Here is a 72,089-nt window from a genome sequence, read left to right as displayed (position 1 = left end):
GTTAGCACTCATTTCAAGAGGATTAGTATATAAAAACAATTATGTAATATTGCAGCTTTATAAAGTACTTGTGATGCCTCCATTGAACTTATTCTGAGCACTTCTGGGACCCTTTGTTGGGACCGATTCTTTTTATCGTATATGTCAATGATTTGAATGATGGAATTGATGGCTTTGTCGCAAGCTTTGCAGACAATATGAAGATAGGTGGAGGGGCAGGTAGTTTTGAGGAAGTAGAGAGGCTACAGAAGGATTTGGGCAGATCAGGAGAATGGGCAAGGAAATGGCAGATGGAAGACAGTGTTGGGAAGTGTATGGTCCTACACTTTGGTAGAAGAAATGAAAAGGTTGACTATTCTTTAAATGGAGAGAAAATTCAAACAACTGAGGCACAAAGGGACTTGGCATTCCTTGTACAAGATTCCCCAAAAGGTTAATTTGCAGTTTGAGTTGATGGTGAGGAATGCAAATGCAATGTTAACATTCATTTCAAGAGGACTAGAATATAAAAGCAAGGATATAATGTTGAGACTTTATAAAGCACTGGTGAGGCCTCACTTGGAGTATTGTGAGCAGCTTTGGGTCCTTTATCTTAGAAAGAATGTGCTGAAACTGGAGAGGATTTAAAGGAGGTTCACGAAAATGATCCCAGGATTGAATGGCTTGTCGTGAAAAGTGTTTGATGGTAATGGGCCTGGGTTCACTAGAATTGGGAACAATGAGGGTGACCTCATTGAAACCCGTTAAATGGTGAAAATCCTTGATAGAGTGAATGTGGAGAGAATGTTTCCTATGCTAGTAGAGACTAAGACCAGAGGACACAGCCTCAGGATAGAGCGACGTCCCTTTAGAATGGAGATGTGGAGGAATTTCTTTAGCCAGAGAGTGGTGAGTCTGTGGAATTCATTGCCCCAGGCAACTGTGGAGGTGATTTTTACATATATTTAAGGCAGAGGTTGATAGGTTTTTGATTGGTCAGGTCACAAAGGGATACAGGGAGCAGGCAGCAGATTGGGGCTGAGAGGAAACATATGTCAGGCATAAGGAAATGGCAGAGCAGACTTGATGGGCCAAATGGCCTAATTCTGCTCCTATATCTTATGGTCTGATGTTTTCCTAGTATCTCTTATTTTTTTACCTTGTGTCACTGCAATCCCAGGCTTACAACCTCATTACAAATGTAATCTGTAATTAATTTAATCTAAAATTGCCAGCATTTTTTGTTTTTACTTTACAGTAAAAAAACAATGGCTGCTTTCTTTGTAGCCACACCTGGAGTGCTTGGAAACCATAGAATAAAAGAAGAAATGCACAGTTTTTTTTTGAAAAGACTTGTACTGACTTTGAATAACAACAAACTAAAGTTCAAAGTAAATTTAATATCAAATTACATTCATGTCACCATATACAACCCTGAGAATTGTTTTCTTGCAGGCATACACAGTATATCCAAGAAACACAATAGAATTAATGAAAGAGCGCACCTGACAGGACGGTCAAACAACCAATGTGCAAAAGACAACAAACTGTGCAAATCCAAAAAAACCCAACAGATATTGAGAACATGAGATGAAGCGTTCTTGAAAGTGATGGGCCGAGTGAAGTTACCTCCTCTGGTTCTAGATCATGATGGTTGAGGGGTAATAACTGTGTGGGTCCTGTGGGTCAAATCAGGATTGCACCTCCTTCCTGATGGCAGCAGTGAGAAGAGCACATGGCCTGGGTAGTGGGAGACCTCGATAATGTATACTGCTTTCCTGAGATAGCACTCCGTGCTGATGTGCTCAGTGGAGGGGAAGGCTTTACCCACGATGGACTAGGCTGTAACCACTACCTTCTGATCTAGGATTTTCCATTCAAGAGAATTGTTTTTTTTAGATTATGAGGACACTCAGTCCTCGTATATTGTCATTTCGAAATGCATGCATTAAAAATGATACAATGTTCCTCCAGAATGATATCACAAAAAAAAGGACAAACCAAGACGAAAACTGACAAAACCACATAATTATAACATATAGTTACAACAATGCAAAGCAATACCATAATTTGATAAAGAGCAGACCATGGGCACAGTAAAAAAAGAAGTCTAAAGTCCCGATCGACTCATCATCTCATGCAGACGGCAGAAGGGAGAAACTCTCCCTGCCATGAACCTCCAAGCGCCGACAACTTGCTGATGCAGCACCATTAGAAGCACCCGACCGCAGCAGACCCTGAGTCCGTCTGAAAACTTTGAGTCTCCAACCAGCCCCTGCGATACAGCCTCTCTGAGCACCATCCTCTGCCGAGCGCTTTGACCCCGCCCTGGCCGTCGAGTAACAAACAAAGCCGAGGACTCGGGGCCTTCTCCTCCGGAGATTCTGGACCACACAGTAGCAGCAGTAGCAAAGCAGGCATTTCAGAAGTTTCTCCAGATGTTCCTCCGTGCTCTCACGTCAGTCTCCATCAAATCAGGATTGTGCACGGCACCCTACTTGACAAATAACAGACATCACCAACGGAGTGGCCGCTGCGAGCTGCGTCATGCCGCCATCTTCTCCTCCCGACTTTTCATACCAGGCCTTGATGCAACCAGTCTATATGCTCTCCATCCCATATCTTTAGAAGTTCATCAAAATTTTAGATATCATGCTGAATGTTTGCAATTTTTTACGGATGTAGAGGCACTGTTGTGCTTCCTTTCTAATTGAACTTGCATACTGGGCCAAGGACAGATCCCTGAAATGATAGCACCAAGGAACTGAAAGTTGCTGATTTGCTTCACCTCTGATCCCCAATGAGGACTGACCTGTGGTCTTCCGGCTTCCTCCCGCAAAGTCAATAAGCAGGTTCTTGGTTTTGCTGGCATTGAGTCAGAGGATGTTGTTGTAACACCACTCAGCTAGATTTTCAATCTCCCTCCTATAGGCTGATTCGTTACCACCTTTGATTCAACCAAGGGCAGTAGCAAACCTAAATATGGCACTGGAGCTGTGCTTAGCCTCACAGTCACAAGTTTCAAGTGAGTAGAACTAGCAGGCACCTTGACCTGCTTCCTTGCAGCAGTTCAGCAAACACATGGAAAGCCCAGACATTTTAAGATCCACTTTTCCAAGACCAATATGTTATGTTTTGAGTAAAAAGTTTAAAATATACCCGAACTATTTCCTTCATTGTGGGACAATCTTAAGGATAAATTAACATGAGCAATGATATACACTGTACTTCCTGTACATAGTAAAATGGCCACTGAATGTATGTTCATGATCTTCTGCTGTTGTAGCCCACTCACTTGAAGCTTTTACATGTTGTGCATTCAGATATGTTCTTCTGCACATTACTGTTGTAGCTCATTATTATTTGAGTTACTATCACCTTCTTGTCTGGCCATTCTCCTCTGACCTCTCTCATTAACAGAACATTTTTGCCCACAAAACTGCCACTCACTGGATCTTTTTTTGTATTTGTTTTTAGCACTATGCACTGTTGTATGTGAGAGTTCCACGAGATCATCGGTTTCTGAGATACTCAAACAACCCTGCCTGGCTCTGATAATCATTCCATGGTCAAAGTACGTTTGTACTTAGATCATATTCCTTCCTGTTTCTGCTCTTTCTTCCGAACAAGTGAACCCCTTGACCATGTCCACGTGCTTTTATGCATTGAATTGCCTCCATATGATTAGTTGATTAGATATTTGCATTAACAAGCAGGTGTACAGATGTACCAAATAAAGTGGTCACTGCATATATTTACAAATGGGTTAACACAAAAGGTGAATTCATCTTGGAAGTTTGATTGGCTTTCTATATTTGGAGTGAATTTTGGGTTGCTGATGATGCAGTTATTTAGCCCTTTTGAGAAAGTCTTTGTAAATATTGCACAAGCTTACATAAGAAAAGCTGTCACAGTGTAGAGAGGATAATTGGATATACAATACGGGCAGCTGAAAGAGCAGCAGTTTGGTGGAACATGTCGGGTAAACCAGGGACAGAGTGAGGGGGCAACTAACCCAGGAACGTGCCACATTAATCAGCCACAGAGTGAAGCAGAAATAGCAGCTAATTGGAAGTGGAGCAAGCAATGTGAAGGGGTGCAGGGGAGTGAGCCAGCACACCAGGTAGGTTAAAACATGAACAAAGTGAGAAGGGAGAACGAAGTGTGAGACAGGTGGAGATCAGGCAGACCTGAAAGGGAGAAGGCCTGACCCACCCTGTAAGGTAACCAGAAGTAAGAATGGCCAGGGCAAAGACGCAACTAACTAAGGGATGTGCAAAAGTGATCGGCTGCAGTATGAAGCGGGAAGAGAAGTGTAAATGAATGCTGATCTGACAGTGTGATGAGTGTATGATACAGCAGATAGAATGACTATAGATGTGTAGAAGGATGGCAGAAACATAGTGGGCTGAAGGGCATGTTCCTAGCCTAAATGATTCCATGACTATCAAAGAAGTTGCAAAATATTTGATTTCTGTAAGTTCAACAACAACACAGAAAGAAATTATTGGGCTTCTTTTAAAACTGACTAGGCCTTCAAATTCAATTTTCACATGCTTATCTACGTACATTTTTCTTTTCTCTCTAATGTGAGAGAAATGCCTTTTACTATCCAGAGTTTTTATTGACCTACAATAATTCCTGTCTTGTAGCTGGTAACATTATGTATGATGATGACTATGGTAAGGTTATGTGTGATGATGTAGCTGGTAACATTATGTGTGATGATATGGTAAAGTTATATGTGATAATAACAATGGTAACGTTATATGTGATGATGTAGCTGGTGACGTTATGTGTGATGATATGGTAAAGTTATATGTGATAATAACAATGGTAACGTTATATGTGATGATGTAGCTGGTGACGTTATGTGTGATGATATGGTAAAGTTATATGTGATAATAACAATGGTAACGTTATATGTGATGATGTAGCTGGTAACGTTATGTGTGATGATGACTATGGTACGTCTTGTGACCACTGGACATCGTCGTACATAGTTAAGCTTCAGTATAATTTTTAAATCATGCTGACGTCATTGTTTTCCAAGCCTAATTTATTTTCATCGCAATTTTCTGATTATTCTAGCAATGTGTATAAATATACCTGAATGACAGTGTTTTCATATTTCAAATACTTGTTGACAAAGGTAAGTTTGTTTTTTTTCCCCCAAATTTCTTTTTCTACTGTATATCTACGACCCCCTACCTGGAATTAGAGACTCCTCACTGCAACTTGAAACCTGTTCGTCTTTATCCTGTGTTCAGTTATCCATTACTGGTTTGACTGAGCGTGGGAACAAAATATAAATCATTATTTATTTTTGGTGCGGTCTATATAAGAGGACATACATCACAACTGAGAATAAATCTGTCTGAATCCAACAATTGTGCTCACAGATTCCTACAGCAACATAATTAACAACTCTGCCAAATGCCCCCTCAGCACTGAAAAATTGAGCAACAGTACTGCAAATCCCAAAGGCCTGGATAAGATCGATTAATTTGACATAGTGTAGGCATTGTCTGGGTTGGTTGTTGGTCCGTATGGTTTAGCTTTCACTACCGATACTTTGCTTTTCAATGAATGCAGAAGTGTTGTTGCAGTTCTTCTTCCAGAGTTCAAAATGACTTTCAGTACAGGTTGAAGTGTGCAATACAATAGGGGTAGACATTTACATGCCCTTGCTACAAGCTTAATGTTGGTAGGATGCTGCCCTATGGGATGGACGTTGGGGGTTGGGTTCCGTTCATTTAAGCATTGACAGGAACCCTGCTTCAGCTTGCAATCGGGTGCAGTATTTTCCTTGGTTTTGGAACAGCGCTAACTGGTGCTTTTCTTCCAAAGTGTTCAGTTGAGCACATCTTAATGTAAACTTGTTCAAACTGGCCAAAGCATGGGTATTGTAATGCATGGATCTATTTCTTTTAGAGCAATGATCTTCCACCCCCCCACTACTACACATTGATTTGTTGTCTGCGCGTGACCCGGTCTACGCATGTGCATTGTTCTCACTCTCTCTAGCTGTATTGTGAATTCACCAGTTAAAGCCATCTCCCACATGTGTGCTGTTATTTATATTTATGTAGCTACGCACAGACACAACAAATTGACAATGAGTATGAATCTTAATGTCAGAGAATATCACAAACTGCACCGACAGTTATGGGACAAAACAATGCGAGTTAAACAGCCTGAGAAAGTCGACAGACTTGTGAGTAACTGTGAAAGATATGTTGTATTTAAAGTGAAAATAACATGACGATGGCTTCAGTCAGGAAAGCTGATGAATAGATAGCATTAATGAAGGCTGGGAGTCGTATATCAAGAGTGTTGAACTATATTGTAACACAAACAACGTGGTGGAGCAAAAGAAAGCCCCTACACTTCTTAGTTTAATGAAGTACAAACTAGTAACCCCTGAAAAGCCAGAAAGCAAGACATTCAATGAAAGTGTTAAAATATTACAAAATCACTTGAGCCCTAAACCACTGGTAATAGCTGAGAGATTTAGATGTTACAAAAGGAACTAGTCAAAAGATGAAAGCCTTTCTGAACACATTGCAGAACTGCACAAACTTTCCTAGTACTATAACTTTAGAGATGGACTTTCCAATGCATTAAGGAACAGGCTTTTATGTGGCTTGCATTGTCAAAGCACTCAAAGGTGGCCACTGTCTGAAAGAGACCTAACCCTAGAATGGGCATTGACCATTGCAATGTCGATAGAGGCTGCAGCAATGGATGCAGCAGAACTACAGAAAAGGAGGTTAGGATGTGAAATGCACAAAATGTCCCTGAATGGTGCAAAATGCCAAAGATGTCATCGATGTGGCAAATCCTCCCATGATTCAAATGACTGTTGGTTCAAAGAAAAAGTTTGCAGGAAGTGTCACAGACAAGGTCATCATTATCATCATCATCAGGTGCCATGCCCAGTTTGAGCTTTGACTGCCATGACCCACACACTCCTGTTTCGGGTCAAGTGGATCAATTCATTGGTATTCGTTTTCAGTTCTCTGGCTGCTGTCTCCATCATCATTTGTCTTTGTCTTCCTCTTGCTTTCTTCCCTTCAACCTTTCCCATAATTACTGTGCATTCTAACTCCTCTTTCCCAGTCACATGTCCAATGAAGTTACATTGCCTTTTCATGACCTCATACATTATTTCTCTTTTTGTGTTTGCTCTGTTCATGACATCCTCGTTAGATACTCATTTCATCCATGATATTCTTTGCATCCTTCTCAAAAACTACATCTCTGTTGCTACAATTCAATTCCTCATGTTACTAGATATTGTCCAACATTCTGATCCATATAACATAACTGGATAAATGTAACATTTCAGTACTCTGAGGCGGGTTGTCATGCCTAGTTTAGTATTGGTCAGTATACTCTTCATTCTTGTAAAGGTGTCTTTTGCCATCCCTATTCTTCTTTTGATGTCCATGTCGCACCTGCCATTTGATGTCACCCAGCTTCCTAAGTAGCAAAAGTTGGGTACTTGTTTTATGACAAGGTCACATAGAGAAAATGTGCAAGGCAGCCAAAAAGCACAACAGATTGAAAAGTCTCAAACACAAAACTAAGCAAATACATAAAGTTATAGAACGTAAAACAGAATCAACTACATAGAGTCTGATAAAAGTGAACTGTCATGCCTAGAACTGCATAGCGTAATTGAAATAGATCACAAAATCATCTGGATCACAATAGATATGTCCAGTGTAAAACTGAAATTGGAGCTGGATGCAAGGTCAGTTTTGACTATGATTCCTGAGGCTGACTACAACAGACTGTTTTCTAAGATACCATTAGAGAAGACCTCAGTGATGCTAAAGACTTCCAAAGGCAAATTGAAAGTAAATGTGACGTATGGAGGCCAACCACAACAGTTAGAGCTTTATGTATTGAAAAATGGAGGGCCAGCACTTTTCTGATGTGAATGGTTGAGAAAAATCCAACTAGATTGGCACTCAATCAAAACTATCAGCGTGACATCAACAGGCAAAGGCGGCCCAACTGCTAACACTAACTAGAAACTGACCCAGCAGCTTAATGCTAATCAGAAGGTTTTTGAGAAGGAAATAGATAAGCAGATTAAAGACTTGGCCAAAAGCTATTCAGGATGCCAAAGAGATCAAAATGCACCCCCACAGGCACTGTTACACCTGTGGGACTGGTAATCTTTATCATAGCAAAGAGTACATATTGACTTTGCTGGGCCATTCATGAACTTCATGTTTCTGATTGCTGTGGATGTTCATTCAAAGTGGCTACAGGTCATACCACTGAAGTCAGCCACCTCTGTCTCCGCTCTTAGGGCTATCTTCACCAGTAATGGCTTAGCAGAACAAATTGTGAGCGACAACAGACCACAATTCAAGTCAGAAGAATTCTAAGTCTTCATGAAGAAAAATAGCATCAGACATTTCAAGTCAGCTCCTCACCACCCAACAATCAATGGGTCAGCTGAAAGGGTTATCCAAAGCTTCAAGAAGTCCATTAATTAGATGGACAAAGAGGACATTTCCCTACAGCACAAGGTGGACAACTTCCTTTTTGTGTATCAGAACTCTGTTCATGCATCGAGATATCAAACACCTGAAATGCTGTTCATAAGCAGAAATCTGAGATCTTGCATAGACCTCCTGAAACCAGACCTCCAGGGGGAAGTACAGAACAAACAGTTCAGTCAGTTGCCAAGTGAAGCAGCAAGGTGCTTTGAGATTTCAGAGGAAGTCCCAGTGCATGACTACCAAGAAGTCAAGTGGACACCCGGTAAGATAGCTACAAGAACTGAACCACTGATGTACACAGTGGATGTAGAAGATCAGACATGGAGACGTCATGTTGTCTAGATACTGGATGCTCAACCGAAGAACACACTTGAAACGACCGCATCCAACAGGATGGACACATTACAGTTACCGGACTTACCTCTCAGTGATGATCATGTCACTGACAGTAACATGATATGAGTAACTGAGAACATTGTCATAGACAAGACACCTACCAAACCCAATGTCACCCCATAGGTCCAGAGGCGCAACGAGAGCGGTTATCATTGACAAGACATCTGCCAAACCTGATGCCACTCCACAGGTCCAGAGGCACTATCCTGAAAGAAACAGAGCACCGCCCGAAAGACTGAACCTTTAGAACAGTTATGGACTGTTATTGTGAAAGCATGTTTATTTGAATTATGGGTTTATGAAAAGGAAATTGAATGTTTTGTACATATACAGTTTTATGTTGCATTAATCTAAAGGGGGAGGAAATGTAAGGTTTGGATCTATTTCTTTTAGAGCAATTGTTCCTCCCCCCTTAGCACTACGCATTGATCTGATGCCTGTGCATGCACATTGTTCTCTCTCTCGTTGCAATGGGAATACACCAGTTAAAGCCATCTCCCACATGCATGCTTTTATTTAATATATACGTAGTCATGCACAGACACATCAGGTATCATGTTTCATCTACACTTAATTACAATTTGAGATCTCTTTCACTGGTACAATTTACTGAAGATTCAGCACTACCTAATAACTGAACCTGGGGATTTGCGTATTACTGCATATTTCCTGTATTAATGTTTCTACGTCTTTATCATAAAATGGCTGCCATCACATAGACATGGAGCATTGTGAGATTAGGGGGGAGTATGTTGATTTTCTAAGCCATCCTGATATTAAGAGGGAGAGGCAGTTGAACCTGTTGAAGAACATTAAGGTTGGTATGTCCACAGGACCTGATGGAACCTAATCTGAGTTATTGAGGGAGGCAAGAGAAGAGGCTGAGGCTTTAACAGAGATCTTTGAATCCTCTTTAACCAGAAATGATGGCCCAGAAGTTTGGACTGCTGCCAATATTGCCACTTTGTTAATGGATAAGCCAGTAATTATTAACTGGTGAGCCCTGTCTCAGTGCATCAAATGTCATCTACAAATTTGCAGATGACACAACGCAGCTGTTGTTGGTAAAGTCTCAGATAGTGTTGAGGATTTGTACAGGAGTGGGCTAGATCAACTGGTTGATTGGTGTCACAACAACCTTGCACTCAACATCAGCAAGACCGATGAGTTAATTGTCAACTTCAGGAAGGGGAAATTGGAAGAACATGCCTCATTGAGGGGTCAGTGGTGGAAAGAGTGAGCAGCTTGAAGTTCCTAGATATCAACATCTCAGAACATCTGGCCTGGGTTCAACACATTTGCAATCATGAAAGATGCATACCAGTGGCTGTACTTCATTAGGAGTTTGAGGAGATTTGGCCTGTCAAACTCTTGATGAAATATAGACACTGTGCTGCCTTCATTGTAATTGCCTCAATATGTTGGGCCCAGGATAGATTATCAGAGACGTTGACACCCAGGAACTTGAAATTGCTCACCTTTTCACTGCTGATCCCCTGATGAGTACTGGCGTGTGTTCCCTTGATGTCTCCTTCCTGACGTTCGTGAACCCATGAACAGGGCTTCATTTCTTTTTATATTAATTATTGATTTTGTAATTTATAGTAATTACTACAGTGTAGTAATTGCAGTGTACCGCTGCAACGAACAGTACATTTCACATATTCTAAGACAGTGATAATGAACCTGATTCTGCTTCTTGGGGATAATATTTATGTGCATTTGTGAAATTGTGGACATGTTAACAAATGCGAGCATGGCTTTGTGTGCGAGGTCATGTCTTAAAACTTGACTGTGTCTCTCGAGGAGGTGACAAAACTGATAGAGGATAGGGCAGCCAACGTATACACGGACTTGAGGAAAGCATTCAACAAGTTCCTTCACGGTATGATCCATAAAATTAGGGCTTATGGAATGCACAATGGCTTGGTAGATTGGATTCAAAATTGGCTCTGCCAGCAGAAGATGGAGGGATGTTATTATAGGTACAGCTGAATGGTACATCAGGCAACTAGCAACACTGCTGTTATCAGCAGTAGCCAGTCACATGGCCTTCAAGTCATTTTCTGCCTCCATAAATCTGCATTCTAGGTTTCAAAAACAGTAAAGTATTCATACAAAATATCAATTAAAATTTAAAGCTAGAAGTGAATTTATTACACAGATGATAAACAATTTAACTGTGACATAACAGTTATATATTTAAAAGGGTAGATATAGGAACCAAAACAGGAACCAGAGTTCACATATTTTAAATTAATTTTACAAACATTTTACCAGGAGCATAAAAAAGATTGGTATATTTTCATGAGTGCATGGTTGAAGTTGACACAGCAAGCAAAACTTAATAAAATAAATTTAATGAGCTTTTTAAAGACCAAACTTTAAAATAATTGGACTGAGGAATTTTAGGGATGGAGAGTTGTTCAGCAGTAATTCAGACTCATGCCACGAAGTTGATACTTGCCATTCAACAAGGCTTAAGCCTTTGCAGAAAGAAAATTGCATTAAACCTTAAAGTCAACTCAGTAATTTTAAAAGGATTTCAATCCTCGAAAATGTCAATTTCTGAGAAACAGGATATGATTGCAGCAGATTTCTGTGTTTAACTTGGCAAAGGGAGACCACAGATTGTCAGTTTCATGGTAATGATGAGGAATGCTGACAATTTTGCCTCTATGTATCCTCAGGAGCCTGGCATTCATAACTCCCAGCATCTCCTTTGTGAGTCCCAGCCTCCCCTGATGAAAATGAGCTGCTGCCAGTCTACATGTGTTAACTAACAGCAAGCATATATGATAATGGCCTTCAGTCATTTTATGCTTCCATAAATCTACATGCTGGGTTTCAAAAACAGTACGGTATTCATATAAAATATCAATTAAAATTCATAACAAGAATTGAACTTACTACACAGATGATAAGCAATTTAACTGTGATACAACAGTAATATATTTAAAAGGTAGATATTCTTTTTGGCTTTGTGATCAAGTAAAGCAGTCGTAACTTTAAAAAATTGAATGAAACAATGTAATTTCATTAATTGCGCACAACATTCTGGATTTCCCATAAACTTATTGGTTTTTGTTTTGAAGTTGACGGCGGATGGCAGCTCAGGGATATATTTTTGTGATCTCCACCAATCTTGCTTTACCATTTCAGCTTCTTCCCAATCCCTGACCCACTTTCTCTCCGAGGTCAGCATTCCTTATTATTCAGGTAGAATATTGTGTATATGCATATATATGAAAAATACATTATAAATTTTTTTTTATTTCCTTTTGCTTTAATATAGAGCACAAGGGACAACTGTTAGGTTCAGGCATCCAGTGTTCCCAGGTTATTGAGAGGGAGCAGAAATGTTTCCAGGTGGTTGGAGTTGTTTAACTGCTCTCAGAGTGATAGACTGAACAGTCCCATAAGCAATTTGAAAGTTTTTACCCATTTTATAGGCACCATGGCAGCTGATTACATTCTCATATCGAGGTGCACCCTGGGGATCCAGCCCTCATCTCAGCAGGAGTCTCCAGATGGAAGGTAACACTATTCAGAGGCTCAAGGATTGACCAGGGTCCGCGAGATTCCCCCAGGCAGAAAGTAATGTTGAATCACCAAAACGGAGCCTCAATTTTGTAAGAAATGAAAGTATTTTTCATACTTTCAAGAATTTTATTCTATCCATTCTTTCCAAAATGTCTCCAAATTTCATGTTAGTTACTTCATAAGTCACTTTTCTGTGTAATTCTCCTGCTATCAATTCTCAGACCAAAGAGACAGGCACTTTTTTTTTAATCTTGGAAGGAATTACTGGAATCTTATGGACTTTGAAAACTGGCACCTCAAATTCAAAAGGGAACTGTTAGTCAAACATAAGCCGAACCAGAGATGAAGTCTGCATATATAAAAATTATGTGCTATGCCCTTCTTAAGCCTGTTACCAGAGAGACCATCATAACAACCTCACAACATTATGTCTTGGTTGAAGACAGCGTCTGAAGTTTTCCAGCACACTTGCAGAAGTTCACCAGGAATCTAGTGGGAGTGAAAAAACTGAGATCCAGTCTCTGTAAAAGAGTTCAGTTTCTGTGGAACCGTTTTCATTTCTACCTGGCTGAGACTGATATCCGGGAGTCCAGGAGTGCAATTGTTGGGCAGCAGTGGTTGGGATTCTCAGCATTCCCAGTTGACAGGCAGCTAAGATGTGTCTTTCATAATGTAGGTATCCACTGGACAAGCATGAATTAACAAGACTCCTTCTGTCTCCTACATACATTAATGCGGTCAGAACTGTAGGCCAGGATGATGGGCATACCGTAGGTTTAGTTGCTTTAACAACTTCTGAAGTACAGTGATCGAATTTTGAAGAGGCAACCACTAAAATCTTAAGACAAAATACACAATATATATAACAAGGAGGAGTAAGGTTCAGTCTTGTATGTTTTGACTAAAAAATTAATCTATCTTGTTTTACAGGGCTTTAAGATTTCAAAAAAGCTGACTCCTTTGAGGCTCATTGAGATTGAATAAAATTGCTCTGCCCAGAAGCCAAACTCTCCACATTATAACCTGGTCAGTAAATTGAGGCAGTAACAGACAATAGTCTGACACCTCCCTCCCCTTTCTCAATCTCTCTGTCTCCATCTCTGGAGACAAACTGTCAACCAACATCTTTTATAAACCTACTGATTCCCACAGTTTTCTCCACTATACCTCTTCCCACCCCATCTCCTGTGAAAATGCTATTTCCTTTTCTCAGTTTCTTCACCTCTGCCACATCTGTTCCCAGGATATGGCTTTACATTCAGACCATCACTTCCCCTTCTCCTTCTCTTTCACCTGTGGTCCACTCCCCTCACCTATCAGATTCCTTCTTCTCCAACCCACCTGGCTTCACCTATCACCTTCCAGCTGTCCTCCTCCTCCTCCTCCTCCTCCCAACTTTTTATTCTGGCATCTTCCCCCTTCCTTCTCAGTTCTGAAGGAGGTTCTCAGCCGGAAACGTTGACTATTTAATCATTTCTATAGATACTGCCTGGCCTGCTGAGTTCATCCAGCATTTTGTGTGTGTTGCAACAGACAACAGTGTCGTTTAAAAAGGCTGATCAATAGCACATTGGTTAGTTGTTAATTTACCTTTTCCGATTCCAGATCCATTTTAGGCTGACAACCACCCTAGGGCATTCACCATGTCCATGGTAGTCTCGAACATCTGTCCTATTAGACCATTTTCACATCAGGTTTTTTTTTCTTCCAGCGAACAGATTTCTGACTTCAATTAAGGGAATATTATTTCCTGAATTAGATACCTGAATGACAAGAGGGAGGAATGAGGCAGACTGGGATAGGAGAAGCAGCTTAAAAGCTGACAGAGGAAGGCGACACAGTGGATCTTCAAGGCACTTTTCTGTTCTAAGTTTACTGAGGAGTACTATTTAAGTGTCCTTCACTTCACAAAGAGATGTGACACAAAATATGGTAACTGTTGCTGCTACACCGAGAACCATACAAGGGCGTGCATTGTGATTCCATCCTTCAAGGTCACTGTGTGTATTCACCCAGTAGTTTGCAAGTTCACCATGAACATGAATTCCTGTGGTTCTTAACTTATTTTGAATATGCTTCCAAGCTGTTGCTGGTTTGGCACTCATTATTTTCTTCCTGAAGTGACCAGGTTTCTTTGCATTAGGAATAGCTACATTTCTTTTCCAATGGAAATGGCAGATTTTACCGGCGTTGAAGGCGAATTCAAATGCCTTGAATTTGTCATCTGGCAACTTTCCAAGTAGCAAGTTCACCACAATCTTAATTCTTGCAGGAAGATGCAGTGGTGTAGCTCAGTGGATGAACGAGAATATAGACATTACGAGATCTGCCAATGTTTTAACAAAGGTTGAGGTGTGATTTCTTCATTCATTAAAGACTATGTTTTACTACTAATAAAAATAGAAAACACATGAAAGAAGAAACATAAAGTAATAGTTATAGTGTATCATGTTCTTGAAATCTATGATAAATATTGTCCATGCTCATAAAGTTTGCAGATTTGTATAGGGTATGTATCTCATGTGAATTGTTAGCATCTAAATGGAAAAAAAAATCTTGAATTATTTCATCCATCTATAGAGATAGACCAAGAGACCAAGAGTAGGAGTCCCAAGTTCAAATTGTGCATTCCAGGATTACAAAGCAAGCTGCAAAATAGACATTGAGCGAATCTGCCTCACCCATTGTTCAGAAAATGGATCTAGAAGCCCTTTAGAATATAACCAGGTAACTCGATCATGATATATAGTGTGCTTTATATGGATCTGACTACTTCTTTATGAAGAAAGGGCATTCCCCCTCAGCCCTTTTGGATACTGCTTCAGGAGGGTTAACCCATCAGGGCACAGCAACAGCAGCCAGGCCTGTGGCAAGGTGGCCAGCTCGGAAGCTCAGTAAAGTCAGGCAGAGTGTTACTGTAAGGGGACTCAATAGTTAGGGGGATGGACAGCAGATTCTGTGGCCATGAAAGAGAAGCCAGGATGGTGTGTTGTCCCCTAAGATGTTAGGCTTCAGCACATCTCAGAGTGGCTGTACAAGATTCTCAACAGCAGTCACGGTGCACATTGGCACCAATGACATAGATAGAAAGGGGAAGAGGTCCTGCATAATGAGAATAGGGAGCTAGGGAAGAGTCTGAAGAGCAAGACCTCCAAGGTAAAAATCTCCGGACTACTCCTAGTACCACATCCCAGGTGAATTAGTGGCTGAGGAACTGGTGCAGGGAGCATGGTTTCAGATTTCTGGATCATTGGAATCTCTTCTGGCGAAGGTTTGACCTATACAAAATGCACAGGTTACACCTAAAACTGAGGGGGACTAATATCCTTGCGGGCAGATTTGCTGGTGCTGTTGGCGTAGGTTTAAACCAAGTTGGCAGGGGGATGGGAATCAGAGTGATAGAGCTGAGGGTGGGCCAGGTGGTATACAAGTTGATAGTGTGTCATAGGACTGTGAGGAAGGACAGGTAGATGATAGGGCAAAATTGCAATTAGTGGGATGTGTTGAAATGTAATATGGAGGCAAAGTTGAAAAGGGTGATGACTACAGGACTGATGGTGATAAATATTAGAATGCACGCGGTATATGTATATGGAATAAGGTAGATGATCTTGTAGCACAATTAGAGATTGGCAGGTATGACATTGAGGACAACACTGAATTGTGGCTGAAATCAGATCATAGTTGGGAGCTTAACATCCAAGGATACACATTGTATTGAAAGGACAGGCAGGTAGGCAGAGGGGGTGGAGTGGCTCGAATGGTAAAATATGAAATCAAATCCTTAGAAAGAAGTGACCTAGGACTGGAAAATGGAGAGACCTTGTAGGTGGAGTTGAGAAACTGCACAGATAAAAAGACACTGGTAGAAGTTACATAGAGGCCTCCAAACTGTGCCAGAATGTAAGATATAAATTGCAACAGGAAATAGAAAAAGTATGTATTAACGGCAATGTTATGATAGCTATGGGCAATTTCAATATGCAGGTAGATAGGGAAAATCAGGTTGGTGCTGGATCCCAAGAGAATCCCAAGTCAGATCCCAAGAAATTTGTAGAATGCCTACTGTCATGTATGGATCTATTTCTTTTAGAGCAATGATTCTCCCCTTAGAACTACGAATTGATCTGCTGTCTGTGTATGTACATTGTTCTCACTCTCTCTCGCTGCAATGTGAATAAACCAGTTAAACCGGTCTGCTGTGTGCGTGCTTTTATTTAGTATATATATGTAGTTGTCCTCAGACACAACGACTTGGCCACGAGTGCGAACCTGAGTGTCAGAGAATATCACCAACAGCACCGACAGTTACAGGACGACTGTCGGTGCTGTTGGTGATATTAAACAGCACGGGAAGGCCGTCACAGATGACAACAAACACACAAGTATAGTGCATAGTAACAGTGAAAGATGCACTGAATTTAAAGTGAAAATAACATGCTGGTGGCTTCAATATGAAAAGTTGACGAATTTGATAGCACTAAAGAAGACTGGGAGTCATATATCGAGAGGGTGGAACTGTATTGTAATGCAAATGACGTGGAGGAATAAAAGAAAGCCCCTACACTTCTTAGCTTAATGAGCCCAAGAAAGCCAACAAGTAAGATGTTCGACAAAATTGTTACAATTTTTCAAAATTACTTGAGCCCAATTCCACTGGTAATGGCCGAGAGATTTAGATTTTACAAGTGGAACCAGTCAAAAGATGAAAGCCTTTCTGAGTACATTGCAGAACTGCACAAACTTTCCCAGTGTTGTGACTTTAGAGATGGACTTTCTGATGCATTAAGGGGCAGACTTTTAAGCGGCATACATAGTCAAAGCGACTAAAAGAAACCTAATCTTAGAATGGACATTGACCATTGCAATGTCCATAGGGACTACAACAAAGGCTGCTGCAGAACTACAGAAAAGGAGGTTAGAATGTGAAATGCACAAAATGTCCCTGAATGGTGCAAAATGCCAAAGATGTTATCGATGTGGCAAATCTTCCCATGATTCAAATGACTATTGGTTCAAAGAAAAAGTTTGCAGAAAGTGTCACAGACAAGGTTACATAGAGAGAATGTGCAAGGCAGACAAAAAACACAACCGAGTGAAAAGACTCAAACACAAAACTAAGCAAATCCATAAAGTTACCGAAAGTAAAACAGAATCAGACTACATAGAGTCTGACAAAAGTGAACTGTCATGCCTAGAACTGCATAGTATAATTGAAGTAGATCACAAAATCATCTGGATCATAATAGATGTGTCCAGTGCGAAACTGAAATTGGAGCTGGATACAGGGTCAGGTTTGTCCATAATCCCAGAGGCTGACTACAACAGAGTGTTTTCTAAGATACTGTTAGGGAAGACCTCAATGATGCTAAAGACTTACACAGGCGAAAAAGTGTTTTCCAAAGGCAAACTGAAATTAAGTGTGACATATGGAGACCAAACAACAGTTAGAGCTTTATGTATTGAAAAGAGGAGAGTCAACACTTTTTGGATGTGAATGATTAAGAAAAATCCAACTAGACCTGCACTTAATCAAAGCTATCAGTGTGGCATCAACAGGCAACTGCAGCCCAAGTGGTAGCACTAACCAGAGGCTGTCACAGCTACTTGATGCTAATGAGAAAGTGTTTGAGAAGGTAATAAATAAACAGATTGAAAGCTTAGCCAAAAGCTATTGGGGATGCTAAAAAGTTCAAAATGTGTCCCCATAGGCTGTGTTTCACCCATGGGAGTGAGCGTTGTCACCACAGCAAAGAGTACATATTGACTGTGTTGGGCTACTTACGGACTGTATGCTTCTGATTGCTGTGGATGCTCATTCAACGTGGCCAGAGGTTATACCAATGAAGTCAACCACCTCAGCAAAGAATGTCTCTGCTCTGAGGACTACCAGAACAAATTGTGAGTGACAACAGACCACAATACACATCAGAACAATCCTGACTCTTCATGAAGAAAAATGGCATCAAGTCAGCTCCTCGCCACTCAGTAATGAATGGGTTAGCTGAAAGGTTTATCCCAACCTTCAAGCCACAGCTCTACACGCCGTCCTTGCACACCTGGAGAAGAGGGAAGCTAATGTGAGAATGTTGTTCTTGAAATACAGTTCAACATTCAACACCACAATTCCCTCGAGGCTTGACAAGAAGCTCAGAGACCTCAACCTTCACCCTGCCTTGTATAGCTGGATCCTGGACTTCCTGCCAGATCGACGGCAGGTGGTAAGAGTGAGTTCCCTCGCCTCTGCCCCTCTGACCCTCAACACAGGAGTCCCTCAGGGCTGTGCCCTAAGCCCCCTCATTTACTCTCTGTATACTCATGACTGTGTCACCACCCACAGCTCCAATTTGCTAATTAAATTTGCAGATGATACTACATTGATTGGCCTTATCTCAAATAATAATGATGATGCAGCCTACAGAGAAGAGGTCATCACCATCACAATGGTGTCAAGAAAACAACCTCTCCTTCAATGTCGCAAAAACAAAGGAACTGGTTGTGGATGACAGGAGGAATGGAGACAGCTCACCCTATTGACATCAATGGATCTGGGGTTGAGAGGGTGAACAGCTTTAAGTTCCTCAGTGTATACATCACTGAGGACCTCACTTGATATGTACATACCAGCTGTGTGGTGAAAAAAGCACAATAGTGCCTCTTTCACCTCAGATAGTTGAAGAAGTTTGGCGTGATTCCTCAAATCCTACGGACTTTCCACAGGGGCACAATTGAGAGCATCCTGACTGGCTGCATCACTGCCTGGTATGGGAAATGTTCTTACCCCAATTGCAGGACTCTGCAGAGAGTGGTGCGGACAGCCCAGCGCATCCATGGATGTGAACTTCCCACTATTCAGGACATTTACAGAGACAGGTGTGTAAAAAGGAAACGAAGGATCATTGGGGTCCTGAGTCACCCCAACCACAAACTGTTCTAGTTGCTACCATTGGTGAAACAGTACCGCAGCTTTAAAGCCAGGACCAACAGACTCCGGGACAGCTTCTTCCACCAGGCCATCAGACTGATTAATTCACGCTGACACAATTGTATTTCTAAGCTATATTGACTGTTCTCTTGTATATCTTACTGTACATACTATTTATTACAAGTTAGTATAAATTGCACAGTGTGCATTCAGATGGAGAGGTAATGTAAAGATTTTTACTCCTCATGTATGTGAAGGACATAAGAAATAAAGTCAATTTAATTCAAAGTCCATGAACGTGATGGACAAGGAAGACATTTCTCCACAGCACAAGGTGGACAACTTCCTTTTTGTGTATCGGAACTCTGTTCATGCGACGACAAATCAAACACCTGCAATGCTGTTCATGAACAGGGGTCTGAGATCTCACACAGACCTCCTGAAACCAGATCTGTCGAGGGAAGTACAGAACAAACAGTTCAGCCAGTTGCCAAGTGAAGCAACAAGGAGCTTTGAGATCGGACAGGAAGTCCTAATGCATGATTTCCAAGAAGACAAGTGGACGCCCAGTAGGAAAGCTGCAAGAATTGGACCACTGATGTATACAGTGGATGTTGGAGATCAGACGTAGAGACGGCATCTAGACCAGATACTGGAGGCTCAAAGGAAGAACACACCTGAGTCAACTGCATCCAACAAAATGGACACATCACAGTCACCGGACTTGCCTCTCAGTGATGATGTCACTGACAGCAACGTGACATCGGAAACTGAGAACGTTGTCTTATACAAGACACCTGCCAAACCTGATACCACACCACAGGTCCACAGGCGCTATCCTGAAAGAAGCAGAGCACCACTCAAAAGACTGAAGCTTTAGAACAGTGAAGTTTTTATGGATTGTTATTATATTTGGAATTTGGGTTTATGGAAGGGAAAGGTAATGTTTTGCACATATACAGTTTTATGTTGCATTAATCTAAAGAGGTAGAAAGCGCAATGGATCTATTTCTTTTAGAAAAGATGAAACACGAAGGTAAGCAAGCTAATAATATGAAAGAGAATACTACAAGATTTTTCATTTATATAAAGAAGAAAAGAGAAGTGAGAGTGGATATGGGACTATTGGAAAAATACAGTGGAGAGGTAGTAATGGGGGACACAGAGATGGTAGACGAACTTAATAAGTATTTTGAGTCAGTCTTCACTATGGAAGACACCAGCAGTATGCCAGAAATTTGAGAGTGTCAGAGGGCAGAAGTATGTGTAGTTGCTATTACTAAGGAGGAAGTGATTGGGAAGCTGAAAGGTCTGAAGGTAGATAAGTCAGATGGACAGCACCCCAGTGTTCTAAAAGAGGTGGCTGAAGAGATTGTGGAGGCATTAGTAATGATCTTTCAAGAATCAATAGATTCTGGAATGATTCCAGAGGATGGGAAAATTACAAAGGCAGAAGATAGGAAGTTATAGACCAGTTGGTTGGGAGATGTTGGAGTCCATTATTAAGGATGAGGTTTCAGGGTACTTGGAGGTGCAAGATAAAGTAGGGCAAAGTCAGCATGGTTTCCTTAAGGGGAGATCTTGCCTGACAAATCTGTTGGAATTCTTTGAGGAAATAACAGACAGGCTAGACAAAGGAGAGTCAGCAGATGCTTTTTGCTTGGAGTTTCAGAAGGCTTTTACAATGTGCTGCACATGAGGCTGCTTAATAAGACGAGACCCCATGGTATTAAAGGAGAGATACTAGCATGGATAGAAGATAGGCTGATTAGCATGAGGCAAGGAGTTGGAATAATGGGAGTCTATCTTTGTTGGTTGGCGATGACAGGAGTGCTTCTTTTCACTTTATATGTCAACAATTTATATGATACAATTGACAGGGTTGTGGAGAAGTTTGCAAATGATACAAACATAATTTGAGGGGAAGGTAGTGTTGAGGAAACAGGGAACCTGCAGAAGGACTTAGACAGATCGGGAGAATGGGCAAAGAAGTGGCAGATTGAATGTAGTGATGGGAACTTTGGCAAAAAAAATAAAGGGATAGTCTATTTTCTAAACAGGGAGAAAATTCAAAAATCAGAGGTGCAAAGGAGTTTGGGTGACCTTGGGAGGGATTCCCTAAAGGTTAACTTGCAGGTTGAGTCATTGGTGAGGAAGGCAAGTGCAACGTTAGCATTCATTTTGAGAGGACTAGAATATACTGTAAGAGCAATTGTAGGCCCCTGGCCAGCCTCAGGGTCGCTCGGCCCGCTGTCGTCTAGGGAAACAGCCCTCGGCCCTGCCAAACTGGGTAATTAGTTTGTGTGGATGCTGTGTGATGTACCCCACCCCGCCCAAATAACAGACAATACACCAGATACGATTAAATGATTTACAGTTTATAGATATGACTGGAACTATATAATTAATAGAGAATAAAATATAAAAGGAAAATCAAAGGCGCCACACTTATCAAAGTTCAATCTCTTCGTGCATGAACAGTTGGAGCTCAGGACCCTTCTTCTTCACCCTGCGACCCCTCGAACCACCTCGACCGGCCACTTGGGACCAACAACGGTGGTCAATCAGACACTCTACACGAGTCCGTCCCCGTCTCCTCTCCTTGCCGAACGCCCCGCTTGGGGTCCGACCCTGTTAGTGGGCTCACAGCACCTAGTCCATCCTCTGTCTCTCTCTCTCCCATCTTCTGCCCCCAAAACCCCGCACGTACAATATCTTCAGATACACCAAAAACATTACAACTATCCCAATTGGTTCGTAACATCTTCTTATCACAGTCTAACCAAAAACAAGCTGCTAGCGCAAGAACTTGATCAGCGTTTAAAATAACAAAGAAGCCATTTTAATTAGCCTACACAGTAACATAAAAGACGAAACCCCCTTACACAATGATGTGATCTGAGGCTCTATAAGGCATTGGCCAGACCACACCTGGAGTATTATGAGCAGATTTAGGCCCCTTATCTAAGAAAAGGTGTGCTGGCATTGGAGAGGGTCCATAGGGGGTTGACAAGGGTGATCCTGGAATGAACAGTTAATGTATAAGGAGCATTTGATAGCTCTAGGCCTGTACTCACCGGACTTTAGAAGAATGAGGGAGGATCTCATTGAAGCCTATCGAATATTGAAAGGCTGACAGAGTGGATGTGGAGAGGAGGTTTCCTATAGTAGGTGAGTCAAGGACCAGAGGGCACAATTTCAGAATAGAGGGATGTCCACTTAGAACAGAGATGAGAAGGAATTTCTTCAGCCAGAGGGTAGTGAATCTATGAAATTCATTGGCACGGGTAGCTATGGAGGCCAAGTTATTGAGTATTTTTAAAGCAGATGTTGATAGGTTCTTGGTTAGTCAGGGTGTCAAAGGCTATGGAGAGAAGGCAGGAGAGTGGGGTTGAGAGGGATAATAAATCAGCCATGAAGGAATGGCGGAGCAGACTCAATGGGTCCCCGGCCTAGTTCTGCTCCTATGTCCTATGGTCCTAATGCTTATCTTTTATGTAGTTATATCCTCTGATCCTCCAGACCTCCTTCCATGTAAGCAATTACTGGATACCTAGATTTTCATTTTTATTCATCCAATGCTGTGTTCATGGTAAAGACACAAATTTTACCATTGCTGGTGGGAAGCCCATCTTCTCACCTTTCATTTCTTCTATCTGTGTTCTCTTTCAATCCATATTTTTTATTCACAGTTTGCTGCTGCCTACATTTCAGAAACAGAATCAGGTTTACTATCACTGGTATGTGTCGTGAAATTTGTTAACTTAACTGCAGCAGTTTAATGCAATACATAATACAGAGGAAGAAAAAAATAAATGTCAATTACAGAATATGTGTATTGAATAAATTAAAAATCATGCAAAAAAAGAAATAACATATATTTAAAAAGTGAGGTAGTGTCCAAGGATTCAACGTCCATTTAGAAGTCGAATGGCAGAGGGGAAGAAGCTGTTCCTGAATCGCTGAGTGTGTGCCTTCAGGCTTCTGTATCTCCTACCTGATGGTAACAGTGAGAAAAGGGCATGCCCTGGGTGCTGGAGGTCCTTAATAATGGACACTGCCTTTCTGAGACACTGCTCCTTGAAGATGTCCAGGGTACTTTGTAGGCTAGTACCCAAGATGGAGCTGACTAGATTTATGACCACCTTCAGCTTCTTTCAGTCCTGTGCAGTAGCTCCCCCTCCCCCTCCCCAATACCAGACAGTGATGCAGCCAGTCAGAAGTCTCTCCACGGTACATCTATAGAAGTTTTTGAGTGTCTTTTGTTGACATACCAAATCTCTCCAAACTCCTAATGAAGTATAGTCGCTGTCTTGCCTTCTTTCTCGCTGCATCAATATGTTGGGACCAGATTAGATCCTCAGAGACCTTGTCATCCAGGAACTTGAAACTGCTCACTCTCTCCAGGATTTTGTTCGCACTCTCCAGGATGCATTCTTTTGGACAAGAGAGTAACTCTCTAAAAATCTGATCTCCAGGTGAAAGCCCATTCCTAGAAGTCTGATCTTTCATGAAAAATAAAAATAGCAATTAATAGATACTTGCAGCTTCTCTACTTTCTATCTCATACTCCATTCTTTCCAACTGATAATATCATAAAACCTCATTAATTATAGGATTCTTTGTTTAAATTGTTATTTAAATTTATGTTTTGTTTTAGTAATGTGTAACACCCTGGGAAATGTTTCACTGCTAATATAATAGTTTTTCTGTAGCAGCAGTGTTTGGGTTATGACTAGAAATAACGGGATGCTTTGGAATGTGTGCCGTACAATGAAGGGAGTGTTCTTTTTTCTTGTTGTGTGCCTGAGAATGAGGTGATCTGGGTCTTTTGTTTGGTGAGAGATGAAGAAAGAAGATGCCAGAAAGAAGAGGTCGTAGATAGCAGAATGGAGTGGACTTGGAGTGGGGCTGGGATTGGACAAAGCCCAGGGAAATCTGTGGAGGACCAATGGAAGGGAAACCGTGAGCTCCAACATGTGCACATTAGACTGTTTCATTAAAATGGGCCCTCTTCTTTTTGTTTTCTTTACTAACCCTTCAGTCAAATTAAGAATTAAAGAGCTAAATCATTTAATTGTATATGGTGTACTTTCTGTTATTTCATGGTACCGATTTGTAACGGGGGAACAGATCACACAGTATCCACACAAACAAGAGGTTTTGCACCTCAGATTTCACAAGTTTGGTGGGGCCAGAGACCATCTTCCCTAGGCTAACACCGCTGGCCGAACCTGAGGGTTACGTTTTAAACAGAATTAACACATTATATTCCTTACTTTCAGCCATTCATATGTCAGAAAATCAGGACAAGAATGCAATGATTGTGTGAGAGAGACAATGGGAAAGTAAAGATAATCATTTGAATGTTAGGCAGAAGATTATAAATTTAAGAAGAAACACAAAATAATACAGATTTCTAACATTCCATAGTCCTCTCTCACAAGTGTTTGCAGCAATTGCTTGTATCCTTGCTGATATATTTAGCACACAGTCTAATGATGCTTCACAATTATAATTCTCATCCTGGTGTTTAGGTTCCTCTTCAGCCTACTCGTCTCTGTGCCTTTGTCCATCGTTCAGTCACCACCATTTGGCATTCCATTTCCAAACTGTTCCCTTAACCCCAGGGACTGAACATCCACAACTTCAGTCACCACCCTCTGGCATTCCACTCTGAAACTCTGCTCCTTTAAGATCAGGGACCGAACATCCACAGCTCTCCTCGACTTGAAAATTCCATCTGATTGCAATGACTCTTTCTGCTCATTTTTTGTGCCTTCAAAAATTAAAGAACAGGGTTCTATGTACAATTGAAAATCGATCCTATTTCCATTTAATTAAACATACACTTCAAGAAAGGAAAGCTTTTAATTAAATGTTTTGTCATCATTTAAGGTACTATTCTGTAACACCAGAAGTAGTTTCCATTTTTTGTAATTTTGTTTCAGATTTTCTGGATTATTTTAAAACTTTTTTTCTCTACCATTTTATAAAAAATTGAAGATTGGCAAATTGAAAGGACATCTATAAATGTCCATACTACTAATGAAGTATAAAAGGAAATAAAAGCTATTATAAAATGATAGGAAGTAAGTTGGTACTTCAATAAATAATTAAAGCATCTTCATTTATTTATCCTCAAAGCTCTTTTCAGTTAATTTCTTTCCTATTATAGCTATTATCCCAAGAAATTGAAATGTTAAACGAAAATAAATTTAATTTAGGCAGTATTCCAATATCTACCAGGGCGAGGAGTTGAAGTTAATATTTTACTTGCTTGATAAAAAACCAGAAAAAAATCGGACTGTTAATTTTGTAATTGATGGCTTTGAATTAGCAATCCTTTAGTTATCTGAGGACAATGCTATTTTTACATGATAGATTTTATCTTAAAAGTTATACTTTAAGACTACAGATTATGTGCTAGGAATAAGGAAAAGATCACCCGATAGATTGTTCATAAAACGCAATCTTGTCTTCAGGTTTGAATTCTTTGTGCTACATAATAGCTTATACAAACTTTATCCAACAAGTGTGGTTGATTGTTATCTAATACATGCATTAGCTTAACAAATCAGAAATCACAGAAAGTATTCTGAATGACATTGCAAAGTTTGGTTGGTTGGTTCAATGAAATTAAATGGGAGTAATGCTCATCCCACAAACAGTGTTCAAAGAACAAACAGAACTTCCTCATAACCCTGTTGCAAATGTCCTGCTTTACAGCCTCTGCTGTTCTCACAAGTCAGCAATTCAAAGTTTAGCATCTGTTTTTGATTAAAAAAAGCAGCTTTTAATAAACATGTCCCTTCCTTTATCTTCATTACAAAGAGGACTAAGGAACTGACTCATACTACAGCTTAGTGCAGCTGGCACCATGTAGAGCAATGGCATTTTGCTGACAGCAGGATAGAGCAAGGCACTGTGGTGACTCCAGTTACATCTTGGTCAAACTTCCATGGATCTCTGGAGAGCCTCCTGTCAGGAAAATGGGAGCTGAGGAGTAGTGGACAATTCATGATCAGCTTAGATAATTAAGATAGAGAAACTTTCCTTTCTGTCCACAGGCTCTGGTGGTGCCTTTAAAAACCAATAAGTGCCCAAGGAAACTGAACCCTGGTCATGGTAGTGCCAGCTTTTCACAAATGGTTATCCTGGTTTTCCTTAAGCATAAGTCATAATTATCAAACATGCACTGAGGATGCCACAATACAGAGCAGAGAGGCACAGACAGTAGACCCAGTCCATCACCACTCCAATGACCTGAGTTCAGTTCTGACCTCTGGAGTTTGCACATTCTCCCTGTGTCTGCATGGGTTCCCTCTGGCTTCCTCCCTCATCCCAAAAAAGCATGCAGATTAATACGTTAATTGGCCACTGTAAATTGCTTTGGTGACTACACTACTATTATGTCGGCTCAGGCCTAGGGGGCTGGCATCGGGCAAGTAAGGTGACTACATGAGTGGATGAATCCAGGAGAATTTTTTAGGAATATGGGAGAATAAAATGGATTTGGGCAGGATAGCATAAAACTGGGTGATTAATGCTCTGTGCACATTCAGTCGGCCATTTTTCTGTGCTCTATTTATCTTTGACTCTATGACTGACTGGCTTGTTTCTAGAGTAGACTGTGATTATCTGTACCCCATTAGATTGACAATGGTATAGAAAAGGACAGTAGTGAGGTGCAAATTATGGGTGAGATAACTGATTGATAAATGCAGGAAAGACCAAACTCCTGATCCTTTACTTACAAGAGCTGGTCTACCTTCAGATTCAAGATTGCTTAATGTTATTTCCAGCAAGCAAGCAAGTTTACTTGTTTAACACTTTTCAAACACGAAACAGTTCCAAGTGCTTCACATGGAATAAGATACAAAAATCAAACATCAAATTTCGGACAATATATAAGAGAATAAAATCACACGAAAAATAGCTAGGATAGACAGAAGTTACAATGCAGGAGATTCTAAGTACACAAGAGTGATGGAGACAGACATAAGTAGCACGGAGGAACATCTGGACAAACTTCTGAAATGCCTGCTTCGCTGCCGTTTCTACTGTGCAATGGAGAATCTCCGGAGGGGAAGGCCCCAAATCCTCAGCTTTGCCTATTGCCTGTTGCCGGGGCCGGGGTCGAAGCGCTCGGCAGAGATGGTGCTTGGTACTCGGTGTCAGGGGACTAGTCGGAGGCTCGAGGTTTTCGGACGGACTCAAGAGTCAGCTGTGGTCGGGTGCTTCCAGGGTGCTGCATCGGCAAGTTTGCGGCGCTGGAGGTTCATGGCAGGAAGAGAGTTTCTCTTCCTTCTACCGTCTGTGTGAGATGATGGGACTTTCGAGAGACTTTGAGACTTTTTTTTACTGTGCCCATGGTCTGTTCTTTATCAAATTACAGTATTGTTTTGCTCTGTTGTAACTATATGTTATAATTATGTGATTTTTGTCAGTTTTTTTAGTCTTGGTTTGTCTTGTGTTTCTGTGATATCATTCTGGAGGAACATTGTATCATTTCTTAATGCAGGCATTATTAAATGACAATAAAAGAGGACTGCATGTCCTCATAATCTAATCTAATCTAAAGGAGAATGAAATAATCGTTACTCTGGATCTGATGCAGCACAAAACAATACCCAATAAGATAAAGAACACAATAATAAAAAACACAATAAATATAAATACATAAGAAGCTTATATAACATACGTAGATTGATTGTATGTTCATAGAGTGACGCTAGGCACAGGAGTGTCTGCACATAAGGTGACTGACAGGAACTGATGAAGTAGTGGTGTTTGTTGTTGCAGAGGGTTGGATTAATGGCTGGAGGTGTAGATCAGCCTTATTTCTTGGGGAAAGTAGCTGTTTTTGAGTCTGGTTGTCCTGGGATAGATGCTACATAGCCTCTTTCCTGATGGGAGGGGAACCAACAGTCCATGAGATGTGCTAGATGTGCGCTCCCCAGAGTCTGAAACTGCCCATAGTTTTCACTGCAGTGCTGTCGATGTAAAGAGTAGTGCGAGTTTTCCTGAAGTTGATGGCTATCTGCCTTGCCTTGTCGACATTGAGTAAAAGGTTATTTGCCTGGCACCAGGCCTTGAGCTCTTCAATATCCTCTTTGTAGGCCGACTCATTGTTGTTGGTGATGAGCTGCACCACTGTTGGCAAACTTGGCAACGAGATTACTCGGGTGTTTGACCTTGCAGTCACGAGTGAGTAGAGTGTACAGCAGTGAGATCAGCACACATTGTGGGACACCTATGTTGAGGACAATGGGGAGGGAGGAGCATTTTTGCATCCTGACTATCTGAGGTTTATTGATTCGAAAGTCCAACACCCAGTTGCATGGTGGTGTATTTAGACTGAGAAATAGGAATTTGTTCATCAAGGTCTGTGGGACAATAGTGTTCAATGCCAAACTGAAATCCAGAAACAGCATTCTGACGTACAGCAAGTGTCCCGGTTTTCTCCGAGTGTCAGGGCCAGGTGCATGAAAGATTCTATGGCATCTGTCACAGAGCAGTTCTGTCAGTGAGCATATTGACAAGAGTTCATCCAATGTGGCAGGAACGGAGATTTTGATATGTGACATTACTGGTCATTCAAAGCACTTCATGATAATTGGCATCAGTGCTGCCGGGCCGTAGTTGTTTAGATCTGAAGGTGTAGAGTTCTTTGGTACAGGGATTATGGTGGCTGATTTGAAGGATGTCGGGATAGCAGACTGGATGAGTGAAGTGCTGAAGATGTCCATGAAGCCATCAGTGAGCTGGTGTGCATGCTCCTTGAGTACCTGGCCTGGGATGTAGTCTGGCCGGACCGCCTGAAGGGGATTGACTCTCTGAAGAGTTCTTCTCACATCTGATGCTGGTACAAACAATAATCACTCAATTAGGGGGCGGAGGGGCCGTGATAGCTTTCATGGCTGGTGTTATGTTGCACTCCTCAAAGTGTGCATGTGTTGTTTCGAGTGTCAGGGAGGACGGTGTCATTGGCACAGTCGACGCTGTTTCTCCTTGTATAGTCAGTTATCCCCCTTGATGCCCAGCCACATACATACTGAGATTTGTTATCAGACAGGTGTTCCTGAATTTTTTTGTGCGTAAGCGACCTTTACCCTGGTGATGTTTAAGATGATATTTCTCTTGACTGCTCTGAGAGCTGTTCTGTCACCAGACGGGAAGGCAGCATCCCGGACTTTTAGTAAGGAGCACACCTCTGTGATCTGCCAGGGCTTCTGCTTGGGCCATGAAATGACAGTTCTTGAGGTACCAAAGTCTAATATTGTCAGATATGTCATTCAGTAGGATACAGTGTTCATCAGTTGAACAGCAGCAAGGAGCTACAATTGTCTTTCATCCTCTGCAATAGGAGAGGAAAATGTGTCATGGTTCTGCTCCTCATTTTTGTCCAGTATCCCTGGGTTCAGGTTATGATCAATGTAAGGAAACAATCTTTAAACTGGAGGAATTTAGAAATGATACCCTAGAACTTCCTTCTGTTGAATATCCTGCGTCAATTAATTGGGGGTCAGATAAAGAAGGGGTTAGTCTTTACCAAATTCCCAGGAATGTACATTACTTTAAAACTAAGAAAACTACCCTGCTGTACCACCATTCTAATCAGCTTAAAATAGACCTCATGATTCTTTGACTGATTGTGTTCAATTTTTAGTCAGTCTGTGCTGGAAATTTCTTGAATTGGGGCCAGCTAATGGTGCAATGACATCGGTGCCAGACCCGGGAGCGGAAGTTCCCAGGTTCGCAACCAGTCGGGTCCGCTCTCGAGTATGCTTTCCATCCGTGCCGGGTTGTGTGTCGAGATCGCAACTCGACCTCGTAAAATAAAGGGAAAAGTGCTGCGAAGATGTCTGTGTGGGGAGTGGCGCACCACGCAGTCTCTCTCTCTCACTCCGCGCCTGAAAAAAAGCCATGAAAAAGACATCATCTCGGATGCACACACGCACAGGCAGATGCACACGCACAGTCTCGCATGCACACGCCAAAAAAAAAAGAAATTCCTCAATTGTTTTAATCCAACTGGCCTACAATAATATTTGGATTTTGTTTCAGTAATTAAACATCAATTTACTACCATTCCACTTATGGGTTTACGCTTGGTCAACTGGTTATTGGTAAATTCTGACTCTTTTCATGCACACTGGTAATCAAAATCAAATCAAGATAAAATATAGAACACAGAACACAGAAAACCTACAGCACAATACAGGCCCTTTGGCCCACAATGCTGTGCCAAACATGTATTATTTTAGAAATTACCTAGGGTTACCCATAGCCCTCTATTTTTCTAAGCTCCATGTACCTATCCAGGAGTCTCTTAAAAGACCCTATCGTATCCGCCTCCACCACTGTCGCTGGCAATCCATTCCACACACTCACCACTCTCTGCATAAAAAACTTACCCCTGACATCTCCTCTTTACCTACTTTCATATACCTTAGAACTGTGCCGTCTCGTGTTAGCCATTTCAGCCCTGGGAAAAAGCCTCTGACTATCCACACGATCAAAGCCTCTCATCATCTTATACACAATACATCAAGTCAAAACAACTTGAATTTATACATTGGTTTTCACTTGGAAAAATATTTCAAGTTGCTTCATCGCAGGAAATTTCCCACAACATTCATAAGTCAGAAAATAATAGATAGAATTGGTGGTGGTTCTCAAAATCTGTTATTAAACACACAGAGTAGAATTATGAGACCAATATGTCATAACTCACTAACTAGTGGGCAGATGAATTTATAATTTCTCTTTGTCATATGTCCCCATTCGCTTGATTGTTATTGTGTAAAGTATCTGGGGATTTTGTTTTCTTGTGGTTTGCTTGACATTTATTCAACTGCCAGATCTATAATTGATTGGTATTTGATTAACCATATTGTGGTTGACCCAAAGGAAGTACCAATCCTTCAACAATAATTCATCGCTTAACCATGAACTACTCAACACTCTTGCACTCTTTTGACTCAGAGATGTCAAGATAATTCATGCAGAAATAGCGAAAGTTACTTATTTAAGGATTTTCTTTTTTGATTAACACTGCAGAATTTGTTCTAGAATCCTGCATTGCTTTATTGACCTAAGAAGGAAACAAAACCCATAAACAACTACATGGTAATAAAACCTCTTAAACATGAAAGAATTCCAGTGTTTTATGAGAGGAAATGACACTTGAGAGGTGGACATGTTCTTTTAAATTCCTTGCTGCTGATTCTGAACAGAATGATGAAACACACGATTTACAACACAATTTTTAAATCGATAAAGTCATAGAAAGGAAACATGCAGACAGTACTAGAGTCACTAAATAGTGAACCATAAATAAGCATTTGGGATGGTTTTCTTTTCTAAATAGATGGGTTCAAAACTCTTGGATGAGATAAATTTCTTCACCAGTTTCTCTTGTCCATCTGGAAAAAAATGTCCTACAAAAGAATAACTCAAATAAGGTTAACTTAAATTCAATTTTATCAAACTGCCCATGTTTCAGCAAGTTTGAAATACCAATCATACCTAAGGTATAATTTCTGACATTTTCAAAACGAGTCTTTGTGTATAGGTATTCTTGATAATTTAACTTTGATTTTTTTTTACAAAGAAGCTTGGTGCCTCTTCCAGTCGACTTTTAAATCTTAGAATCGTTCAGTGTAGAAACTTTCTTCCTGAAATCTTCAGTTAGTTTATGTATTGTTTAAATGTTTCTTTCTATCATTTACTAGGCAGTTGCAGCTCCATGTAGTTGTTTAAACTAATCCAATGTTATTTCTTTAAACAGTTATAATTTTAGTGCACAGCTGGTATGTGACAGATGTTGGACAAAGAAATGCAGCTGTTTTTTCACACAGGAAATAGTAGAAGGTTGTGCAATGGCTACGTTGTCCGTGGCTGAACATTAATTGATTCCTTCACTTCAGTAATGGAAGTGTTTATATTTGGATATTGCTGAGAATTTAATCATTGGCAGTGCAGCAAGCTGGATTTCCTCTTTTTCTGGGGTAGGGGTGGAAACAGTGAACCAAGATATATGTACTCAACAAGATGAAGGATGACAGTTGACAGGATGAACATTTGTAAACTTTTCAGAAATCCCCAGTCACCAACATGCAAACAGCACACTGAACCTCGAGCTCTAAGGAGAATTCCTACTGCACATTTGTTTCTTCTCACACTCTGCTTCCTCTTGGGCCCAGAATGAGCTTGCCAAATTAATTAGTTCAAATTAATCATGAGCTTGAAAGGGGTTTTGAGCTGCGTACTCCTAGCCATGTCACTGGGACTGTCCAAATACATTTTACTTTTGATCTTTATCTGGCTATGAATGGAGAAATCCTTTATCCCATTTGTCTGAGTTGTGTTTAAGCTGGTGGTCCAAAAGTGAAAGTTTATTCTGACAAATCCATAGTTCTTTTTTTACTTCTCATTTATTGTTGCAATTAGTTAACTCTTCACTATATTCTGAGCAGAACTTAACTCACTTCATTGCTGATGTAAATAGGTGTGCCTCATGGCTTAATGAGATCAATGTAATCTCTGCGATCTATAATAAAAATCTCTCCTGAGGTGCTTGCAGGTTTTTTCCTTTTAGAATCTCCTGCAAGGCCAAGGAGGAGTTCTGAGACGCAGCAACTAATTAGTGCTGACACCACCTTCGTAAGGGATTTCATGTTGTTGCCTGGAACAAATGGTCCAAGAATGGGTCAAGTTCTTATCCTTGGTGAAATTGGCACTAATGCTCATTAAAGCATTAAAACATTAAATTGAATGTTTTTTTTGGCTATCTATCATCCATCTTCACTAGTGTACTGGGATAAATTAAATGCACATTTTAAGAGGACATTTAATATATTTTGGGAAACTGCCTAATTGACTATCAGTACTAATTCCTGCCATTCTGTAAGGGTCACCTAAAGAGTGCGAGTGTACTTTACAAACTGGGAATATTATTGAGGGCAGCAGGCAAAAGGATATGGTTAGTTAGGGGATCTTGCTCAGGTTCTGGAGGTGAAGAGATAAAGCCAGGCAGAGCAGTACCACTGAAAACATTGAAACGACACAAACAAAATGTTAAATGATTCGCTAAGATGCTTATTCTTGGGAGGTGGCCAATGTTATTATACTATTTTTATGAAGTACATTCTCTGTGGAAGCAAGGATCTGAAGAAGGTAGCTGCAATATTGTCCGGCTTTTTCTCAAGAGGCTGCCAGCTGTAGTTACCCTGCTTTATACTGCACTACCTCAGAATGGATTTAAGTGGGTGACTGAGCAGAGTAATGCCTCTGGTCTTCCCTGCCATTATTTTGGATTTTTTTTTTCAGTCAGGGATTTTCAGAGGATTCAAGAAAGCTGTTTGACCTTGGTGATGTTGCAGCATTCATTAGATACTGTAAGTGAGGACAGCACAGGCTGCTGAATGGAACCAATCAGCTCCACACTATGGAAAAGTGGGCTAATTCCAGCCTTTCTACCAAGCCACGGCAAAACTCCCTCCAATCACGTCCCCATCTGTACCTCAACATTTTCCACAAACACCCCTCCTCTGAACCATAATTTGTGAGGTAGTGAGAATAGAATTCCTCTATTCGCACTACAGGATCCCACCAACAAGCATGTTTCCTTCCCTCCCTGCCCCTCACTTTCTGCTTTCCGCAGGGATCCCTCCCTACGTGACTCCCTTGGCCATTAGCCCCTCCCCATTGATCTCCCTTCTGGCACCTGATCCTTGCAAGCTGAACAAGTGTTACACCTTCTCCAACACCTCCTCCCTCACCTCCACTCAGGGACCCAAACAGTCCTTCCAGGTGAGGCAACACTTCATCTGCAAGTCTGTTAGGGCCATCTACTATATCCGGTGCTCTTGGTGTGGCCTCCTGTATATCGGAGAGACCTGACATAGATTGGGACACCACTTCACCGAGCACCTATGCTCCATCTGCCAGAGAAAGGGGGATTTCTGAAATGCCTGTTGCGCTGCTGCCGCTACTGTGCGATCCGAAATCTCTGCAGGGGAAGGCCCTGAATCCTCAGCTTTGCCTGTTGCTTGGTGGCTGGGGCCGGGTCGAAGCGCTCGGCAGAGGTGGTGCTCGGTACTCGGTGTTGGAGGGCTGGTTGGAGGCTAAAAGTTTTCGGACGGACTCAGAGTTGGACTGTGGTTGGGTGCTTCCAGGGTGCTGCATCGGCAAGTTTGCGGCGCTGGAAGCTCATGGCAGGGAGAGTTTCTCCCTTCTACCGTCTGCGTGAGATGTTGGGGCTACCAGGACTTTGAGACTTTTTTTTACCGTGCCCATGGTCTGCTCTTATTGAATTACGGTATTGCTTTGCACTGTTGTAACTATATGTTATAATTATGTGGTTTTTGTCAGTTTTAGTCTTGGCCTGTCTTGTGTTTCTGTGATATCATACTGGAGAAACATTGTTTCATTTTTTAATGCATGCATTTCTAAATGACAATAAACGAGGACTGAATATCCTCATAATCTAATCTAATTTAATCTAATTTCCCAGTGGTGACCCATTTTAATTCTACTTCCCATTCCCAGTCTGACATGTCAGTCCATGGCCTTCAGTACTGTTTTAATGAGGTCACACTCAGGTTAGAGGAGCAACACCTTATTTTCTGCCTGGGTAGCTTCCAACCTGATTGTATTAACATTGATTTCTCGAACTTCCAGTAATTGCCCCCTTCAACATTTCCCATTCTTGTTTCTCTCTCTCACCTTATCTCCTTGCCTGCCCATCACCTCCCTCTGGTTGTCCTTCCCCTTCCCTTTCTTCCATGGCCTTCTGTCCTCTCCTATCAGATCCCCTCTTCTCCAGAGCTTTATCTCTTACACCAATCGACTTCCCAGCTCTTTAATTCACCCCTCCCCTGTCCTGGTTTCACCTATCACCTCCTACCTTGTATTTCTTCCTCCCCTCCTCCCACCTTCTTACTCTGACTTCTCTGGTCCTGTTGAAGGGTCTCGGCCTGAAAAGTCGACTGTTTACTCTTTTTCACGTATGTTGTCTTGTCTGCTGAGTTCCTCCAGCATTTTGTGTGGGTTGCTTAGATTTCCAGCATCTGCAGATTTTCTCTTGTTTGTGATAGAATTCATCTATCGTTCAGACTTCAACTTAGTTTTCCAAAGTTCTCATCGGGGCTTTCCTACAACAGAATGAGCGTGCAGTTAAAACTAAGATTCAAAATTCAATACATTTATTATCAAAGAATGTATAAATTATACAACCTTGAGATTTGCTTGCTCACAGGTAGTCACAGAGCAAGAAACCCGAAAGAACCCAATTAAAAGAACAAAAAGAATTAAAAAAAAATTAAAGACCAACACTCAATGCGCAAGAGAAAGAAAAAAAGTACAAATCATGCAAACAATTGAAGTGAACAACAGCATTCAGAATCAAAATTGTGTGTGTGTGTGTGTGTGTGTGTGTGTGTGAGAGAGAGAGAGAGAGAGAGAGAGGTCTCACATGACTGACAGAGGTGAAATGAGTGTGAAGTGTTAACTATGCTTCAAAGAATTCAGTGATGTAGCTTGTATGAATATCAGTGCATTGTGTAGGTGCTATCAATGGTGCCATCAATAAGAGACATGTTTGAGAGATGAGATCCTACCTTGATCCCCTGTGTTAAGCCACTAATATTTTTGTGGCACTGTAGGCTACATGATTGCTTGTATTGACTTCCTCAGTGATTTCCAGCCAAATTACTGGATCTGCGGGTTCCTTCTCTCTTCTGTCCTTTGATATGACTCCCAAGTCTGCACCTCCTAAGTCATCTCTCTGAGAAGTTGGGAGCCCTCTGCCGTTTAAAAACATGTTGCTACCTGTCAATATCCACATCATCAGCAAAAAACTGATGTTGGAGAACTGTGCTTTAGAACCTCCAGGCAAGCTTGAGTCATGGTCATCAGCAATTAGCTGCCCCAGAAAGGCAGCTAAATCCAGACTTTGGGCAAGGGCATAATATTCGCAAACTTCTGTTTTTACTCACATCTCAAAACAGCATTTTGTATCCAAGCCAGGTAAAAATTCAGAAGGAAGATTCAAGTGCTTCCCATTGAAATTCAGAATTCAAGATAAATTGTGCAATATAATTCATATTGACTTTAAAAGAATATGATTTCATGCTAAACTTATATTCACAAAATTTACTTAGTTGTTTGTATTATCGACAAAAAAAGGGAAAATAGATGACAATATGCCCTAACAATCTCTCTGTAAAACATTTATAGATCTTCTGACAAAGATAATGAGTGTGTTGAATGGTCTACACGAAAAGATCTTTTACAAATACGTTTTCAAAGTGCATCAATATGTATTTTGCATGTAATCATGACAAATAGTGCTCTTTAGGACTCCTCTTTCCACAAGCCAAAGTGAATACCCTTTAGATTTTCAAAGGATTCTTTAAAGAAGAAATTCATTAAATAAAAAATCTTAATGCAGATGCTATTAGAAATGAATCCAGGAATATTTTCAATCTTAACAGATCATTCAAAGTGAAAAGCTTCAAATCACGAAGTGCACCCAAAACCACATGTGATGCCTGCCCATCATGGAATGAGCTGGGAATTTTAGTTCTGCAATATAAGCTGGTGATATTACAAGGAAATATTCTGCTCATTACATATATGATAGCATTTTACCGATCCCCGTCTAGTTCAAATGAGTGGTACAGGTATTAAACACTCAGTTACGAAGTGTATGTTCATGGTCTTCTGCTGCTGTAGCCTATCCACTTCAAAGTTCAATGTTTTGTGCTTTCAGAGATGTTCCTCTGCACACCACTATTGTAACACGTGGTTATTTGAGTTACTGATGCCTTCCTGTCAGCTTGAACCAGTCTGGCCATTCTCCTCTGACCTCTCTCATTAACAAGACATTTTTATCCACAGAACTGCTGCTTACTAGATGTTTTTGTTTGTTTTTTCCACCATTCTCTGTAAACTCTAGAGACTGTTATGTATGAAAATCCCAAGGAATCATCATTTTCTGAGATACTCAAACCACCCTGTCTGGCAGCAATGATCATTCAATGGTCAAGGTTACTTAGATAACGTTTCTTCTTCATTCTGATGTTTGGTCCGAACAACTGAAAATCTTGAACTTATCTGTATGCTTTTATGCATTGAGTTGCCACTGGGTTGTTAAACACAACTGAGGACTCTGTGCATGCCTGGTGTGTACCCAGAAATGGTGATATGATCCACAATGTGCATGACATTCTTGTGCTCTGGGTACTTGCAGTGATTTAATTAGTGTCCAATACAGTCAGGAGGGGTGCAAGCATTGATTGCAAGAGTTTGCTCCGACAGATTGGTGTTATTGAAGGTGCTGCAGTATTTTTTATGAAACATCCCAAGATTGCTTTACCTCTAGAAGGCCTTACTGTTATACTGGCAAATCCAGAGTCAACATCCAATGGCACAATATTCCATCAGTTTTTTTCAAGTGGTGTCTGTTTTTCTAGTCAAGGAGATATTTAGCTCAGTATTAAACACTCCGGTCTCATGCAGCTTTGGGAATCCAAAGTGATTTGTGCATAGAAGGCTGAGAATTTCTAATTGTGACACAGTCTTCCTTGGAGATTGAGCAAGATTTGCTTTCACTGTTGTTCTGTAGGTTCTGAGGTGACTGATGGAAGAACTGCAGACTCCTCCATAGATAGAGCAGGTGGGTGGGCAGTACACTCCTTCTGCTTATATATGATTTGTCTGTGCATCCATGCATGGGGGCAAAGTTCACAATACTAACTTATTTATTTCTTCTCCACTTTGAATGGTTATTGGACAGAGATTTCAGGTGTCAATGAGGATATTATACTTCAAGACTATTTTAATCGCATGCTTGAATATTTTACTTTGTCCACCTGATCCTCTCTTCTAATGATAAATCTTGGACTAGAGTGTCTGTTTTGGAAGGATTAATGCATTAATACATTAATGATCTGGATGATGAGGTGGTAAATTGGATGAGTAAGTATGCAGATGATACTAAGATAGGTGGAGTTGCAGATAATGAAGTAGGTTTTCAAAGCTTGCAGAGACATTTAGGCCAGTTAGAAGAGTGGGCTGAAAGATGGCAGATGGAGTTTAATGCTGATAAGTGTGAGGTGCTACATTTTGGTAGGACTAATCAAAATAGGACATACTTGGTAAATGGTAGGGCATTGAAGAATGCAGTAGAACAGAGGGATGAAGAAATAATGGTGCATAGTTCCCTGAAGGTGGAATCTCATGTGGATAGGCTGGTGAAGAAAACTTTTGGTATTCTGGCCTTTATAAATCAGAGCATTGAGTATAGGGGTTGGGATGTAATGTTGAAATTGTACAAGGCATTGGTGAGACCAGATTTGGAGTATTGTGTACAGTTCTGGTCACCGAATTATAGGAAAGATATCAACAAAATAGAGAGAGTACAGAGAAGATTTACTAGAATGTTACCTGGGTTTCATCACCTTAGTTACAAAGAAAGGTTGAATAAGTTGGGTCTTTAGTCTTTGGAGCGTAGAAGGTTGAGGGGGGACTTGATAGAGGTGTTTAAAATTATGAGGGGGATAGATAAAGTTGACGTGGATAGGCTTTTTCCATTGAGAGTGGGGGAGATTCAAACAAAAGGACATGAGTTGAGAGTTAAAGGGCAAAAGTTAAGGGGTAACATGAGAGGGGACTTTTTTACTCAGCGAGTGGTAGCTGTGTGGAACGAGCTTCCAGCAGAAGTGGTTGAGGCAGGTTCAATGTTGTCTTTAAAGTTAAATTGGATAGATATATGGACAGGAAAGGAATGGAGGGTTATGGGCTGAGTGCAGGTCGGTGGGACTAGGTGAGAGTAAGAGTTCAGCATGGACTAGAAGGGCCGAGATGGCCTGTTTCCATGCTGTAATTGTTATATGGTTATATGGTTATATAATTGTGTTTGCCATAAGGTTGACGTGACCTCTCCAGCACAGCCGAGAGGAACAGCGGTCTCAAATCCAGGATAATTGCTTGGGAGACTCATTAACCCAGTCTTGCTCTCCACATCCACAAGACACAGCTCCTCCTTCATCTAATAATAAAGATTCTCAGCAGACCTCTTCCCATATCTTGGTTCCATCTCACAGTGAAAGCAGACATCAGAATTCACCGTGACCTACAGCTTCTGGTTGATTCAGGGTATTTGAAGCTCAAGACCTTAAACCTGTGGTGTACCAGGTAGCAGTGATCCCAGCTCTTACATGCGCTTTTTCAGACTGGCATTACCTACAGCAGGAAGCTCAAGGCAATAGGAAGGTAACACTAAGGCTCCCTCTATGAAAGCCTCCAAATTTACTGTCTGAACTAAACCTATGTCAGTACATCATATATGACATCTTGCATCAGACATGTGAATAAATTTGGTCAGGATCCTAATTCTGCACCAGTTCAATCTTTTACATACTGACATATTTCTAGAGCAGTATTTCACTGCTGCTATGGTGAATTGCTTCACACACACACCCAGTTCAACTCGCTCTGAATTCTGGAATTATTAACTACAGGCTGATCAGCAGAGCTGGGGCTGTATCATATAGAGTTAAGCCAAAATGAAAGGCAAAATAAAAAACACACTTAACAACAAAGACCTGTAAATTGTTTAATATTTAGAAATCACAAAAATCAATGCATCTACTATGTAAGTCTGTGGAAGGTGACTGATAATGGCATCTGAAAATTGAAATGAGTTACTCCCAAAAGTCCAATGAACATTTGCTTTGGAAAATCCGAGTGTACTAAAGCTGCCATCGTTATGTACACAAAAGGGAGATCATTCATATATCAGTCTGACAGATTTGGTTCTAGCCCTTGGTTTTAAGTACTTTAGCACAATCATTAAAACCAGTCTTTGGAGCTGAATAGTGGCAGTCGGCACATCTTGAAAGATTTAGATTGTTATGTCAAAACAAAAGATAAGTGAAAAGAACTGTATAACTGAAAACAGTAACCTAGGCATTCTACTTTTTCACCACTGGCTTTTCAAGAGATCTGGGGAAGGTAGAGGCAGACTGCCATTTGGAGATCATTCTGCTTCATACCTGCTGTTTCCCAGGGACCAGGCCTGTTGAGGCAGACTTATTTTGATGTTGCTCATGAATTAATGAGGGCAAATCTTTCCCAAGTCCAAGAAAAGAACGCAGGAGATAAGCACTTGATGCTGACTTTCCACATTGAGCAGTCGGTAGTGAAGAGTCCTGCTAAAAATAAACTGCTAAAAGCTGGACTGGACACCATGAGTGAAAACAATTATTTATTGTTTATAAACTGACAGTGCACCGAATATCCCTGAGACCTACAGCAGCAGCACGCCCTGGTACAACTCCTAGCACATCACGTCCTCACTTGCAGACCCCAGTCAGTGGATTGGCAACAACATCTCCTCCACAATCACCATCAGCACGTGCACCCCAAACTGTGGGCCTAGCCTGCTGCTCTACTCGATTTACACTTAAGACTGTACGGATAAGCACGGCTCCAAAGATGTTTACATGTTTGCTGATGACACCTTGTGCTTTCCTTGTGTGCATTTGGGTGGTTGCTGTGATAATTTAGGATCTGATCTGTGTGTGTTCCCTTACGGTAAACTGCTGTTTATCATAAGGGAACACTCATTGATTAGTTTATAAGTTCTTTCAATTCTAACAATATTAAATTCACAAAGGAAACAGAAACTAACATCCTTAGACATGCTTGCCAGTGGAAACACAGACGGCACCTTGGAAATTTCCATTTATCGTAAGGAAACACATACATATCTGATGTTAAATTACCACAGCGACCACCCAAATGCGGAGAAAAGTAGAGACGCGCTCCAGCATGACGGAAATGAAGGGTAAAAAGGAGAAACATCTCTTAAAAGTATTCGCATGAAACGCATACCCACAGAACTTCATATGAAGATGCCTATGAGGTTGACAGCGCCCGATAAAGAAGTGATCAAACGGGTTGTCCTTCCATACATTTGATATATCTTGGAAATGATGGTCTGACTGCTCCAAGAACATAGAATTTCAGTCGCGCACAAGCCAACAGCATTGCTGAGGAGAGTACTTTGCAGACCAAAGGAATGAATCAAGCTATTGGACAGGGCCAATGTGGTCTACAAAATCCATTGCAGGGACTACAGCAAATATTACATCAGCCAAACTGGGAGAAAACTATCCACAAGGATCCATGAACATCAACTGGCTGTTAAACGCGATAACCAACTCGTCCAAATCTCTGCCCATGAAGACTGAGAGGGGTGCAAATTTGAGTGGGCATCAGTGAAAGTTATGGCACAAGCAAACATGCAGCATGCAAAAGAATTCCTAGAAGCGTGGTTTTCCACGAACAATTCTGTATGCAAATGTATAGTCCTTGATTCTATTTATAAGCCAATGCAGGTAAAATTCCAGACCACAACACACAAAGTTCGTCATGCAACCAATTAGCAATGAGATTTCCTCCCCACATCCCAACTGAGTTTCCAAAATGACAACCAATCTGCTGATTGATAAATACATAAGGGCCAAGCATTCAGAGGACACATAGTAATTAACAATGCACTGATTATGTCTCCTCATATGGCGACGAAACACTTACAAGTAAAATGCCGATACTGGAGAACAACTCAACCCAACTATCAAACATCCGAACTACAAATTTTCTGAATTATCTCCCATATCTAATATTACGGACTCCCACCATCCAGACCCTGCTGTCTTCTCGCTGCTGCCATCAGTAAAAAGGTACAGGAACCTCATGTGCCACAACACCAGATTCAGGAACAGTTATTGCCCCTCAACCATCAGGCTCTTGAATCAGAGGGGACAACTTCACTCAACTTCACTCTCCCCATTACTGAACTGTTCCAACAACCTATGGATTCTTCATCCCATGTTTTGGATATTTATTGCTTATCTATCTATCTATTCATTTATTTATTATTATTATTGCTTTTTTTTCTTAGCTCAAGCTGGTAAAACCGGAGGTACGGGCATAGCCAAGCAAGGCTCATTTGTCAATTGCTAGGAACTTATGGACTATTCTGGTGGTGTTTAGTATTGTGGCTTTCTGAAGATTTACATAGATATTGCTGAGTAGCCCTAATTATTTAATGCTATTGTGTAGTGTCTTTGGGATGAAACCAGTTGCAGATATCACTATCGGGACAATGTATATGTGAATGTTCTATAGTCTTTTAATATCCTCTTTTAATTCAGTATATTTCTAATGTTTTTCACTTACTGATTTCTGCACTTTATGTATGTTTGGAATGGCTAAATCTATTAAGTAAGTTGATCTTGCTTGATTATCCTGTATTATTATATACAGATTGTTATTAAGGATTGTTCTATCTATTTCTGGGAAGAGGTCTCTGTGTCAGGCATTTGATGTTTCCATGTCGACATCTAGTCTGCTCAGATCAAGGTGATGTCCTCCTTCTTTTGGCCAACTTTTTCTTCAACAATGATAATTTCTTCACTTTTCTGGGTTGTGCTCTCATTTAAGTTTAGTGGTGTGTACTTCTTATCAGAATTGCATATGCTTGCATGGAGTGCTGAATCCTGTTTTTGCTGATAAAAAATATATCCTGAGATGATTTATCTGACTGTTGTGTAAATTTTCTATGAATATTATTCCTCTTTCTGCTTTTGTCCTAAGTATTGTTAATCTAACCATTTTTAAGTGTACATACGTAGTGTTTTCTAAAATTTGTTATTACAGTTCTTATTGTTCTTTGTAAATTTTCCAGATCAGTTTTGGACCAAGATATTATGCCAAAAGAATACATTAATATAGGTATAGCAAAAGTGTTTATGCCTTCGTTATATTTTTACTGCTAAGTTTCATTTGGCAGATTTTGAAGTAAATTCTGTCAAAAGTTTCCCTTTATCACACTATGGTCTATTTTCTTTGCTTGTTGATATCCCAGATACTTACAGAATGTTTTATATTCATCCATCGGTTCTATTGTATCTTGCTGCTCTGTTTTGTATTCTATTAGCTCTATTGCACCTTTCTTTAGGTTTAGTGTGATGAAGAGTCCTTGAAAGTGAGTCCATAGGTTGTGGGATCATTTCAGTGACAGATGAACCATGAGATTCGGGAGAGTCTGAGAGCCAGATTAGAGGCATTCAAGTCTGGTGACCAAGAAAGTTTTCAAGGGGTCCAGGTACGATATCTGGAAAGACTCCTCATGGGCAAGGTGGCAAATACAGACTAAACTTGAACCAATAAAGGATGCTCGACAGTTGTGGCCAGGCTTGACTATCATCACCTCTTATAAAGTTAAATCAAGCGACATAGGCAACAGCAGGGCTTCATTTCCAGATGAGATCAATGTCTTCTATGCTCACTTTTACCATCAAAATATGGAGGAACCATCACAAACTCCCACAACACCCTGATTATCGTATGATTTCAGTCCCTGAGTCCAACATACAAGCAGCTTTCAGGAGGGTGACCCTCGAAAAGTATCTGGCCCAGATGGGGTACCTGGCCAAGTATTAAAGGCCTGTGCTGGCCACCTGACTGAAGTCTTCACTGTGATCTTTAACCTCTTGCTTTGGCAGCCTGAGGTACCCACCTGCTTCAAGCAGACTTCAATTATACTGGTGCCCAAGAAGGACGTTGTGACCTGACTCAATGACGATCATTCAGTGGTACTCACAACCACTGTGATTAGGTGTTTTTGAGGTTGCTGATGAAGCATATCAACTCCTTCCTGATAAGCAACTTGGATCCGCTCCAATTTGCCTACTGGAGCAACAGGTCCACAGCAGATGCCATCTCATTGACTCTTCACTCAAATGTGGAACATCTGCATACACCAGGGTGCTCCTTATCGACTACAACACAGTATTCAGTACTATCATCCTCACAAAATGAATCAATAAGCTTCTAGATCATGGCCCTAATAACTCCTTGTGCAATTAGATCATTGATTTCCTCATCTGCAGACCCCAGTCAGTTTGCATTGGCAACAGCATCTCCTCCACAATCTCCATCAGCACAGGTACACCACAAGGCTGTGTGTAGATCCCTGCTCTACTCACTTTACACTTATGACTGTGTGGCTAAGCACGCCTACAAAGCTATACTCAAATTTGTTGACGACACCACTGTTGTTGGCTGAATCAAATGTGGTGACGAATCACCATATAGGAGGCAGATTGAAAATCTGGCTGAGTGGTGCCACTTAAATCTTACTCAATGTCAGCAAGACCAAGGAGCTGATTATTGACCTCAGGAGGAGCAAACTGAAGATCCATGAGCCAGTCCTCATCAGGGGTTCAAGGTGGAGAGGGTCAACAACTTTAAATTCCTCGGTGTTATTATTTCAGAGGACCTGTCCTGGGCCCAGCACATAAGTTTCAATTATGAAGAAAGAATGGAGGTGCCTCTACTTAGGAGCTTGCGAGGATTTAGCATGACATCTAACACTTTGGCAAGCTTCTATAGATGTGTAGTGAGAGTATATTTGACTGACTGCATCATGGCCCGGTATTGAAACACCACTGAATTTGAACATAAAATGCTACAAAAAGTAGTGCATACAGCCCTGCCCATCATGGGTAAAGCCCTTCCCGCCATTGAGCATACCTACATGAACGTTTTTGCAGGAATTCAGCATCCATCATCAGGGACCCCCACCATCATGCTTTCTTACCTCTGTAGCCATCAGGTGGAAGGTACAGGAGCCTCATGACTCACGCTACCAGGTTCAGGAACAGTTACTACCCCTCACCCATCGGGCTCTTGTACCAAAGGAGATAACTTCGATCACTCCGTCACTGAACTGTTCCCAGAACTTATGGGCTCACTTTCAAAGAGTCTTCATCTCAGATCTTGCTTGCTCATTTATTTATTTAAACATTGTTCTTTGAACTTCAACCCACAGGTGAATGAAGTTGAGTCTGGAATTAGGGATGAAATCAATAGGGCTTTATTGTCATGGAAACAAACAGCAGAGAAACAGACCTTATAGCCAGACTGCTCCATGCCAATCAAGATGTCCCATTTGTCAGCATTACCTCTCCCATCCATGTACCTTTCAAATGTTATTTAAGTACCTGCCTCAACCACTGTCTCTGGCTGCTCATTCCACATAAATACTACCCTCTGTGTAAAAAAAAAGGCCCCTCTTTAACGTTCCTATTAAATCCTTCCCCTCTCAGATTAAATCAATGTCCTTTAGTACTTGATTTCATAAACCTTGGAAAAAGACTGAGTGAATTCCAGGAGAGATGGATATGGAGGTGAGGGCAGGGAAGGAACTGTTGACCAAATATCAACAATTCTTCTCCACCCCCATACAGATGCTGTTTGAACCACTGATTGCAGATTGTTTGTTGTTTGCTAATACAATGCTTGATATTACGCAGGCCAAGCATGTAAGTTGATGCTAATCTGGTACTTTATCAGCATCTGTAATTCCCAAACAACAACTTACAGTCAGTCTAAAGTTTGCGCTATTTAAGGTGCCTTATTGTTACTCATTAACCCGAACACCACTGTGGTCTTTCCTTCCACAGGTTAATCCTGCCTGATCAATGGAAGATGAAGCGACGCTCACAACACGCTGGAGGAACTCAGCAGGTCGGGCAGCATCCGTGGAAAAGATGGGTCGACGTTTCAGGCCGGAACCCTTCATCAGGACTGTAGAGGGAAGGGGCAGAGGCCCTATAAAGAAGGTGGGGGGAGGGTGGGAAGGAGAAGGCTGGTAGGTTCCAGGTGAAAAACCAGTAAGGGGAAAGATAAGGGGGTGGGGGAGAGGAAGCAGGGAGGTGATAGGCAGGAAAGGTGAAGAAGGATAGGGGAAACACAATGGGTAGTAGAAGGAGGTGGAACCATGAGGGAGGTGATAGGCAGCTGGGGGAGGGGGCAGAGTGACATAGGGATAGAGGAAGGGAGGGGGAGGGAATTACCGGAAGTTGGAGAATTCTATGTTCATACTAAGGGGCTGGAGACTACCTAGACGGTATATGAGGTGTTGCTCCTCCAACCTGAGTTTAGCCTCATCATGGCAGTAGAGGAGGCCATGTATGGACATATGTGAATGGGAGTGGGAAGCAGAGTTGAAGTGGGTGGCTACTGGGAGATCCTGTCTGCTGTGGCGGACGGAGCGGAGGTGCTCGACGAAGCGGTCCCCCAATCTGCGTCAGGTTTCACCGATGTAGAGGAGGCCGCACCGGGAGCACCGGATGCAATAGATGACCCCAACAGACTCACAAGTGAAGTGTTGCCTCACTTGGAAGGACTGTTTGGGGCCCTGAATGGACCTGGCTGCAGAGACAATCAAAAAACAGAGGGAATGTGCCCTATTATAGTGCAACAATTCAAGAGTAAAATATGTGAGTATGTTTACTATTACAGAATCTGGAGCAATTTTTCGGACCATGCCGAGTTTAAGTCTGCTTTGCAGAGGCGTTGGCAGATGTGGCCATTTGAATTCACCAGAGTCCTTTTTTAACACCTGCTGATCAAGTGTCAGTAACGTCATTGTTATTTTGCCTTAACAGCTACTATGGCTTCCCTCCCCATATCCATGGGTAACCCATCAGAAGATTACTGGAAATGGGCCACTCAGGGGTCAGTTTTTATTGTCCTCTGTAGGCCCGGAGAAGCAGCAGTTTGAATGAATCATTGAATAGGAATCATGTTGAATAAATGTTAACAATCTTAGAATTTTGGTTCTGTGTTTCTTACTTTTGGCTCATAGGGTGAGTATGGGCAGGGCAGGCTGATGTTCTCCAATTCTTCATCTGTAGTGACTTATATTATTATTACATATCAGTGTTTAGAGTTGGGAAATGAAAATATAAACAATCACACCTCACACATGTAAAGGAAAACAAGTAAAGTTTGGAAATTCTAAGCAAAAAGTGTTCCAGGTGCAGAGAATTAAACTTTATCGCAATGCCCCTCAGCTGGGCAGCTGATGCTGGTCCAGGACTGGCAGTTCACTGCTGAGGATTTAATGAGGCCTAAGCTCAGAATGATCCAGGCCTCTGTTGCCATTTAAAAGGAAAGAACCAGTCTGTTCTGACAGCTGCCTGCCCAAAACTGAAAGCTTGCCCTAAAAGTTTAATGATAAACAAATTGACTGACATTTGGTGGTTCCATTCTGCCCCATCGTTGAGGCTAGTGACAGACTTCTGACCTTGTGAGGAGAACGGGTACAAACGTCCCTGCTTTACACCAGGGAGGTCTGGTAGAGGTGCATTGGCTCCATCACCTTCCTTGAAAGAGGGTCTCCAAACATGTGGAAAAGGATAATTGCAAGTAAGTGCATTAGTTCACTTTATCTTAATGACTTTAATTGCTTGTTAGTATAGTTTAAAAATATATTTATTCAATTTATTTTGAAATACTTAATCTACTTAAACAGAAATTCTTAATGTCCCTGACATTCTAGGCCTTCTTGCCTCTCAGAATCCTTTCCACCTCACCGATAACCTCTCAGATACTGAGGTCCTCCATAATCTGTGCCATTGTGTTGATAAATTGCGACTAGCATTTTTGCCTACTTCTCTCCAGTATAACTGTACTTCATACAGTTATCCAGCTTCATACTCAATTTCGACATCATAGGTTATACCTGTGCTCCCTACAATCACACTAACCTTTCTCACCTTCCAATGTGTTGCTCAGACTAGGGGCTCCTTTCTGACCCTTGATCATGGCTTTCCCTCTGTTCCACTACTTTGTTCTTGCTATTTAGTCAGACCTCCCACAAGCCTCTGTGTAAACCAACCACCTCATTGTCATCCTTCCCAAGGGCTCAGTCTTTGACTTTCCTGTTTCTCACACTCACTTCATTTTTGCCGAGCTTACTGCTTTTGAAAAGTAGCCCTATATTCTTAACAAACTCCTCTGCCTTATAGTTGGCCATAATTTCCACTCATAATTCATCCTTTTGTCGCTATTTTCCTGTTTTACACTGCTTCAATCCATTCCGCCACCTGCATGGCCAGACAATTCATTCCTGAAGTGGAGTGTGCTAAGCTATGGACCCTGCCTTTCATAGAATTGCTAGATTAGTGATGCTTTTAAGGAGAATCTGCTTAAATTCGTGCTCTTGGACTTTCCAAATAAAACTTGCAGTGCTTGTGGCAAAAGGATAGCATTAGAAAAGAAAACTTAAACTATTCAATGTCAACAATATGATTAGACATGATATGATCCTACTGAGTGCTCTATTTTAGGTTTCTAGCAGCCATAGTATTTTGCTTTGGTAGTGCACTCTTCAGATTTGTACATAGCTTTCTGACAGTATCCCTGTCCATCGCCAGGAACTGTCTTTAATACCCATTTTCTTTCATAGTATCAGGCTGACCACTAGATACATCGGGTAACCACAACACACATCGCTCATTCATCCTGTCAGGAACTCCACCGAAGCAGGTCATTTGTGCCCTGAAGTAGTAATCACATTAGCTGGATGGGTGGCAGTTGTTCTGAAATGCCACCCTAACAGAATTCATAGACATCTACAATTTGCTCCAAAACCGACTAAATATCAAGATGTTGATAACATACTGTGTTTCTGCTAGGTGCCAGCAAGGATTGTGCAGAGTGAACTATCCAGCACAGGTTCAGCTGAAGAATTTCACTCTTCCTCACTTATTCAGCATCCAAGTATTTACATGCACAACCTGAGTGGACCCAAGCCATTTCCCATTATACATAAGAACTACTGAGGACATTATCTTCATGACAATAACTTTGCAAGAAATGTGGCTTGCAGCACCCACCAATGTATGTGGCCTTTTCTGACCTCCATGAAAGCTTTTGACTCTGTCAAGTTAGAGGAATTATCAAGAATGTTCCATAAATTCATTACCATTCACTCTCAACCAAACAATGATATACAAACGAAGTGTCGCCTCACCTGGAAGGACTGTCTGGGGCCCTGAATGGTGGTAAGGGAGGAAGTGTAAGGGCATGTGTAGCACTTGTTCCGCTTACAAGGATAAGTGCCAGGAGGGAGATCAGTGGGGAGGGATGGGGGGGAAGAATGGACAAGGGAGTCGCGTAGGGAGCGATCCCTGTGGTAAGCAGAGAGGTGGGGGAGGGAAAGATGTGCTTAGTGGTGGGATCCCGTTGAAGGTGGCCGAAGTTACGGAGTATGTTGGACCCGCAGGCTGGTGGGGTGGTAGGTGAGGACCAGGGGAACCCTATTCCTAGTGGGGTGGCGGGAGGATGGAGTGAGAGCAGATGTGAGTGAAATGGGGGAGATGCGTTTGAGAGCAGAGTTGATGGTGGAGGAAGGGAAACCCCTTTCTTTAAAAAAGGAGGACATCTCCCTTGTCCTGGAATGAAAAGCCTCATCCTGAGAGCAGATGTGGCGGAGACGGAGGAATTGCGAGAAGGGGATGGCATTTTTGCAAGAGACATGGTGAGAAGAGGAATAGTCCAGATAGCTGTGAGAGTCAGTAGGCTTATAGTAGACAATAGTCCAGATAGCTGTGAGAGTCAGTAGGCTGATAGATAGCTGTGAGAGTCAGTATGATATACAAAATGATCTTAATCCAAAGGTACACAAAGGAAAATTACATCAGCCATGTTGAAATGGAGGAGCTCACTCAATGGACCAAATGGCCTAATTCTGCTGCTATATCTTATGGTCTTATGGTACACCACAGCTCTTATTTCAAAGCAGACATAAATCATAAAATACAGGAGCAAGTATAGGTCATCTGACCTTTTAGTTCTGTTCCACTTATCATTAAGATTATGACTCGTCTTCTACTCCTATTTCCTGCATAATCTTTATATCAACTGATACCCTTAAATTATGTTTTGATTGAGTAGAGTGACTGAGCCTTCACGACCCTCACTGCATAAAAATCCAAATGTTCAACACCCTCTAAATGAACAAGTATTCTCCTCATCTCTGTACCAGGTACTGTAGCTTGTTCTTTATTCTGGAGCTGTGTTTCTTAATCCAATCCTCAGTCAGAGAAAACACCTTTATATCCTGTCAAGCTCTTTAATATTTTGTATGTTTTAATGGGATCTCCACTCATATGAGCCCATTCAGCCCAATCTGCCATTCAATAAGATCATGGCTGATCTGAGAAATAGGAGTGGGTTGTTGAACTTCCGAGCATATGGTCTCAATCTACTCAACCCACAATCTCTGGAACAACTCTGCTGAATCTTTGCTCCATTCCCTCTACTGAAAGTACCTTATTCTATAACCATTGATCAAGACAGTACGTAATAATATTGATGTGGTGTACAATAGCAATAAGACTTTCTTACTCCCGTATTCAAATCCTCTCTGTGTAAAGTCTACCACACCAGATATCCTCCTAATTCTGCTATACTTGCATGTTGCTTTTAGGCAACTTGTGTACACATACACTTAAATATATTTGAACACCACTACCTGAACTCCCAGCAGTTAACAACTCTCTGCATTTCTGTTATGTGTACTAATGTTGTATTTTTCTATGTTATATTCCAAAAGTCAAAGTAAATTTATTATCAAAGTGCATATGTCACCGTGTCGAATGCTGTGATTCATTTTTTTGTGGGCATACTTAAAAAGTCTAATGAATAATAATCATAAAAGAATTAATGGAAGACCACACCAACTTGGACATTCAACCAGTGTGCAAATACAAAAATAAATATTGATAATAAATAAGCAACAAATATCAAGAACAAGTGATGAAGAGTCCTTGAAAGTGAGTCCATTAGTTGTGGGAACATTTCAATGATGGGGCAAATGAAGTTGAATGAAGTTATCTCCTTTGATTCAAAAGCCTGATGGTTGAGGAGTAATAATTGCTCCTGAACCTAGTGTTGTGAGTCTCCTGTACCTTCCTCCTGATGATGGCAACGAGAAGAGAGCATGACCTGGGCGATGGGCTATCCTTGATGACGGTTGCTGCTTTCCTGCAACAACGTTTCATGTAGATGTCCTCAGTGGTGGGGTTGACTTTACCCATGGTGGTCTGGGCCATATCCACTACTTTTTGTAGGATTTTCCATTCAAGGGCATTGGTGATTCCATACCAGGCTGTGAAGCAGCCAGTCAATATATTCTCACTACACATCTATGGAAGTTTGTCAAGGATTTAGATATCATGCTGAAACCCTGCAAACTAGAGGCACTGCTGTGTTTTCTTCTTCATTACACTTGCATGCTGGGCCCAGGATAGGTCCTCCAAAATAATAACACTGAGGAATTTAAAGTTGCTGACCCTCTCCACCTCTGGTCCTCCAATGAGGACCAGCTCATGGACCTCTGGTTCAATAGTCAGCTCCTTGGTCTTGCTGACATCGAGTGAGAGGTTGTTGTGGCACCACTCAGTCAGATTTTCAATCTCCCTCCTGTATGCTGATTCATCACTACCTTTGATTCAACCAACAATAGTGGTGTCAGCAGCAAACTTGAATATGGCTTTGGAGCTGTGCCTAGTCAGAAGTGTAAAGCAAGTAGGGCAGGGGGCTAAGCACGCAGCCTTGTGGTGCAGCCGTGCTGATGGAGATTGTGCAGATGTTGTTGCCAATCCAAACTGACTGGGGTCTGCCAGTGAGGAAATAGAGGATCCAATTGCACAGGGAGGTAGTCAGGCTAAGGTCTTGAACCTTATGAATTAGTTTTGAGGGGATGATGGTACTGAGTGCCAAGCTGTAGTTGATACTGTCCATCCTGATTTATGTATCTTTGCTGTCTATATGTTCCAGGGTAGAGTGAAGAGCCAATGAAATGGCATCTGCTGTGGATCTATTGGTCCAATAGGCAAATTGGTGCATATCTAAGATGTTTCTCAGGCAGGAGTTGATATGCTTCATCACCAACCTCTCAAAACACTTCATCACAGTGAATGGAAGTGCTACTGGATGATAATTATTGAGGCAGGTCACCACGTTCTTCCTGGGCACTGGTATAATTGAAGCCTGGTTGAAGCAGGTACGTACTGCAGACTGCTAAAGCAAAGGGTAAAGATCTCAGTGAACACTCCAGCCATTTGATCAACATGGGCCAGGTACCCAGTCTGGGCCAGATGCTTTTCATAGGTGCACCCTCCTGACGTCTGCTTGCATGTCAGCCTCAGAGACTGAAATCATAGAATCATTTGGGGCTGAGAGAGTTCATGATGGTTACTCCACGTTTTGACGTTCAAAGTGAGGATAGCAGGCATTGAGCTCATTTGGAAGGGAAGCACCACTGTCACCAATGTTGCTTGATTTAACTTTATATGGGGTGATAGTTTTCAAGCCCTGCCACAACTGTCGAGCATCCTTCATTGATTGAAGTTGAGTGCAGAATTGTCATTTCACCTGTGAGATAGATTTCCAGAGGTTGTAACTTTCTTGGTCACCAATCTTGAGTACCTCTGTTCTGGCTCTCAGCAGATTGCAGATCTCATGGTTCACTCAGGGCTTCTGATTGGGGAAAACTGAATGATATTGGGGAGACACACTCGTCTATAACTGTTTTAAATAAAGACCGTGGCAACTGTGATATATTCATTCAGATCCACAGATGAATCCTTGAACACGGCCCAGTCCACAATCCAGTAGCCACTCCTCTACCTCCCATGACCACCTCTTTGCTGTCATCATTTCTGGAGCTTTGCTCTTTTGCCTCTGCCTGTATGCAGGTAGGAGATGGACAGCCAAGTGATGAGATTTACCACACTGTCGTCTGGGCATGGAGAGGCAGGCATTCTGTAAGTTAGTATAACAGTGGTTTAGTGTGTTGGGATCCCTGGTGCTACAGCTGAAGTCCATCTGCCATGTTCTCATCATTCAGCCAGTTTGGCCATAGCATTGAAGCCTCTTTAAATCTCCTCCATGCTCATGATCTCACATAGTTTAATAACATCAGCAAACTTCAAAATGTGACATTTGATTTTGTAACTGAAATTGTTCCTATAAATTGTGAATAGCCAGGAACCAAGCACAAATCCCTGGAGTACTCCAATAGTCATGGCCAGTTATCCTGAGAAGCGGCAACAACATTTTGTTGTTTAGGATAGACCACTTGAATCTGAACACAAATGTATACGTTCAGACTATTTGAATCAGGTAGGAACTGGAGAAACAAGAAATTGACTTTTATTGAATGTAATGTGTTTAATCACATAATGGTTCTGGTGAACGCAGCAGGCCAGGCAGCTTCTCTAGGAAGAGGTACAGTCGACGTTTCAGGCCGAGACCCCTCGTCAGGACCAACTGAAGGAAGAGTTAGTAAGAGATTTAAAAGTGGGAGGGGGAGGGGGAGATCCAAAATGATAGAAGAAGACAGGAGGGGAGGGATGGAGCCAAGAGCTGGACAGGTGATTGGCAAAGGGGATATGAGAGGATCATGGGACAGGAGGTCCCGGGCGAAAGACAAGGGAGCGGGGGGAACCAGAGGATGGGCAAGGGGTATAGTCAGAGGGACAGAGGGAGAAAAAGGAGAGTGAGAGAAAGAATGTGTATAAAAATAAATAACGGATGGGGTATGAGGGGGAGGTGGGGCATTAGCGGCAGTTAGAGAAGTCAATGTTCATGCCATCAGGTTGGAGGCTACCCAGAAGGAATATAAGCTGTTGTTCCTCCAACCTGAGTGTGGCTTCATCTTTACAGTAGAGGAGGCTGTGGATAGACATGTCAGAATGGGAATGGGATGTGGAATTGAAATGTGTGGCCACTGGGAGATCCTGCTTTCTCTGGCGGACATTCCCATTCCCATTCTGACATGTCAATTCCACATCCCATTCCCATTCCGACATGTCTATCCACGGCCTCCTCTACTGTAAAGATGAAGCCACACTCAGGTTGGAGGAACAACACCTTATATTCCGTCTGGGTAGCCTCCAACCTGATGGCATGAACATCGACTTCTCTAACTTCCGCTAATGCCTCACCTCCCCCTCGTACCCCATCTGTTACTTATTTTTATGCACACATTCTTTCACTTACTCTCCTTTTTCTCCCTCTGTCCCTCTGAATATACCCCTTGCCCATCCTCTGGTTCCCCCCCGCCCCCTGTCTTTCTCCCCGGACCTCCTGTCACATGATCCTCTCATATCCCCTTTGCCAATCACCTGTCCAGCTCTTGGCTCCATCCCTGCCCCTCCTATCTTCTCCTATCATTTTGGATCTCCCCCTCCCCCTCTCACTTTCAAATCTCTTACTCACTCTTCCTTCAGTTGGTCCTGACGAAGGGTCTCAGCCTGAAACGTCGACTCTACCTCTTCCTAGAGATGCCTGGCCTGCTACGTTCACCAGCAACTTTGATGGGTGTTGCTTGAATTTCCAGCATCTACAGAATTCCTGTTGTTCACATAATGGTGCTAATGCTTTGCAATAGTTCAACTAAACTAAAAATGTTTTGTTGATGATTTGCATTTGTCCTCAGTGTCTGAGGCTTTTCACTTGTGTACAATGATAATCAGCCAGCACTGATGGATTTCAATTGCCCTGATTCCCTTTCTCCAGGACTACAACATCCTGGTTAAACCTTTCACCATGCTCAACCTTGACGGCACCAGGATTTGTAGGGAAGAAGTCTAAATGGGAATTCAGAGAATGAATATTTAGTGACATGTTGCACTTCATGGTTTTGTATTCTTGAAGCATTTTGTCAACCAGCTGCACGTAGTTTGGAGCGCTGTAGTTGCCAAGCAAATTTTCACAACATCCTTGAAAGCCATCCATGCAATTTTCTCCTGTCCCACCTGTCATTGATGACCTGTTTGATTTGTGGATCAACAAAAATGCCAATCTTAATCTTGGCATCAGTTATTCTGATGAATTATGAATCAAGTAATTTTTAAAACTGGTGTGTGATAGGGAGCATTCGTGGTGATCTTCATGAAAAGCAGCCCAAAATCCTCAAGATACACCCAAAAGTATTCAGGAAGTAAAACCTTTGTTGTCCAGTGTAATTTAATTCCCATTCCAAAAACCGATTCCTATTTTGATGTCACCTGATCTTGTTGATTAACCTCCTTCACAGGAACTTACAAAAAAGCTTTTGAAAACTCAAATACATCACAACCACCAGTTCCCTTCAGTTTTCTATTACTCACTCCTCAAAGAACTCTGCAGGCAAGGCACCCATATTTGCACTTCCTTCCTTCCTTTTACGTACTATAAATGTTTTTGCCCTTTTTTTCATGTATCTTGTCAAATTCTTTTCAAATTCTATCATTGTTTTATACAATTTTTGGTCCATTTCTGCTGAGTTTTCAAATGTCCCCAGTCTTCTGGATGTAATATTATCTTTAATCTCTTTTTTTCTCATCAACCATCGATGAATCACTTTTTCTTTTGGGATTAGTGAGTCAAGCAAGCCTACGTCATTGCACCAACACTCTCTCAGTTCATCTTGCTGAAATCCTGGACTTCATTACCAACAAGATTACAGCAGGGCACTGACAAGCTACTCAGCTTTCATTCCCAGTCCAGAACCAGGATCAATCTAACCTCAGGATTCATTTCTCTTTGTAGCAGACAGGAAGATGAGGGCCTACACTAAATATCCACAGAACAAAGGTTTTGTGCCAACTTGCCCCAGTGCAAAACAGCCAATAGTGATCCCTGCCTCCCCGTAAGCCTTAGACCCATGGACAACTGTAATAGGTACCTCACAGTATTGGATAAGTACCATGAATAATGATCCTGCAAAATACGCTCTAAACAAAATGAGCATGTGGGATGACATTGAGAACATTGAGTCTTTAGCATGCGAGTACATGGAAACCAACAAAAGGGATACATAACACCTCAGTGAACCTACCTCGTCAACCTAACCGTAGTGGTGTCTATATACCTCACACAGTGCTCTTCAGTGCTCTGGCTTGCAAGCAAGTTATTCCGATATCATGGGTCTGCTTAAGAAGGAAAAAGACACCAAGTTGTCTCATTAAAAGCCACAAGATAATTATATTCTGACAACTTTCTAAAAGTCTATACATATTGTATCCAATTTATTAACATTCTTGCTCTAAATATTAATTGGAGCAATGTCGATCTCACTCATGACACAGCCCCAAGATGACCTGGGACCCCACACTCACTTGCAGGAACCAGGATGAAAAGTAAATTTAGCGTACGAACCAACATTACTTGGATATTTACAAATATAAATTTGAGTGGGTAGAATCTCTTTGTTCTTCTGTGTTAATCCGGTGCTGTGTGCTCGTTCAGTATGGAACTGCTCCGTTCACTCATCGGTCTGGTACAAGTAGATGATCCTGCCAGTTAGAAAGATTTGGAGAATTGTGAGGCAATGCATTTGGTAGCGTAACATGACACAATAAATGGCAAGACATAAGACCAATGGACAGCAAGATATAGGAGCAGATTTAGCCTGTCGAGTCCACTCCGCCATTTCATCTTCCAGATCCCATTCAACCCCATACATCTGCCCTATCAACATATCCCTTGATGCCCCAACCAATCAGGAATCTATCAACCTGTTTCGAATATACCCACGGGCTTGGCCTCCTCTGCAGTCTGTTTCAGAGCATTCCACAGATTCACCATATCTTTGGCTAAAAGAATTCCCCCTTACTTCTGTTCTAAAAGGTCGCCCCTCAATTTTGAGGTTGTGCCCTCTAGCTCTGGATACCTCCACCAGGGGAAGCATTCTCTCCACATCTACCTTATCTAGTACTTTCAACATTCGGTAGGTTTCAATGAGATACCGCACACCCCCCCCCCCACATTCTTCTAAATTCCAGTGAGTACAGGCCCAAAGTTGCCAAACGCTCCTCATATGTTAACCCCTTCATTCCTGAAATCATCTTCGTGAACCTCCTCTGGACTCTCTCCAATGACAATACGTGCTTTCTGAGATAAGGGGACCAGAACTGTTGACAGTACTCCAAATGCGGCCTGACTAGTGGCTTATAAAGCTTCAGCATTCAGCATTATCTCGTTGTTTTTATATTCTATTCCCCTTGAAATACATGCCAACATTGCATTTGCCTTCTTTACCACAGACTCAACCTGTGAATTAACCTATTGAGAGTCTTGCTCGGGGACTCCTAAGCCCCTTTGATAATTGTCCACACTATTGTTCCTTTTACCAAAATGCATTATCATGCATTTCCCAACATTGTATTTCATCTCCCACAACGTCATACCGACCAATCTCTAATTGTGCCACAAGTTCGTCCACCTTATTCCAAATGCTACGTGCATCTAGATACAACACCTTAAGTCCTGCATTCTTCACCCTTATGAATTTTGCCTCTGCGGTACAACTTAACTCTTTGCCCTGTCTGCAGTTGTACCCAATCACTGGCTTGTCCTTCCTTACATTCACATTACATATTACATTATTTATTTGTAAACCTGCTGGCTCATCCTCAGTTCTATCATTCTGGTTCCCATCCCCCTGCCATATTAGTTTAAACCATTCCCAACAGCTCTAGCAAACCTGCCTGCAAGGATATTGGTCCCCCTTGGATTCAAGTGCAACTCGTCCCATTTGTAGAGGTCACACTGGCCCCAGAAGAGATCCCAATGATACAGCAATTAGAATCCCTGCCCCCTGCTCCAATTCTTCAGCCACGCATTTATCCGCTACCTCATTCTATTCCTATCTTCACTGTTGCATGGCAGAGGCAGCTATCCCAAAATTACTACTCTTGAGGTCCTGCTTCTCAGCTTCCTTCCTGACTTCCTGTATTCTGTTTTCAGGGCCTCCTCCCTTTCTCTACATATGTCGTTGGTACCAATATATGCCACGACTTCTGGCTGCTCACCCTCCCTTTTCAGGATATTGTGGAAGTGTTCAGAAACATCATGAACCCTGGCACCTGGGAGGCAAGCTATCATCCATGTTTCTTTTTTGCATCCACAGTATCACCTACCTGTCCCCCGACTATAGAGTGCCCTATTACTGTTGCCATCCTCTTTCCTACCCTTCTGAGCCACAGGGCCAGACACAGTGCCAGAGGCACTGCCACTGTTGCTTCCCCGAAGTAGGTCGTCTCCCCCAACAGCAGTCAAAATGGAGTACTTATTGTTGAGGGTGACAGCCACAGAAGTGCTCTCCGCTATCTGAGGTTCTCCCTTCCCTCTCCTGACAGTCACCCGTTTATCTGTCTCCTGTCACCTTGGGGTATCTACCTCCCTATAGTTCCTGTCTATCACCACTTCACTTTCCCTAACAAGCTGAAGATCATCGAGTAGCAGCTCCAGTTTCCTAACATGGTCTCTAAGGAACTGCATCTCGATGTACCTGGTACAGATGTGGCTACTGGGGAGGCTGGAAGTCTCCTGGAAATCCCACATCTGACACCCAGAACAGAACACTGACTCTGTAGACATACCCCCTATTCTCTCAAGAATTAATTCAGAAAAAAAGAAGTAAGAAATAAGGAATAAACTTACCTACTTACCTTGCCTCTGCCTGTTCTCGCCAAAGCCTCGTTGAGCCAAAGCCTTACTAATCTGACTCAGACCACTCCCACAATAACCGCTCCCATGATGATGCTGCACTGGACAGTAATTCTCTTTCATAGAGACTGGTTTTCTAAAGCTCTTCAGCAAACCTGCATGGGAACACATCTGTTGCATCCGCAGCATTGAAAGTGTGGAAAAGAAGAGAGAGCTTGGAATCTACATGTAAAAATATTACTCACAGATAGCAAGACAGGGCAGTTAGATGGTTAGACATATATTCTTTATTTGCTGAGATATAGAATGTAGGGGCATGTAGGTCTTCCTTGTATTTTCTGCAATGCATATTAGGCCAAAGTTTGAGCTTGGCCCACAGATCTGGTCACCACTTCATAGGAAATATGTAATTGAACTGAAGAGCATGCAGATGAGTTTTGTGACTTTGATCTTTTGAGCATAATTCCTTCCACACATTAAAAATCATTTTACATAGATCCTAAACATCACCGTTAAACTTTCCTATAACAATGTGAGAGGTCAATAAGGTCAAAAGCCAATTCCAAGTAATTATTTTGGTGAACTTCACTTCGTCACCCATTCATAAGCGTTTTATCAATTTGCAGTCTTGTTAACACATCTTCTGCAGAATTCAGTTGATCAGTTGATCAACTCTTTCATTAGAATAGTTAGGCATGAACATCTGTGAAATGCTACCTCAGACATTATACAATGAAGTTATTGGTAAATCTTCAAGAGAAGAAATATCTTTTCTCTCGAGTTGCTGGAATTGGAATGTTCTTCCTTAAAAAGCAGTGAAGACTGATCTTATGATTTATCTTAATTGGAATCTAATGATGCATTTCTAGAATTATAGATAAGAAGCAAGAAAGATGGATGAAGGGTGAATGTCCTTTCAAAGAGCCAGCAAAGCCCAGTGGCTGAAAGCTGATAAATAGGACCTCTAGGATAGTAATCTAGAAAAAATCTCTCATATCCCTTTTGCCTATCACCTCTCCAGCTCTTGGCTCCATCCCTCCCCCTCCTGTCTTCTCCTATCATTTTGGATCTCCCCCTCCCCCTCCAACTTTCAAATCCCTTACTCACTCTTCCTTCAGTTAGTCCTGACGAAGGGTCTCGGCCTGAAACGTTGACTGCGCCTCTTCCTAGAGATGCTGCTTGGCCTGCTGCGTTCACCAGCAACTTTTATGTGTGTTTCTAGGATAGTAATCTCTGAATTGCCGCCTGTGGCCATGTGCCGGTGAGAGTAAGAAGAGGATGATTTGGCAGATGGCAGACGAGTAGCTGAGGAACTGGTGCAGGGGTCAGGGGTTCAGATTTATAGATCACTGGGGATCGCTTCTGGGGAAGGTACAACCTGTACAAAAGGAATGGGTTACACCTGAACCCGAGAGGGTCCAATATTCTTAACGGCATGTTTGCTGGAGTTGTTTGGGGGAGAGGGATGTTAAACTAATTTGGCAAGGGGATGGGAAACAGAGTGATAGTGCTGAGGGTAAGGTAATTGATTTAAAGCAAAGCAATGTGTAGCAAGGAGAGGATGATGATAGGGAACAATTGCAAGCAATGGGATGAATTGCAATGTAAAAAAAGGACAGAATCGAAAAGGGTGAATACAGGACTGGAAGTGTTATATTTGAATGTGTGCAATATACGGAATAAGGTAGATGAACGTAGCACAGTTACAGATGGGCATGCATGATGTTGTAGGCATCCCTGAATAATGATTGAAGGAAGATTTTAGCTGGGAGCTTAACATCCAAGGATACACATTGTGTCGAAAGGACAGGCAGGTTGGCATGGCTCTGTTGGTAAAAAAGTTAGATCGAATCATTAGAAAGAGGTGATAGAGGATTGGAAGGTGTTGAATCATTGTTTGTAGAGCTAAGGAACTGCAAGAGTAAAAAGACCCTGATGGGAGTTACATACTGAACCCCAAACAGTAGTAAGGATGTGGTCTACAAATTACAGCAGAAGATAAAAAATGGATGCCAAAAAGGCAATGTTACAATAGTCATTGGGAATTTCAATATGCGGACAGATTGGGAAAATTAGATTGGTGCTGGATCCCAAGAAGGGAAGTTTCCAGAATGCCTATGAGACAGCTCCTTAGAGCAGCTCATGGTTGAGCCCTTTAGGGAATCAGCTGTTCTGGATTGAATGATATGCAATGAGCTGAAATTGATCAGAAAGCCCAAGGTAAAAATAGACTTAAGGGCAAGCGATTATAATATTATCAATTCATCCTCAAATTTGAGAAGGTGAAGCTAAAGTCAGATGTATCAGTATAACAGTGGAGTAAAGGGAATTACAGTGGCATGAGAGAGGAGTTGGCCAAAGATGATTGGAAAAGAACACTGGCAGGGATGATGGCAGAGCAGCAATGGCTGGATTTTCTGGAAGAAATTCGGAAGGCACAGGATACCTACATCCCTAGTATTCTAAAAGCAAGATGACACAATTGTGGCTAACAATAGAAATCAAAACCAACATAAAAGCCAAAGTGAGGGCATATAATAGAGCAAAATTTAATGGGAAGTTAAAGGATTGGGAAGTTTTAAAGTACCAATAGAAGGCAACTAAAAAAGTTATTAAGAGGGAAAAGATGGAATATAAAAGTAGACTAGCCAATAATATTAAAGAGGATACCAAAAGTTTCATCAGATACATGAAGTGTGAAAGAGAGGCGAGAGTCGATTTTGGACCACTGGAAAAAGATGCTGGAGAGGTAGTAATGGGGGACAAGAAAATGGCAGATAGTCAGAATAAGTATTTTGCACCAGTCTTCACTGTGGAAGATACAAACAGTTTGGTGGAAGTTCAAGATTGTCAGGTGTCAGAAGTGTACAAAGTTGCCAATACTAGGGAGAAGGTTCTTGGGAAACTGAAAGATCTGAAGGTAAATAAGTCACCTGGACCAGATGGTGTACACCCCAGAGTTCTGAAAGAGGTGGCTGAGGAAATTGTGGCGACGTTAGTAATGATCTTTCAAGAATCACTTGATTTTGGAATGGTTCTGGAAGACTGTAAAATTGCAATTGTCACTCCACTCATCAAGAAGGAAGAGAGGCAGAAGAAAGGAAACTATAGGCCAGTTAATCTGACCTCAGTGGTTGGGAAGATGTTAGAATTGATTGTTAAGGATGTGGTTTTGGGTACTTGGAGGCACATGATAAAATAGGCCAGAGTCAGCATGGTTTTCTCAAGGGAAAATCACGCCTGACACATCTGTTGGAATTCTTTGAAGAAATAACAGTTTAGACAAAGGAGAATTGGTTGATGTTGTGCACTTGGATTTTCAGAAGGCCTTTTAACAAGGTGTCATACGTGAGGTTGCTTAACAAGTTAAGAGCTCATGGTATTACAGGAAGATACTAGTGTGGATAAAGATTAGGAGAATGGGCAAAGAAAAGGCAGATGAAATACAGTGTAGGGAAGTGTATGGTCATGCTCTTTGGTAGCAGAAATAAAAGGGTAGTCTATTTTTTAAATGTAGAGAAAATACAAACTCTGAGGCATAATAGACTTGGGAGACCTTGAGCAATATTTCCAAAAGTTAATTTGCAAGTTTTATCAGTGGTGAGGAGGGAAAATGTGATGTTGGTGTTCATTTCAAGAGGACTAGAATATAGAAGAAAGGGTATAATGTTGAAGCTTGATAAAGCTCTTGTGAACCCTCACTTAGAGTATTGTGAGCAGTTTTGGGCCTCTTACCTAGGAAAGGATGTGCTGCCACTGAAGAAATTTGAAAGGAGGTTCATGAAAATGGTTCCAGGATTGAATGGCTTTGCATCTGAAAGGCATTTGTATGAACCTGTGTTCACTAGGATTCAGAGGAATGACAGGAGACCTCATTGAAACCTATTGAATGTTGAAAGCTTTGATAGAGTGGATGTGGAGAGAATGTTTTCTATGGTGGGAGAGTCTAGGACCAGAGGACACAGCCTCAGAACAGAGGGGTGTTCTTTTAGATCAGAGGTGAGAAGAAACTTCTTTAGCCAGAGAGCAGTGAATCTGTGGAATTCATTGCCACAGGCAGCTGTGGTGGCCAAATCTTTACATATATTTACGGCAGAAGTTGATAGATTCTTTATTGATCAGGGCATGAAGGGATACGGGGAGAAGGCAGGAGACTGGGTCTGAGAGAAAAAAATAGATCAGACATGATGAGATGGCAGAGCAGACTTGATGGGCCAAATGGCCTAATTCTGCTCCTATTTGTTATGGTCTGATGGTCTTATGGTCTTATGGTCTGTTCAGTCTGTAATCAATTAAAGTAAATAGAGAATAATGATGGTTGAGTGAGAAAAAATATTTTCAGCCTAAAATGTTTTCCATAAAAACTAATATTCATCATTTCTTTATACCTCAAGCAGTAATGTTTACCCAAACAACTTCATTGTTTGCAAGAAGGGCATTGTATTAATAATAAATTTAAGTGTTGCTAAGACTTGGCACAATCCTTGAAAATGCACAGATCCAGACATCAGAATGCATGAGGTTTTATTAGCTGGCAATTACCACAGAAAATGGAAATACAATACAAACAAGTAAATTGTTTCAGGTTATTCAAACCATGCTCAATCTTATCTTCTATACGTTTGCAATGTAGGAGGATTACATGTTGTCATTATGTTAACTGAAGCGGACAGTTGAGTAAAGTATACTATGACAATTGAGAAAAAACTGCAAACCTGGACTAATTTATACTTAAGAAATTTCCAGGTAAACAATTATGAAGACGTTGATATATTTGTACATATGGCCCAACACACACACATACATACACAAACATGCATGCATGCATGCACACATAGTTCTTCAAAACCAAATTACAGGAGTTTGAGAACTTTCCACACAGTTTATGTCATGGTCTGGTGACTTTTTTCTCATTTTGTTATTTCCAAAGAAAGCAATGATAAACTTAGCATTCCAAGTACAATTCATCGTGAATTTCATACAAGATAAGTGGTGCAGCAAATCTACTCAAATCTTGTTGAATGAAGTGTTTGTTATTCATACAACCCCTTCCCAATAGTATACTTCATTCAAGTATCAGCCAATTAAAGGAAAATAATAATAATTTGACCTTTTCCCTGAATTTCTGCTGAAACATGCCTGGAATCTTGGCTACGGATAAAAATGCTCCTAACTGTGCTGGAATGAAGAAGTCATTAAAAAGATCAGACATGAGTGACAAGAAAAAAATGGGGCAGAGGGGAAGGAATGTCCTTTTGGTGTTAGTGTAATTGGTTGATGTTCGTCGGTGAATTTTCTGTATTTGGACAAAGAAATTGGCAGCAGCATCCTCTACAGGGAAGAGTATGTGAGTTTCATTGAAATTCCCATTCATGTCAATGTGCATTGCCAATTGGTGAAATATTAAAATAATAATCCAACAAACCACCCAGGACATGCTCTCTTCACACTACCGTTGGGAAAGAGGTACAGAAGCCTAAAGGCACACACTCTGAGATTCAGGAACAGCTTCTTCCCCTCTGTCATCCGATTCCTAAATGGACATTCAACCCATGAATGCTACCTCACCACTTTTTTATTTCTGTTTCTTTGCAGTACTTATTTTAACTTAACTATTTAATAGACATATTATTAATGTAACTCAATTTTTTCTCTTTATTTATCATGTATTTCATTGTACTGCTGCCGTAAAGTTAACATATTTCATGACATATACTGGTGATATTAAAACTGATTCTGAAAAGTTTTTTTTTAATCACTTTTACTTGCTTTACTTCATCCTGGATCATTGTCTAGAGCTGAATCCTGTTCTGTCGTAATTCACTTTTTCACAAATAATGCAAAATCCTTCATTATCTATTTTGACTTCAGCAAAGAGTGAAAGTGTGTTGTGCTAGAATTGCCATGATTACGATTAATTTTCAGTATCTTTTCTGAATCTTGTTTGGATAAAGGAAAGGCCACAGAAATTGTATTTTATTCTCTGGTTTGAACTAAGACGCACTTTGGGACAACTAAGATACTTAAGAGATCAGGCCAAGTTGCCATATTTTTAATGCATCATGTGTAATGTCAGAATTATTAATGAATGTTTATGTGCAAATAAATGAAGCTCTCGTTGTTGATATTTAGAATGAATGTTTTGTCCACCAAAGGAAGTCGACCACTTCATGGATTTGGGTAATGGAATAATAGCTGATTTCGAGGTATGTTCACAATTGGAGACCCTCTGTTGGTTGGGTCGACCATGGATGCTGCGTCTCAACTGTCTATGCAAGCCAGGGCAGTATGATATGGAGAGAGTGCTGTTGCTCATATAGCAGGCTTCCCCTTCCCATGCAGCTGATGAATCCAGAGGAATGGCAGAGGCCAATACTGTTTGGCACCAGTGATGTTTCAGGAGTTGTCAGTCAGTGTCAAACTCAATGTAGGAATGCCTTAGGGATTCCAGCTGCAGACTTATCCTTAGGGTTTACTCCCGAAGCTTTCCCCATGAATGGGTACAGCCACCAGGCAGTGGAGATTTGACACCTGAGCTTTTCTTCTCCTAGGTGAGCTGCCAACCATGGCTGACGAGCCCCATCTGCCCAAAGTGACTGGTCTTAAGGTGCCAGTAACCCACATTTGTCTCTACTTCCATCGGTAGAAACAGTTCCACTGGGCTTAGTAGCTAAGCTGTATCTGAAGGCCAGGAGCTATTTGGTTGTCAGAGGCTATTTGAGATGCACACCATTGGGAGCATTTAATAGGTAGTGGGAGCTTAACCCCCTACCACCCTCGGCTATAACAACCTTAAGTAATCCATCAAGTTTAGACATGCTCAGATCAAGTTTTAAGCAGTGCCCCACCCCACCCAATTTGGAGGAAATGAAATTACAATAAAGCAGACAGAATTATTAGGAGAGGATGCAATGGAGCAGTAGAGCTCAGCATCATTTTAAATGTCCATGTCACAAGATGGGCATCAGCAGTATGAGGTGCATTATCAGACAGGGGAAGTGCAAGAGTAACTTGAACCCACACAGCTCTTGGGCACCTCCCAGTGCCCAAATTAATCAACAGTGAAGAGAATTGAGAATAGGTATGTCATTGGAGAACATACGGTCAGTGGCCATTTTATTAGGTACATCTGCACACCTGCTTGTTAACGTAAATATCTAATCAGCCAATCATTTGGCAGCAACTCAATGCATAAAACATGCAGACATGATCAGGAGTTCAGTTGTTGTTTAGATCAAATATCATAATGGGGAAGAAATGTGATTTAAGTGACTTTGACAATGGAATGATTGCTGGTTTCAGACAGGGTAGTTTGAGTCTCAGAAACTGCTAATCATCTGGGATTTTCACACAGAGCAGTCTCTAGAGTTTGCAGAGAATGGTGTGAAAAACAAAAAAAAAAACATCCAGTGAGCGCCAGTTCTATGGGTGAAACCTTGTTAATGAGAGAGGCCAGAGGAGAACGACCAGGTACGTCCAAGCAGACAGGAAGGCAACCAGGTGTAACAATAGTTGTGTGAAGAAGAGCAAAGAGTACCTCCGGTATCTAATAAAGTGGCCACTGAGTGTATGATGGACAGAGAAATGGCAGATATTGTGATTCATTTTAAACCAAAATATTCACTATGTGTAACATAACATTTCCAATATATTAATGTCCTGAACCATCCTACCTCAAATGAATTAGGCCTTTCTCTCTCTGCCCCCAACCCAGCCTCATGCTTAAATAGAATATCTCTGGCCTCAGGAAAGAGCAACAACCATTCAATACTGGAATTTGTGTCATCAGTACCCACGGAGATTACCAAGGATATCTCAGTAAAAAGTTCCATGACACAAGTGCAGTCTTCGAATGCCTGCAAATTGGGGACCAATGCAATTCAAGAAAATGATTGTGGGATGAGAAAAGCAGATTATGTTTCTTCTCTCTCAGTATGGTATATCAATACTCCCTATAGTGGAGCAGGGAGCTATGCATTGAAAACGTGGCAGAGAGCAGCAGCAATAGCAGGTTGGAATGATTTTGAAACGAAGAATCTGGGAGTGATCATGACCTTTGTCTCCATGTGCAAACCATTCCTAGCATTCGAGAGCCCTTGCTTGAGATTCCGCAGTTCATTGCTTTTCGTGATGACAGAAAACTCGATCTGCATGTTGTGTCCTTTAAGCTACACAACTGTTAAGGAAACAGAGTTTGTAAAATTTAGTTGTGTGTGATTAAGTGTTATTTTTCAGGCCATTGAGATAGAGAAGAATAATGGGATGAATTTTTGGGAAATATGCTACTGCCTTTGTCATTTCAAGAAGACTGAAACTATAGTAAAGGGCAACAGGGAGAATAAAAATCCCATGACATTATCAGTGGTTGAATTTTTCACTCATGCTAAGGCACCTAATACTCCTCTGCTTCACTTAACTTTACACCTTAGCAGTGCTTCTTTGGCAATTTATTGTCGAGGAAATGTGCAGCTGAAACTGAACTATTACACCATGAAAAGTTCTGGGCACATTTATTATTATTTTAAATTATCTGCAAGGCTGAGACCATAGGAGTTGGAAGACCATAAGGCCATAAGACCATAAGGTATAGGAGCAGAATTAGGCCATTTGGCCCATTGAGTCTGCTCCAGCATTTCATCATGGCTGATCCAATTTTCCTCTCAGCCCCAATCTCCTGCCTTCTCTCTATATCCCCTCATGTCCTGTCCAATCAAGAATGTATCAACCCCTGCCTTAAATATACATAAAGACTTGGCCTCCACAGCTATGTGTGGCAAAGAATTCCACAGAGTCACCACTCTTTGGCTAAATAAATTCTTCCTCATTTCCTTCCTAACAAGACACCCCTCTGCTCTGAGGCTGTATCCTTTGATCTTAGACTCTCCCACCATACGAAACATCCTCTCCACATCCACTCCACATCCACTCTCTCAAGGCCTTCCACCATTCAATGGTTCATCATCCGGAAAGATGTTGTGACGTCAGCCTCCGAGACAGGGATCACAGGGTCAACAGATGCCGCAGGGATTCACACAGGTGTACTTGTATTCTCCCTTCCAAAGCATGCATGAAGGGCATTGAGCTCATCTGGGAGTGAAGCATCACAGCCATTCATGATGTTGGGTTTCACTTTGTAGGAAGTAATGGCCTGTAAACCCTGCCAGAGGCTGACGTGCATCCAATTCTGTCTCTAGTTTCAATCATAAGTGCTCCTCCAGCTCCCTTGACCATACCTTCTTGGTTCTTGATACTGTTGCTCCAGTCTTTAGTCTCTGCCTGTGTATCAGGAGTAGAAGTACAGCCAGGTGATTGGATTTTCCAATTTGTGGCCATGGGTTGGCATGGTAAGTGTTCCTGATTAGATTAGATTATTAGATTATGAGGACACGCAGTCCCCTTTTATTGTCATTTAGTAATGCGTGCTTTAAGAAATGATACAATGTTCCTCCGGTGTGATATCACAGAAACACAGGACAGACCAAGACTGAAAAACTAACAAAAACCACATAATTATAACATATAGTTACAAAAGTGCAACAATACCATAACTTGATGAAGAACAGGCCATGGCACAGTAAAAAAGTTCAAAGTCTCTCGAAAGTCCCACATCTCACGCAGACGGGAGAAGGAAGAAAACTCACCTTGCCATGTCCGACCACAGTCCGACTCTGAGCCATCCGAAAACTTCGAGCTCTGATTAGCCCTCCGACACCGAGTACCAAGCACCATCTCTATCCAAACGCTTCGACCTCAGCCTTGGTCGCCAGCCGCAGGCAAAGCCGGGGATTTTGGGGCCTTCCCTCCAGAGATTCTCGATCGCACAGCAGTAACGGCAGCGAACCGGGCATTTCAGAAATTTCTCCAGATGTTCCTCTGCTTCTCACATCTGTCTTCATCAAATCAGAATTGTCTATGGCCCCTATTTAACAGATACGATATCATTTCACAGGAGAGCTGCACGTGTTGCGTCGCGCTGTCATCTTCTCCTCCCGCCTTATGCCTTATGATGGTGGTATAACAGTGGAAATATCATTCCTCTGGTTCCACAAGTGATATGCTGTTGGTAGTTCTTCAGAGACTTCTTCAAACTGGCCTGGTTGAAATTACCCACGATGAAAGGGTGCGGTATTTTGTGACTACTGATCATGGCGCTCGGCTCCATCAGCGCCTGCCTGACGTTGGCCAGAGGTGGAATATACACCGCTACCAGGATGATGGTGGAAAACTTCCTCGGCAGATAAAATGGTTGACATTTGACTGCTAGAGGATCCAGATCGGGTGAGCAGGATTGAGACAGAACCACCACACCTGTGCACCGGGATGAAGTTAATTATGAAGCATACTTCACCTTCTCCAGCTTTGAAAGACTCAGCTATCCTGTCCTTTGGTGGGCGGTGAAGCCATTGGGCTGAAGTCCAAATTTGCGGGAATGAGCATGTTTCTGTGAAGCAAAGTACACAACAGTCCTTGATGTCCCTCTGGTACTGCCGTCTTGCTCTAAATTCTTCAATTTTATTTAGCAGAGGTTGTAAATTTACCTGTAGAATAGTTGGGAGTGGGCAGTCTAAGGTCTCTGCTGTTCAAATGTACCTGCAGACCAGCATGCCTTCCATGCTTCCTGTTCCCTTGGACCTGAATCTGCCTTCCCGGGTCCAGCGATTTTGCGGACCAATAGAATTTTTAATCTTCCTAAAACATTGCTTACTGAAGTACATATAGCTGCGATTTGGTTTCAGCTGTAGTAGTCCTAAACAGGAATATTTGATGAATTCTGTTATGTTTTGTAATTTCAAAATATTAAACCAGTTCAAAGGAAGAGACAGGAGTCCGAAATGCGGGTCTCACTTTGAGTTTACTTTAAGCAAAGTGCACACGTATCACAATGTAGGGCGATGAACATATGCAAATCACGTATTTTTACATACAACCCGTAATTAATTACTTAAACAAACAGGAATGCTTAATCAAGCAATATATTTACAAAATCACTCAGATATCATTGAAATATTAAATGCACAACAATTCCTATTGGAGCTGCATGCAAAGGATCACCACCTAACAGCATCATTTTCCGAAGGTGTAATCCCCCTGGGATTTATAATAACCTTCTCCACTATCATCAAAACCTCCTAAATTTGTGTCATCCTCTAACTTACTGATAAATCTTTGTGCATTTGCATCAAGGTCATTGATATAAGGTCATAGAACACTACAGCACAAAAGCAGGCCCTTTAGCCCATCTAGTTCATGTCAAATTATTATCTGCCTAATCCTATCCCAGACATTAGCCCTCCATATCCTCCCAACCATGTACGTATCCAGATTTCTCTTAAATGTTGTGATCAAACCTGTATTACCACTTCCACTGGCAGCTGATTCTACACTTTTATTACCTTCTGAGTGGATAAGCTCCCCCTCATGTTCCCCTTAAACATTTCACCTTTCAGCCTTAACCCATGACCTCTGGTTCCAGTCTCACCCAACCTCAGCGGAAAATGCCTGTTTGCATTTAGCCTTCCTATACTCCTCCTAACTTTATATGCCTCTCAGGTTAACTTTGATTTATATACCAACTCTGTCCTTGAACACATCAACAAATGTGTAGATAGAGTGACATCACAAAGACAAATAAAATTTTTCCCCAATCAGAAACCATGGATGAACAGAGAAGTTCGCCTCCTGCTCAAAGCCAGAGATTCAGCCTTCAGGTCTGGAGACCGGAAGGCTTACAGCTCAGCCAGGGCCAAACTGAGAAGGGGAATCTCTCAGGCTAAACACATACATAAGCAGAGAATCGAGGAGCATGTGACATGGCATACAGGTCATTACAGACTTAAAACCACCTAGTACTGTGCCCCCTTCCAGCTCTGCTTCCCTCCCAGATGAGTTCAATTACTTATACGCTTGCTTTGACCGCGAGAACAAGGAGGCCACCCTCAAAGCGGATCTCCCACCTGGTGAACTGCCTCTCTCACTTTCCACCTCCGATGTTTGCGCCACCCTGAGCAGGGTGAATATACAGAAGGCAGCTGGTCCGGATGGAATACCTGGCCGTGTGCTCAGAGTCTGTGCAGTGCAGTTGGCCAGGGTCTTCACGGACATTTTCAATCTGTCCCTGGCACAGGCAGTTGTCCCTACAAGCTTCAAAATCGCCACCATCGTGCCAGTGCCGAAGCATTCCACATCCTGAATGACTTCCGCCCAGTTGCACTCACCCCCATCATTGCAAAGTGCTTTGAGAGACTGGTTCTATCACATCTGAAATCCTGTCTGCCCTCTACCCTGGACCCTCATCAATTTGCCTGTCTCACCAACAGGTCTACAGAGGATGCCATCTCCACGGCACTTCACTCTGCCCTGACCCACCTGGACAGCCCCATCTCTTACGTCAGAATGCTGTTCATTGACTTTAGTTCAGCATTCAATACTATGATCCCCTCCAAACTGATCACCAAACTTCACCAGCTTGGTATCAGCTCATCCCTCTGCAATTGGACCTTAGACTTTCTGACTAACAAACCCCAATCAGTTAAGTTAGACAACCTCTCCTCCTCCACTCTTACCTTGAACACTGGCATGCCTCAAGGCTGTGCGCTGAGCCCTCTTCTGTACTCCCTTTTCACTTGTGACTGCGTTCCTGTACATGGTTCTAACTCCATAATCAAGTTCGCAGACGACACCATGGTGGTTGGTCTGATCAGAGGGGATGACGAGACGGTCTACAGGGACGAGATTCAGCACCTGGCTGTGTGGTGTGCCGACAACAATCTGGCCCTTAACACCCAGAAGACCAAGGAGATCATTGTGGACTTCAGGCATGCTAGGAGCCACACTCACGTCCCCATCTACATCAACGGAGCTGTAGTGGAGTGTGTATCAAGCTTCAAATTCCTTGGTGTCCACATTTCCGAGGATCTCACCTGGTCCCTGAACTCCTCCATCCTGATCAAAAAGGTGCATCAGCACCTTTATTTCCTGCGGAGCATGAAGAAAGCTCACCTCTGTCCCAGGATACTGACAGACTTTTACCGCTGTACCATTGAGAGCATACTCACCAACTGCATCTCAGTGTGGTATGGCAATTGTCCCGTATCGGACTGCAAGGCACTCCAGCGTGTGGTGAAAACTGCCCAGCGGATTATCAGCACCCAATTGCCGACCATTGAGAACATCTACCATAAACGCTGCCTGGGCAGGGCAAAAAGCATTATCAAGGATGCATCTCACCCTAACCATGGACTTTTTACTCTCCTCCCATCCGGTAGGCGCTACAGGAGCCTCCACTCCCACACCAGCAGGCACAGGAAGAGCTTCTTCCCTGAAGCTGTGACACTGCTGAACCTCTC

The sequence above is a fragment of the Mobula hypostoma genome, chromosome 1 (assembly GCF_963921235.1).
Source record: "Mobula hypostoma chromosome 1, sMobHyp1.1, whole genome shotgun sequence".
Taxonomy (NCBI): Eukaryota; Metazoa; Chordata; class Chondrichthyes; order Myliobatiformes; family Myliobatidae; genus Mobula; species Mobula hypostoma.
The sequence above is the reverse complement of the archived record's forward strand: the minus strand, read 5'-3'. Positions refer to the sequence as shown.